The sequence below is a fragment of the Megascapheus bottae genome, chromosome 10, assembly GCF_031878675.1.
Source record: "Megascapheus bottae isolate mThoBot1 chromosome 10, mThoBot2.hap1, whole genome shotgun sequence".
Lineage (NCBI taxonomy): Eukaryota > Metazoa > Chordata > Mammalia > Rodentia > Geomyidae > Megascapheus > Megascapheus bottae.
This window is the reverse complement of record NC_143518.1, coordinates 56,507,515-56,568,462: the sequence shown is the minus strand read 5'-3', so window position 1 is coordinate 56,568,462 and position 60,948 is coordinate 56,507,515. Positions and strand designations below refer to the sequence as shown.

At 42.7% G+C, this 60,948-nt stretch overlaps 3 protein-coding genes across 4 annotated transcripts in view; all 3 read left to right on the top strand.

Moving 5' to 3' along the window:
• Positions 1-7,093: 7,093 nt before the first annotated feature.
• Positions 7,094-16,515, top strand: Lax1 (lymphocyte transmembrane adaptor 1). Its single transcript, XM_090341378.1, has 6 exons — positions 7,094-7,323; positions 7,627-7,812; positions 9,865-9,974; positions 10,526-10,636; positions 11,092-11,171; positions 14,407-16,515. The coding sequence occupies exons 2-6, from the start codon at positions 7,730-7,732 to the stop codon at positions 15,262-15,264; spliced, it is 1,242 nt and encodes a 413-aa protein (XP_090197504.1). The 5' UTR covers positions 7,094-7,323; positions 7,627-7,729; the 3' UTR covers positions 15,265-16,515.
• An 8,025-nt stretch (positions 16,516-24,540) lies between these two features.
• Positions 24,541-25,095, top strand: LOC150058518 (uncharacterized). The gene has a single exon (XM_090341377.1). The coding sequence runs from the start codon at positions 24,997-24,999 to the stop codon at positions 25,093-25,095; it is 99 nt and encodes a 32-aa protein (XP_090197503.1). The 5' UTR covers positions 24,541-24,996.
• A 13,069-nt stretch (positions 25,096-38,164) lies between these two features.
• The window catches only part of Zc3h11a (zinc finger CCCH-type containing 11A), a 24,193-nt gene continuing 1,409 nt past the window's right edge, over positions 38,165-60,948 (top strand). Inside the window, exons 1-14 of one of the 2 annotated variants that reach the window (XM_090341376.1) lie at positions 38,165-38,245; positions 40,367-40,486; positions 42,481-42,604; positions 43,804-44,007; positions 44,113-44,229; positions 44,702-44,782; positions 46,261-46,368; positions 47,693-47,755; positions 51,617-51,715; positions 52,902-52,970; positions 55,398-55,901; positions 56,206-56,285; positions 58,731-59,043; positions 60,091-60,257. In XM_090341376.1, the coding sequence (XP_090197502.1) occupies positions 38,192-38,245; positions 40,367-40,486; positions 42,481-42,604; positions 43,804-44,007; positions 44,113-44,229; positions 44,702-44,782; positions 46,261-46,368; positions 47,693-47,755; positions 51,617-51,715; positions 52,902-52,970; positions 55,398-55,901; positions 56,206-56,285; positions 58,731-59,043; positions 60,091-60,257 (2,103 nt within the window). In that variant the 5' untranslated portion in view covers positions 38,165-38,191. Of the gene's footprint in view, positions 38,246-40,366; positions 40,487-42,480; positions 42,605-43,803; positions 44,008-44,112; positions 44,230-44,701; positions 44,783-46,257; positions 46,369-47,692; positions 47,756-51,616; positions 51,716-52,901; positions 52,971-55,397; positions 55,902-56,205; positions 56,286-58,730; positions 59,044-60,090; positions 60,258-60,948 lie in introns of both variants that reach the window. The other variant, XM_090341375.1, reaches the window with a different exon arrangement.

Genomic DNA, 60,948 nt, shown 5'->3' with positions numbered 1-60,948 from the left:
TTTTTTAAAGAAGGGTTGCCAACTTACAGATCAGCTGTAGCTTTTGAAAATGAAAATGCCTTGAAGACTGAACACTTGCCTCTTGAAGACCCCTGCTAGTGGAAATGCTATGAGTGTCATTTCAAAAGTAAGCCAGGCATCCTGGCTCACACCTGTAAGTCTCGTTTCTTAGGAGGCAGAGATCTAAAGTCCAGTTCAAAGCCTGCTCAGGTAGATCAATCTGAGAGATTTACCTTCAACTTACCTGAGAAAAAGTTGAAAGCGGGGGTGGGACTCAAGTGGTGGTGCACCAGCCTTGAGTGAATAAGAAAGGTTCCAGGCCTGAGTTCAAACGCATTCTAGGGAACACACACACACACACACACACACACACACACACACACACACACACTATTTTTTTTTTAAATCGGTGCTGATGAAAGTGTGGATCAGTTGCTCAAGTGATAGAGTGCTAGCCTTGAGCAAAGAAGCTTGGGGGCAGCGTTCAAGCCCCAAGTTCAAGTTCTAGGACACACACACACACACCAGTGTTGAAATGCTCAAGTTGAGTAATGTAACAAATTGTGTGTTTAACTCTACAAGCAAGCTACGCATGGGGAGGCATATATGTAATCCCTGCTACTTGGGAGGCAAAGTTTATCCCAAGAAAAAACACAGACCCTATCCAAAAAACAAAAGCGAAAGAGCCAGGTTAGTGGCTCACTTTTGGAATTCCAGAGAGGCTGAGACCAGAGAGTGGTGGTGGCGGGAAGTCAGCCCAGACAGAAAATTCCATGGAACTCCACCTCAATGAACGAAGAGCCAGGATGGAAGCATGGCATTAGAGCCTAAGAGTTGGGCGGGGAGTTTGGCCTAGTGGTAGAGTGCTTGCCTAGCAGGCACAAAGACCTGGGTTCGATTCCTTGGTACCACATACATAGAAAAAAAAGCCAGAAGTGGTGCTGAGGCTCAAGTGGTAGAGCTCTAGCCTTGAGAAAAATCCAAGGACAGTGCTCAGGCCCTGAGCTCAAGCCCAGGACTGGCAAAACAAAAAAAAAGAAGCTAAGAGTTTAATTAATTAAAGTACACACACACACACACACACACACACACACACACAAATCTAATTTGGACCCCCATCTTAAGTATCACCCATTTTAATTACCAACATGTACAGAAATAAAATAAAATAAAACTTAGTGATTGGAGTTCAGCCATCCAAAACACCTAACTCTAGTGAAATGAAAACCTTCTGCTAGGGGATCTGCTATTGAATGAGCGGTACTTTTTTTGCCAGTCCTGGGGCTTGAACTCAGGGCCTGGACACTGTCCTTGAACTTTCTCAAGGCTAGAGCTCTACCACTTGAGCCACAGCACCACTTTCAGCTTTTTGTGTGTATGTGGTACCAAGGAATGAGACCCGGGGCTTTGTGCATGCTAGGCAAGCACTCTACCACGAGGCCACACTCCCAGCCCAAGCAGTACTTTTTAAATAAAGGTGTTCTAGCCCATGGCATGGCATGAAATGAGAGAGGAAGAACGGACTGTGTCACTTCCACTAAGGGGAAAAGAGCCTGTGAAGCAGAAGGACTGGGCTTTAATCCTGACCCTGCTTTCCCTTTGCTGTGTCAGCTCAGTCTTTCCGGGTGTGACCCTGTTTCCATTCTTGCTTTCATGTCTAACTGCCATTAATAACCAGAGGAAACTGGTTTAATGGAGTTTCTCCTTCATGCCTTTTCCTCCCCTGGAACATAACACAGTTGCCCATGCATTAAACACCACTGCATGCACAGACAGGCTGTTTGTATCTGCCACAAAGACAAATTGCTCCACACTTTAGAGTGCAAGACATGTTTCTTTTCTAAATCAGACCCAGCCTTGAACTAGCTTTAACCCAGTTTGTGAGAGCATCTTGCCTCCTACCCTTGGATGCTATCCCATCATTCAGGGAACAAGCACAGATTTTGCTGCATCAGGCACTGTTGTATGCACAACACTTCTCCTCATGGAGAAGAGAGGAATATTTAGCAAGCTGAAGGGTGAGAAAGGCCAGGGGGAAAAGGAAGGTGGAGTAAAGGGGATAGAGAGGGCAAGATATAAGACATTCAAGAAGAGGTCTGGAGAGATAATGAGAATGAGTGAGGTGAGGGCGGGGCCTCCAGGCACAGGGCACAGAAAGCACAGAGGCCCTAAGGCAGGAGGCCCTGCAAGGACTCACAAAGTAGGGGAGTGAAAAGGATAAACTCAGAAGCTGGAAGCCATGCAGAGCTTGGCATTCATGAGATAGGAAGTCATTGGAGGATTTTTAACTGAGGCTGCCATGATCTAGCTTATGGTTGAACAGGGCCATTCTACCTGTGTGTGACCGGGAATCTAAGGGGAAACAGAGGGCCAATGCAGCTTCCGTGCACATGCCCCAGGTGGAACTCTCCTTCTGGTAAAGGGGTACAGGTATATTCAAGCCCCATTGCTGTACTCTTGTCCTGGGACACACAAGACACCAAAAAAGAATGTGCTGACTCAAAAAGATAAATAAAAAAAAAAATCACCTTGGAGGATGATTGGAGCACTGTGATGAGTGAGACACTCCCCCCACTCCAGTGTTCTCTACCTGAAAGGCACACTTCGGCCTCTCCCCTGTCCTAGCCTCCCACTGCCTTTCTGCCAGGACCCTGGGATCAGCTCGGGAGAAAAGCAGCCCAGCCCACTTCCAGTGAGGACCAAGGCAAGTCCTGGGACTGTGAGCAGACATTTACTCTTCTGGGTACATCTTCTTCCCAAGCATCAGGGCTCTGAGATTTTTGTGGATGGCGGATCTCAGGGAACCTGGGGGAGGCTGCCATGTGGAGACCCGGGATGACTGAGGAAGCCAACCCCTGGTCTGCTCCAGGAGCACCTTAAGGAAAGAATTTCTTTGTGTATCAGCAACATCCACCCACTTCTTCCTCCCATTAGAGCTGAGTCTAAAGTGAGAGCAGACACTTCACCTAGCCTGATTCCAGATACCCAGCCCGCATTCTACCCGAGAATCGGACACTGTTGGTGCACACCTGATATCCTAGCTGCTCAAGAGGCTGAAATCTGAGCATCGTGGTTCAAAGCCAGCCTGGGCAAGAAAGTTTGTAAGACTCTTATCACCAGTTAAACCCCAAAAAGCCCAAAGTAAAGCAGTGGCTCAAGTGGTAGGGTGCTAAGCTTGGGTAGGTATAAAAGCTCAGGGATAGACCTGAATGTTCAAGTCTCAAGACTGGCACACACACACACCACAACACACAAACAAGGGTGGAGTGGAGACAGGAGTCAGAGAAGGGAGAGGAATGTTCTGTCCTGACCCTGCTCTCTCACGTCTTTCAATTTCTGCTGCCTCTAGTCTGGTTCAGACTTGTCTGGACTGGAGAGGCCTCACTGCTCCAGAAAAACAAAATGTCTCCATTAAGACTTCCATGTCTTCCTACTTTCATGTCAACCGCCAGACTTTCAAAAGAAATCTGGTTAGGGTTGTCCTTCACACAGGTTTGAGTTCTGTTTATTTATTTGTCCCCCAGAAGTGCAAGAGCTTCTGTGAAACCTGGGCTGTAAGACCAGCAGTCCCAGGAGCTGGATTTCCTGCCTTTTATCCCGATGGAGGATGAGTGGGCAGGAAAGCATAGCCCCTGCCTTCGTCCCCACTGTTCAACCCTACACAAGCTTCCATCACAAATTCTCAGCCAGTACCCCTAAGAGAACTTCTCAGAGGGCCCCTCAGCTCTGCCCAGGCTAGGCTCTGCCCAGGTGCCAGAGACACCACATGTGAAACTCAGTCTCACAAATGTGAATAGAACTATGCCCAACCCTACGGGGACACAAAAAAGTCTAGATCTCCAGAGAGGGAGGCTCACAGACAGATGACCAGTGGACCACATTTTCCTTGTAATAACAATGCTGCGGGGCTGGGAGTTTGGCCTAGTGGTAGAGTGCTTGCCTAGCATTCACGAAGACCCAGGTTCGATTCATCGGTACCACATACATAGAAAAGGCAGAACTGGTGCTGTGGCTCAAGTGGTAGAGCACTAACCTTGAGGAAAACCCAAGGACAGTGCTCAGGCCCTGCGTTCAGTCCCCAGAACTGACAAAACAACAACTACTACAACAACAAATGCTGCTTTAAAAAAAAAAAGAAAGAAAAGAAAAGACAGTTGAATATTTGTAACAATCTAAGCAGTGAGACTCCAAAGGAGAAGTAGAGCTCAAGTGGTAGAGCATGAGCACAAAACTGAGGGATAGCAGGGGTGGGGTGGGGGGAAGGAAATGGGGACCAAGACATGAGAAAGGGTTTCAATGTATATGAAGTAATGCACCCTCTATCTGGTGAATATAATGTAACCCTTCTGTTAATTACAATAAAAAATATATATGGAAAAAAAGTTAAAAAAAAAAAACCCTGAGAGATAGCACCCAGGCCCTGAGCTCAAGCTCCAGGACTTGCACACACATATACATACAGTGCATATATATTTAATGATGACATATAATTCTTACAAAATTTTAAGACTTCAAAGAAAAATTTAACAAATCTCAAGATCTAGAATGCAGAAATGGGCAGCATTAAATTATAAAAATGTAATTTTATTGGAATTTGATTAGAGAAAAGCTGCTGATAAAATAGTGGAATTTGTGCAAAAGACCAAAATACAAAACAACCATCACCTGCATCTGCGTGGAATGCAGAGAAACTGCAAGTAGCCAGTCAGCAGAACTGGCTCCCATGCCTGTGGGCTGAAGCAGCCCCACCTGTTTCATGAACCAATCCAGTGCCTGGCATCCACAGTGGGAGATCTTCCAGAAATAGATGAGGTGTGTTTTTGTTTAGGTGGTTGAGCCACACTTCCACTTGCGGCTTTTTGCTGGTAAGTTGAAGAATCTCTTGGAAGTGTGGTTCTCCCTACTTTTCCCTCCCGGTGCCTTCCAGGTTCCTAGCTCACATACCATTCCTGTGCGTCCAGTGGCTCTGATGGTGCTGGGGTACAGCTCAGTGGTAGAACACTTGCCTGGTAAGCGCAAGGCCAAGGTTCCATCCCCAGCACCACAGGAAAACTTGGAATTCAGTGATGCAGAACACCAGCACTGACTTCCAGTCATTGGTACAAGGGAGCTCATTAGTTCTTACTCAGACCTCATCCAAAGGAGATGTGGACAAAAGAGATTCCCCTTCCAGGCCTAGAACCAGCTACCACTGAACGCTCTGTATTTCCTGCTGGGTCGGACTCTTGGGAGAGCCACAGGCCCAATGTGGTCTTGGAAGGCTGGGTTCGGTGACTGAGGATCCCAAATGTGCAGTTGGAAGAGATGGGAGAAAGGCCCAAATGACCTGGGTCCTGTGCCATTTCTCCATTTACCTGCCTGGGAAAAGTGCAGTCAAAGAGGCTATGTCACACACACACACACACACACACACACACACACACACACACACCCCAGTATTGGGACTTGAACTCAAGGCCACACTCTCACTTGGCTTTTTCACTCACAGCTGACTGTCTAGCACTTGAACTATATGTCCATTGCCAGCTTTTTGCCCATTAATTGGAGGTGAGAGTTCTATAAACTTTTCTGCCGGGGCTGGCTTTGAACCTTGATCCTCAGACCACAGCTTCCTGAGTAGCTAGGGTAACAAGCACCCAGCTGTGCATCCTCTTGAAAGGATGAGTGAGCCATTCTCACTGGACTCTCTCAGCGGCAGAGTATTTCAGAAAATGAGCAAGGGCTAAAGAGGAGTTAGAGAGGCAGAGGATCTCCATCAAGCTCAAGGAAATGATCCATTTTAGAGCCTGTCCCAGAGCCAGGCACTGGTGGCGCACATTGTAATCCTAGCTACTCAGGAACTGGGTATCAGACCTAAGGACCATGATTCAAAGTCAGCCAGGGAAGGAAAGGCTGAGAGATTCGCATCTCCAATTGACCATTTAAAAACTTAAGGGGCCGGGAGTTTGGCCTAGTGGTAGAGTGCTTGCCTAGCATGCACAAAGACCCAGGTTCAATTCCTTGGTACCCCACATACATAGCAAAAGACCGGAAGTGGTGCTGAGGCTCAAGTGGTAGAGTGCTAGCCTTGAGAAAACCCAAGGACAGTGCTCAAGCCCTGAGCCCAAGCCAGGACTGGCAAAAAAAAAAACAAAAACAAAAACAAAAAAACTTAAGTGAGAGAGTGTCAGTCCTCATCAAAAGAGCTAAAGGCCCTGAGTTTAAGCAACAGTGCTGGCATTAAAAAAAAAAAAAAAAAAGGCAAAGGAAAGGCTTGTCCCAAGGCCAGGCAAAGCATTATATACCTATAATCCCAACAACTCAAGAGATGGAGAATTATGGACGATCATGATCCAGGGCCAAGAAAAAAGCATCAGACTCTAAAAAGAAAACTAGAGGGCCGGGAGAATGGCTCAAATGGCAAAGTGCCTGCCTAACAAGTGCAAGGGCCTGGTTCCAAGCCCAGTACCACTACAAAAAATAAATATAAAGTACAAAATAAATGAAGCCAGGTTTGGTGGCTTACACCTGTAATCCTAGCTACTCAGATCTGAGGATCACAGTTAAAAGCCAGCCCGGGCACTAAAGTCTATAAGACTCTTATCTCCAATTAACCACCAGAAAACTGGAAATGGCACTGTGGCTCAAGGCTCAAGGGATAGGGCAGTAGCCTTGAGCTCAGGGACAACTCCCAGGCCCAGAGTTAAAGAAAAATGAATAAATGAATCAATTAAAAATGTATCCTTTCTGTATCCCCCACCTACTGAGATCTGCAGTTTTCTCAAAAAAAAAAATCTTCTAGTGATCTTTAGAAAACAATTAATAAAAAATTATTACATCTCTAATTGTCCTGGGAAGCTGGGGTGAGGAACCAACTCCACCCACCCACACACCCCATTTTGATCACATGCACTGACCACACTGACCACAGCACCTGTGCATCCCCAAAAGGCAAGGTGGCACACAGGCTCTTTCTATCTAACAAGCCAAGCTGCATTTCCTGTGCCCCCAGGTTTCTTTAGCATCTTGATGCAGTTGCTTCCTGTCCCTGACTCTATGTTTCCATTCTGCCAGAGTGGTTTTCTGTTTTCGCTGTGCTCCGGAGGTTGAAGGCAGAAGTTTCTCACGGAGCCTCCTGGCAGCTTCTCTCTCTGGGGCCCTCTTCTTTCCATCAGAGGCAGAGACCAGAGATCCCCCCACCAAGTTGCCTCACGTTGGAGCTCCAGTGCCCGGATGAGAGCTCACGGCCCCCAGTGGGCATTGCGGCATCCTAAGGTAGAGCCAAACGCAAGGGACCTCTATCTCCACCCAACTCAGCTCGATGTTTCAAGAAGAGGACACAAGGTAGGGAGTTTCAAAGAAAGAAAGTTCTATAAAGAAAGCTTAGAAATGCTAGAAAGACAAACCAAAGGGATCTGTTTTCTTGTTTGTTTGTCTTGGTTTGTTTTTTTTTGTTGTTGTTTGTTTTTTTTTTAGGGCCTTTGGTGACCATTTAGGAGGAATGAATTTTGTGAGTGGAAAACGGTGGCTTGGCAGAAAGACATGAAGATCAGGAAGATTTCTGTCATTCCTGAGTTATATTCCCTTAAATGACAACAAAAAAGTGTTTCATGCCAAACCCAAATCAATTTGTCTTTTCTCTTCAAGCAATACAGGAAGAGCCAAGAAAAGTGGCCTCTCGCTGGTTATGATCTTGAAAAGGCGTAGTTCCTGAAGTCAAAGGGAGCCGCATCTCAGAGGATTCCTTGTGATGGCCGCCTCCCCCACCTCTGCAGCTACAAGGAAGACCTCAGAGCCCAGCACCCCTCCAGTGACCCTCGGCAGCCTGGAAGGGTGAGTGATTTGAAATGATGAACTCCACTTGCCCTGATGTAGACAGATCATCCGGCTTCAGCCCCAAGAGCTTCTAACCCCGCAGTGCTGCTGCCCCTTACATCCAGGCTCTGGTCCGCTAGGACCATCAAAGGGTAGGCATTTGCCTGTTACTACAGGCAAAGAAAGGAGGAAAGAAAGGAGATGTGGAGGAAGGTTGGATTTCTCTCCTTTCAGATGTTCTGATCTTCTCTGTCTCTAGTCTTTGCTAAAACTGGTGCCCCCCCCCCCAGCATAGAAACAAAAAGCCCGCAATGTATGTGAAGTAATGCACCTTCTATCTGGCGGATGTAATGTAACCCTTCTATTAATTACAATAAAAAATATATGAAAAAAAAAGAAACAAAAAGCCCAGTTTCCCAAGGATATGTGTTTTTGATCCTAAAGCCTTGCCACTTAGGGAAAGTATGATAATAAATGTAATAAAAGTATGTCTTTAGGACATAAAAATCTCACAGAAATCACAATGCAAATAATTAGGACTACAAATTCACTGCTACTGTTTTTAATTTCATACAAACAAAAGCAAAAAGTCCCTTGGGAGTTCAAACTTTACAAACACTGGTAGGTGTTTTATTTCAGTCTTGAAATAAAATATAGGGTCTGGGAGTGTATGCTAGCATGCACAAAGACCTGGGTTCAATTCCTCAGTACCACCCACATACATAGAAAAAGCCAGAAGTGGTGCTGTGGCTCAAGTGGTAGACCTCTAGTCTTGACAAGCCCAAGGAGAGTGCTCAGGCCCTGAGTTCAAGCCCCAATAGTGGTAAAAAAAAATAGCAAATAAAATAAAACATAAATGATGCTGGAAGTGGGTGTCTCATGGCTAGGATTACATCTCAGGAGGCTGAGATATCAGGGTTGTGCTTCAAAGTCAGCCTGAGCAGGAAAGTCCATGAGACTCATCTCCAATTAATCACCAGAAAACTGGAAGTGGAGCTGTGATTCATGTGGTAACTGATACTCTGAGCTAAGGGAGAACACAAGGCCCTGAGCTCGAGCCCTACTACTGCACAACTAACCAGTCAATGGATTGATTGATCAAGCAAGCAAGCAAGCAGTGGTTCATGAAAGATGCCTATGTGCTGATTGCTTGGAAGTGTATGAAAAATAGCAGTCATGAATGACCCCTATGATGGTTTTTACAATGCCAGTAGATGATGAGAAATTCCAGAGAAGCCACCATAGTTCAGTTTCAGTTAGATAGCCTAGTCGACATATAGAATAGAAAGTTGTATAAATAAGCCTGAGGGAAAGCAAAAGCCTTCCCTCACAGATGACCTGGTTTCAGATCTGTGGAGGTAGCAGGTCATCAAGTGATCCCCGCCCTTATTTCTTCTTCTAAGGGGTACCACTCGATGCATTTCAACACCAAGCAGAGCAGTAATTCCAGCCCTCACCAGGGAATTGCAAGGTAGCTCAGCGCTTGCCTTGGTTGAATTCCACACAACAGTTGAGTGTTGCTTGGAGACCAGCTGGGGTTACTCAAGTTCATGCAAGCTGGACTTTGTCACAGAGCTACACCCTAATTGCAAGTTGACTAATCCTCTCCTCCCAGCAAACCTGGAAGCTGGAAGGAGGGAGGCAGGGCCAGATGGCTTGGACTTGGAGTATGGTGTGGTAGAACAGAAAGAGAAAGAGCTCCTAACTCAGAGTGACCTAGACTCACATCCCATCTCCACCCCTTCCTTCCTGTGCCATCGTGGACATGTAACTTCTCCTTTCTGAATCTCACTCTTGAAATAAGTTCTACATGCAAATCCCTAACACCAGGCAAACAATCAAAAGGAGGAGCTCCCTTCACCCACGTGCAAAGATCACTCTCCATGAAATAACTGTTATTCGGATACATCAACCCTCTTTTCTATCATTTGAGCCACTCCACATTGGCTTCCTTCCTGGAACTCCCATTCCAAATCCTTGGGCTGGAACTCCTGAAGGAAATGTCTTCTCCAGTCCCTCTCCACACTGTCCTACAGTCATCTGAGATGTGACACTCGCTCTTCCTCCCAGAGCTAAAGATCCGAGCAGCAGCATCTTCTCTGGCTTTGTGGGCCTCCTGGCTGTCCTGCTGGTCACCACAACATTCTGCATCCTGTGGAACAGGAACAAGTGGAAGAAACGTGAGTCACTTTTTTTGTCCCCAGTTGAGATGGGGTAATGCACTGGGGACTCCTATGTTCTCACGCCCTTATCTGACCCAGGAATCCTGAACTTCAGTGGCAGTGCAGGTCCTGGTACCACGAGGAAGTCAGGGCTCTGGTGCCCTGGGAACCAGACTCCTCTGGCTGCTTCTGTTCCCTGAGCCTCCTATTGCACTACCTCAAATGGAAATTCTTCTAGCTCACGCCTGAAAAGCGTGTGTGTGTGTGTGTGTGTGTGTGTGTGTGTGTGTGTGTGAGAGAGAGAGAGAGAGAGAGAGAGAAAGAGAGAGAGAGAGAGAGAGAGAGAGAGAGAGAGAGAGAGAGAGAGAGAGAGAGAGAGAGAGAGGGAGGGAGGGAGAGAGAGAGAGAGAGAGGGAGAGAGAGCGCTGCACCTTGGAGATGAGGATGAGTTTCATGGAGTTTCCTGCCCGGGCTGGCTTTGAACTGCAATCTAGGATCTATCTGGCTCTACTAGTCTCTACATTCAGTGTTCTGGTCCTGTCCTGACCCCATCTCTGACTGCCTTTCAGGACAATCTCCTTACCTCCAAGTAAGTGACATACCCTCGCTGACTCTGCCTCGACCCAGACAACGAGCCAAAAATATTTATGACCTCTTACCTCGGCAGCAAGATGATCTAGGTAGGTTTCTCCTTTTGAACTACCGATTCCTAACGTTTAGAATTTCTGCTCCCAGAATGCACCTCTCACCCTCAGAAGCAAGTCTCTGCTCAGCTTCTTGATGGCCTTTCCTTGCTGATAGTGACAAGGCGAAAGGATTAGATAGACTATAGACTATACTCCAGTGTGGGGCTGGAGAGCTCCTAAAGGTAACAGAGGTTCATCTAGACTTGAGGTTTGGTTTCATTTGATGCTTAGGCATCAGAGGAAAGCCAGGTATATCTAGACTGGGGACTATGGCATCACCATTACTGGCAAAGGATAGGGGCAAGTCTTAAGCAGAAGGTGCCAAGGAAGCTTCCAGATCGCAGAGCACAAATACCAGCAAACACTGTACAAACCCAGGTGTCCCACTATGCAGGAATTGTTCAGGATTGAATCACTTGAAGACTGACCAGCTTTCTCTGTCATTTCAGGGAGACATCAGTTAAGAAGTAGCCGTGTGTTCAGTACTGAAAGCCTCCTCTCCAGAAATGCCGACAGCGCTGAGCATATGGTAAAATAGCAGGGGAAAGAGAAGCCCTGGACAGAATGATAGGGCCCCTGGCCGGAGAGCTGGAGGGGATGAATTCCAGACCTCAGATCTAATTTCACATAAATCATGTGTTCAGGCCCACACCCTGCAGCTCCTAGTAATAAACTGGACCTCTCTACAGCCCAGAAAGAAATTTTTAAGAATTTAATTTAGATTAAGAAAATTTAAGAAAAACTGGAGCCACATGCTTAAGAGTTTAAAGAAAGCACATGTATTCAAGTACATAAATGGGTTGTTTTAACAGAGGCATGAGAAAGTGCTTCTTCAAATACGCTGCTCCCTTTGCAGTAATTGCTTCAGGAGCAAACACAAATATTCCAGCAACTCTGCTATGGGTCAAAACACTGAAAAATTCAACTTTAGCAATTACTGCTAGAGCTGTGTCACATCCAGATTCTCCTCAGTACTGGAGAACTCCATGAGCCATTTAACGCCCAAGCTATGGCATACATGCCCTGATGGATTCAGGGTAATATACAAGGAGCAAATCTATTTTGATCATCATGTTGGGAGCTGAGAAGTCCAAAATCAAAGGTAGCTACATCTGGTGGGGGTCTTTTGGCTATATCATAACCTGGTGAGAGAAGGGGGGAGGGAGAGAGAGGAAGACAGAAGGAGAGAGGGAAGAGGGAGAGGGGGAGGAGGGAGAAGGGAGAAAAGGGAAGAGAGAGGAGGAAGGGAGAGGGAGGGAGGGAAGGGGGAGAGAGGGAGGGAAGATCCCACACCTACTTCAGTGATAATTTGGGGAGATTCATTCAAGCCAAAGCAGGTGACTTACCACTGAGATTACAAGAGAAGAGCTACAATAAACAGTAATTGTGTCTTAGGATAGGGCTGTAAAGTCCCAAGTTAAGTCTAGCAGCAGCCTGGTGAAGAGGCCATAGGGGTGGGACAGTTCTGTGAAGATGAGGGTGATGGTTGTCATTGATACATTGCTTCATTTGTTGGTTGGTTGGTTGGTTGGTTGGTTAAAAAAAAAAACAACCCTCATTCTTGCCTGTGGGTGTTACCAGAGATGGAGAGATTTGGGTTCAATTATCTCAGATTACCATGCCTGCTTCCTTCTCCTTTTTCCATTCGTTGGCTCTTTTCCTGCCTGGCAGACTTCCAGGGCTGGCAGACGAGAGTAGCTGAAAGGGAAATAGAAGAAATTCCAATAAGAAAGCTGGGGAGTGTGGCCTAGTGGTATAGTGATTGCCTATCATGCACAAAGACTCAGGTTCGATGCACAGAAAAAGTCAGAAGAGGTATTGTGGCTCAAGTGGTAGAATACTAGCCTTGAGCAAAGAAAGCTGAAGGACAGTGCATAAGCCCTGAGTTCAATACCAGGACTGGCAACAAAATGAAAGAGAGAGAGAGAGAGAGAGAGAGAGAGAGAGAGAGAGAGAGAGAGAGAGAGAGAGAGAGAGAGAAAGGGAGGGAGGGAGGGAGGGTGACAGAGACAGAGACAGAGAGACAGAGACAGAGAGAGAGACAGAGAGAGACAGAGAGAGCACGTGCACACGCACACGCACAGGCAAGCAAGCTGGTTCTATAAGCTGGGTGATAGTGGCTCACATCTGGCTATTCAGACGTGAGATTTGAATATCCAGGCTTAAGAGCAACCCAAGCAGACAAATGGGTGATTTTTTGGTGGTGGTGGTGGTGGTCATGGGACTTGAACTCTGGGCCTGGACCTTGTTCCTGAGCTCTTCAGCTAAAGGCTACCACTCTACCCCTTGAGCCACAGAACCACTTCCAATTTTCTGGTGGTTAATTGGAGATAAGAGTCTTACAGACTTTAGTGCCCAGACTGGTTTTGAAATGCAATCCTTAGATCTCAGCCTCCTGAGTAGTTAGGAGGCATGAGCCACTGTGCTGGGCTATGTGTGATTTTTTTTTTAAATCTTAAATTGACCAGCAAAACTCTGGAAGTGGAGACGTAGTTCAAATGGGAGGATTCTAGCCTCGAACTAAGGGACAGATGCCCAGTCCCTGAATTCAAATTCCTCCCTGTCCCCAAAAAAGAAAGCTAGTTTAGGGGCTCAAGTGATCCCTAAAGAGATTTTGAATTTAGGATTAGGCCTATCTAAACCCATAAACATGGCTTCTTTGAACTCTGCAATGTTTGAAGAACATTTTCAATGCCTAACTTTTTTTTTCCAGTCCTGGGCTTGAGCTCAGGGCCTGAGCACTATCGTTGGACTTTCTCAAGGCTAGAGCTCTACCACTTGAGCCTCGGCACCATTTCTGGCTTTTTTTCTATGTATGTGGTACCGAGGAATTGAACCCAGGTCCTCGTGCATGCTAGGCAAGCACTCTACCACTAGGCTAAACTCCTGGCCCTCAATGCCTAACTTTTAAAGCTGATATTTCACACTGGCAGTCCAAATGTCCAGATTTTTTTGAAAATTCAAAAATTTGGGGAACAGTAGTCTAGCATCTCTAAATGGCAGGAATTACCTGAGTCTGTGTGTGTCAGCTGTCCCTTTCATGATAACAGTGAGCACTATTTTAGTGTTTGCTACGTGCCAATACTATTCTAAACACTTGGTACATATGGAGTGATCCATCTGCTCCTTCTGAGAAACCTTCTTTTAAGACAGGAAACAGAAGTATAGAAAGATCAGGTAATGTGCTCAGACTCATTCAGTACAGAGTGGGAGGCTATGATTTGCAGCCTTGTTTTGAATCTAAGCCTCTACTTTTTTTTTTTTTTTTTGTGGGTCATGGGGCTTGAACTTGGCCTGGGTGCTGTCCCTGAGCTCTTCAGCTCAAGGCTACCACCCTACCCTTGATCCAAGCCCCACTTCCTGTTTTCTAAAGATAAGAGTCTCAGGTTCTTTGGTGCCGGGCTGGCTTTGAACCTTGATCCTCAGATCTAAGCCTCCTGAGTAGATAGGATTGCAGGTGTGAGCCACCACGCCCAGCTTCTATCTTTATTTCTCTGATTGAGTAGCTTTCAAATTAGACCCTCTGATCTCAGCCTCTGAGTACAGATATTACAGGCATGAGCCCACAGTGCCTAGCCTGTGGCTGCTTTTCTTACTTTCCATCCACTTTCACTCATACCCTTCCTGGCCTCCGGAGCCACGTGGTCTGAGACTTTGCTCTAGGGAAGGGAATGAATGAACCGACTCCAGTAGCAATGCCAGGCGAAGGACAGGCTTTGTCTCTACTGCCTTGCCAACCACTCACTTTGTCTTGTTCCTGACAGCTCTCCCAAGAGGATGATGCCCACCAGCTGGACAGAGCCCATACCCACACTGTGGGGTACACAGTGGGTATCTATGACAATGCCACGGTGCCCCAGATGTGTGGACACCTTGCTCCCTCCACATGTTACATCAACATCATAGCCTCCAGGGACAGTTCAAGCATTTCTTCAGAGGAGTCAAATGACTACATTAATGTCACCACTGCAGAAAAGGCTGCTGAGGCCCTCACTTCAGCCAACAGCCTGCCTGAAAATCTATTTACTCTTCCCAGTACCCAGGAGCTGGAGGCTACTGAGGAAAGACGTCCAGGCCATGGGGACACCAGCGACTGCCCTCGTTTGGGGACTCCAATAACTGAAGACAGTGCTTCACTCAACAGTGGAGAAGCGTCCTCTCAGATGTCAGATGACTATGTCAATGTGACAGGCTTAGATCTTGGAGACACCCAGGAGATACAGCCCTGGGTGGCTTTGCAGTGCTGTGGAGAATATGAAAATGTCCCACCAGCAAATCCCAGTGGAAGCCAGCAGCAGGCCGTGGAAAAGGTGTCCTATGCACATGCACACACAAACCACAGAGAGGACCACACAACAGGTCCAGGGACCCACAGCCAACCTGTCACAAGGATATCCCTGTCCTCAGGGTATTATATGGCTTTTCAGCCTCCCACAAAGACTAGCAACAGTCAGATAACAAGTGGGGAAAACTCCCATGACTATGAGAATGTACCAGCTATAGGCTCAGAAAGTGGGAACCAGGAGCATAAAGGAAGGCCCAGGTACCCAGCTGGAAAGCCACATGAGGTGGCATACTCTGCTGGGTCCTTGGCCACTGCAAACTCGAGTGAAAGTTCTTAGCACTCTAATGGACCACTGGCTTCATGGCTTAGGTCAAGAAAAGGCTCAGATGGCTGGAAATTTGGCTTAGTGGTAGAGTGCTTGCCTAGCATGCGTGAAGCCTGTGTTTGATTCCTCAGTACCACGTAAACAGAAAAAGCCAGAAGTGGCACTGTGGTTCAAGGCATAGAGTGCTAACTTTGAGCAAAAGAAGCTCAGGGACAGTGCCCAGGCCCTGAATTAAAACCCCACGACTGGAAAAAAGGGAAAAAGGAATGGAAGGGAGGGAAGGAAGAGAAGGAAAGGAAAGGAAAGGAAAGGTCTTAGAAAAGTAGGAAGCAGATGGGCCACCCCAAAGCAAAGTTTTGGGACACCTAGAATGGCGTTCTTTTTGATCAGAGTCCTTCTTATCTCTCAGATCATCTGGAGAAAGTTTACTACAACCGCTTTGCAGGACTGTTTAGAAGGAGAAAACCCGATAGTAATTAGGACGTAGTGGAAGTATGACATATCCAAAGTAATTCTATTCACAGATACCAGCAAGCTAAATGCAGGTGTGTCCGTGCCAGACAAATTGAAAGGAAATGTTGAGGTGGGGTTGTGATTTCTATCCTGCTACTTGCTAATTTACAACAATGTTACTTTCAAGGGATTGTGTATTTCTAAATGGTTCTGTTTTGGTGTTTCACTAAAACCGAAGTACAGATATATCTATGTCGCAAAGAAATTTTTAAGTGGATATAATACAATGTAAAAATGTGAATGGATTACTATGTACAAAATGTGGATAGATTACAATGTAAAAAATGTGGACAGTTTACAATGTAAGAAAAAAAGTGGATAGATTGCAATGTAAAGACAGAAGACTAAAAAAAAAGATGCTCAGGTTAACTACAAGGAGAGAGCATTCCAGAAGGAATTTCAAATACAAAGGTTTAGAGGCAAATAGGGTCTCCATGTATTTGAGGACCTGAAAGGAGCCATTGTGGCTGTTGTGTGACGAATGATGAAGAATAATGGGGAAAAGAAGAGTTGGCAACCAGGTCAAGCAGTAGTTTTTTTAGGGAGGGGGTGTCAGTCCTGAGGCTTGAACACAGGGACTAATAAACCATTTATGTTTTTTTTGGGTGGGGGTTGTTGTTTCTGTCAATAGTGGGACTTGAACTCAGGGCCTGGGCTCTATCTCTTAGCTTTTTAGCTCAAGGCTAGTACTCTATCACTTGAATCACAGCTCCACTTCTGGCTTTTTTCCCCTTCCAATTTTAATATCTTAGATCAATAGCTTATCAGAACTTATTTGGCAGATCTCTGCCCATTAGGTCCATAAAATCAGAGTATATTTTAAAATGATAATTTACACTTGATAAAATATGGTTTTGTTACCAAAAGTTTAAGGCAACTAAGTTGCATCTTGCAAAAGAATAATTCAGGCAAGAACACAGTGAAGGTGAGGATAGGAAAGTTTATTAGAATTGAAATCTGGAAGAGGACGAGAGCAGGAGGCCCGGGTATGCCAAAGGAAGACAACTCTCCAGCCCATCTCAGCCATTTTGCGCCATCTTCGGGGTCACAGAGATTGATCTTGGGTTACACAGGGAGATGTAGGGTTTTTGAAGATGCCTTTTTGATTGGTAGGCCTCCTTTCCAGATCCTTATAGGGTCATGGTGCCAAATCTTCAATACTTCTTACTTCCTTATTGATTTGTAGCTTCAATCCTACAGGCAGATTTTGGCTTTTCAGGTGGCTTATCCTGCCGTCTGCAAGCTATATTAGGCCTCAGCTCCCTGACTGCCTACTTTCTACTAATTCCAGTCATTTTAACTATCAACTATATAAAGGACTAACTCAGGCCAGGCCTGCATCTTGGAAAGCCATAGGCTATAAAATTCCTAAGCTGTTTGGAAAGCAATCTTAAAAATCCTCAGGTATGCCAGGCGTGGTGGCTCATGCCTGTAATCCTAGCTACTCAGGAGGCTGAGATCTGAGGATCGAGGTTCAGAGTCAGCCTGGGCACTAAAGTCTGTGAGACTCTTATCTCCAATTAACCACCAGAAAACTGGAAGTGGTTCTGTGACTCAAGGGGTAGAGTGGTAGCCTTTAGCTGAAGAGCTCAGGGACAGCACGCAGGCCCAGAGTTCAAGCGCCACGACCCCGACATACACAAATCTTCAGGTGTGGCAGTCAAAAACTGGTTACCTGGAACCTGCTTGTTAGGTCCAGTTGTCATGGTGATCAGAGTATTGTCGTGTAAGGCAGGATGCTGCCAGAATTCTGAAGTTGTGGCTTCTCACTTCCAAAGAAGGTAAAAGCCTACTCGTGAGGAGACCCCTCGGATTGATAGATGCCCAGTCACTGACTAGGGTAAGGAAAGCAAGAGGAAACAAAAGGTGCCTGGATTTTCTTCTCTCTTAGTTATTGTCAGGCATATATTTTCTCAGCAGAAATCTAATCTAGGTAAGTTAGGTCTAATGTTGCCTCCTAGGCAAATTCTGTTCTGTTAATCTAGGAATTTTAGGCTCTTAATATAGCAATGTAATATATATAAAGGGTATGTACTGAGAGTGGGAACAATGAAATTATCTCCTAAGAATGAGGTTAATACAGATTTTAACTTTCTAAACTATGTAGGTCTCTATTATTTATTTTTTTTTAAAGAAAGGTAAAAAAAAAATGGGCTGGGATGCGGCTTAAAAGGTAGAGTGCCTGCCTAACAAGCAGGAGGCTGGAGGTTCAAATTCCACTACTGCAGTAGTAATGAAAATAAGAATTAATAATCCTTTTCTCCTTAAAAAAAAAAGTGAGAACATCCACATTGGAAAACACAGGATATTAACAATGAACTTCATAGGCAACTGCTCGTTCTTTTTCCCCTTTGTGCCCCGCCTCAGGAATTTTTCCACAAGCATGACTTTCCTAACGCACAAGTTTGTTTTAAGAAATAAAATGCCTAAAAGCTCAACCTCACGTCTTGGAATAAAAACAAGTGCAGCAGTATTTCAATACCGCCAGGGGGGAAGTAGTTTGCTTCTAAGTTACACTTATTGCGCACGGCTCCTTAAAGAGACTCCGGTAAGCGGATAAGGTCGGAGAGACTTTGGCAGCTTCTCAGGCCCCTCCTTGGACTTAAAAACCCAACAACACAACGTCATCAGAAGCCACGCCTCCCCGCTCGCTCACGTGACCCCACGCTCGGCAGCCATTTTACCATCGTCTCACAGGGGGCGGAAAAACTACATTTCCCAGAATCCCCCGCACACTGCGTCGCGCTGGCACTTTTCGTGGCGGGGGCCTTAGACCTCAACCTGTAGCCGAGCGCCATCTTTGACGCTGGCAGTCCAGGATTTCTGCTGGCTGCGGCTGGTGTGAGGACGGCGGGCAGCCGCGGCTGAGAAAGAAGAGAGACGTGGCAGCGGGCGGGAATCCGAGATAGTGTCCTCGGTTCGGTAAAGTTTCTGTTCTCTGGTAACTAGAACCGTTTCTTGATTCCCGGCTGGCTGGGGAGGAGGGAAGGGGCCAGGCGAGTGGCCGCGGCCTCCTGCTGTGCCCCTGGGTCTCGGCCTAGCCCGGGAAGTCAGGGCGGGCGGGCGCGCGGGGGGGAGGGGGGTTCCTGGGCCCCGCCGGAGCGACTCCCCTCCCCCTCTCGACGCGGCCCCCTGCTCCCGTCCTCCCGCCCCCCCCGCGGCGCCCGCTCCCCTCCCCCCCGCCACTCCTCCCCCCCCGCCACTCCTTCCCCCCCCGCCACTCGTCCCCCCCCCCGCCACTCCTCCCCTCCCCCACATCCGGCTCTCGCCCGGACGGAGCCCCGAAAGCCGCGTCTTCCGGGTCCCCGGAGAGGGGGAGCTGGCGCTGTGGCCCGGGCCCACAGATCCGCCGGTGTCGGAGGTTCCTCCACCCAGGGCTTCTCTCCTCCCTCCCGTGTGCAAGTCACGGTCCTCCAGCGCCCTCCGCCCGTGCCTCCCCCTCCCCCAGCCTCGGGGACGAGAGCCACGGGGGACGCTGGCTCTCCGGTAATGAAGAACACCCCCTAAAACCCAGATTGGTGCGGAGGCCTATGGGGAAGGACGCACGGTCGACCTCCTCCAGACCTGTGCCTGGGCCTTAGGGAACAGAGGCCGGGGAGCTGGTGGGGGCGGCGACGTTTAGGTTCCACGCCTGTAGGTATTGGGGCGGGGGGAGGGAGCCCAGAAAAAGAAATGGAGGTGGGTTGAAGCCCCTGTTTCAGGTTTTGCCGTTCATCTAATGGTCCATTTGTGAGTTCCCTTATTTGCAGGTTTTGTTTACAGATTTAGAAGTTTGCTTCAGTTTTTTAAAAAAAAAAGTATTAACTTTTGATAGAATGAATTTTTTTAATGCAGCTTGTGACCTTTTAAAGTTTTTTTTTTTATCTCCAAAGAATTTTTGTTCAGCCATTTATGTTTTTAAGAATTGTATTACTTGTAGTCAGAACTCAAAGGGGTCAACTAGCAGTTACTGTTAATGACCAGTATGTGGAGTCTGATTTAGCTTTCCAGAATTGACTTTTTCAGATGTATTGGCAAACCACTGTCCTAAATGATGAATGTTGAATGATGCACTATGTTTTTGTTTAAATGAAATTTCCTAAAAATAATTAATTCCAGAATTAAGGGAAAAATCAATATTGCTATCAGGAGGAGTCATAAAGATAATGTATTTTAAGAACTGAAGGCATTTCAAGCAGATAAGAGTTGCTGATAAAGCAGAACGTGAACCTGAGAATTGGAAGACCTGGCTTTTCTAGCTGCCACTAACCAACTCTATGACTGTGGGAAAGTGGGCCTCGGTTCTTCTTTCTATAACATGAGAGCACTGGACTGCTTAAATTCACAACTCAGAAAGTTAGAAGGGATCTTAAAGCCTTCTATGAAAGACTATAGGGATGTTCTCTATTGCTGCTATTTTTCCTCCAAAAATAACCTGCCTTGGAAGTCATTGGTCCCAAGGGAATTTGACTCTCCCTAGAAGTTGGAGAAAAGTGAATGCAAGTAGGGAAGAGCAACTGTATTTCTGCATGAATAGTAAAGCCACTAACAGATTCTGGTTTGAATTTTGGAGCCATAAAGAGAATGAGTGTATGCACTCTAAGTGTACCAGTTTCCTCACTCTCTTCTGGTAGAAGATGCAACTCTTTTAGTGGTGCTGGGGTTCTGGGATGTATTTCCATTAATTCTAATACAGATGAAGAAGATGTGGTAGAGGAAAAGATGGTGGCAGGAGTGGATAAAGAGGCAAAATTGCCTGCGAAAAAGAAAAGAAAGAAGGGTTCTAGAATTAAAGGGAAAAGGCGCAGGAAAAAATTGATCCTTGCCAAAAAATTTAATAAGGATTTGGGATCTGGAAAGCCGGGTGTCAATACTCCTACTTTGACAGCTTCCGTTGCTCCTGAGCCAGACGAAGAAAGTCTTTTTGAGAGTAATATTGAAAAGCAGATCTACCTACCTAGTACCAGAGCCAAGACCTCCATTGTGTGGCATTTCTTTCATGTGGACCCCCAGTACACTTGGCGGGCTATTTGTAACCTCTGTGAAAAAAGTGTCAGCAGGGGTAAGCCTGGCAGCCATCTTGGTACATCTACTCTTCAACGACACCTGCAGGCAAGGCATTCACCTCACTGGACTAGGGCTAACAAGTTTGGAGTCACTAGTGGGGAGGAGGACTTCACATTGGATATGTCTTTATCTCCCTCTTCTCCTGGAAGCAATGGAAGCTTTGAATATATTCCTACTGATTCATTGGATGATCCTAGAATGGCTAAGAAACGTGATAAAGCCACATCTGATGCCCTACGGGCAGAAAGAGGGAGATTTCTCATTAAAAGTAACATTGTCAAGCATGCCTTAATTCCTGGAACCAGAGCCAAGACATCTGCAGTTTGGAATTTTTTTTATACTGATCCTCAGCATATCTCAAGAGCTGTGTGCAATATATGTAAAAGAAGCGTGAGCCGGGGTAGGCCAGGTTCCCACTTAGGGACTTCAACACTTCAACGACACCTGCAGGCCACGCATCCCATCCACTGGGCTGTTGCCAACAAAGACAGTGGTGCTATTGGAAATGGATTAGATGACACTGAGAGTGAGAGCAATGAGCTCTTGAATGACACTTTGCATGGAGAAAAATCTACAGGCAGCCAAGATTTGACAGCTGAGGACCTCAGCGACTCTGATTCAGATGAACCTCCTGTTTTAGAAGTTGAAAATAGATCTGAGAATCCAGTTCCTGTTATAGAGCAAGATAAGCTGATGCATACAGAAGAGACGGAGACAACATGTGAAAATTCAACCTCAAGTCAAATAAGTCAGGCAATTATTCAAATGATTGTGGAGGATATGCATCCTTACAACTATTTTTCAACTCCAGCTTTTCAGAGGTTCCTACAGATTGTTGCTCCTGACTACAAGTTGCCATCAGAGACTTATTTTTTTACTAAGGCTGTGCCTCAGTTATATGACTGTGTCAGAGAAAAAATTTTCCTAACCTTGGAGAATGTTCAAAGTCAAAAGATCCATCTCACAGTTGACATATGGACCCATGACCCATCTACTGACTATTTTATCGTCACTGTACACTGGGTCTCTTTAGACGCTTTATCTTCTCCCAGTAATGGTGGGATCCCTGATTTTAGAAAGTGGGCAGTGCTCTGTGTTACAGGTTTGGCCAAAGACTGTCTGATAACCAACATTTTACAAGAATTAAATGATCAGATTGGTCTGTGGCTTTCTCCTAATTTTCTTATCCCTAGTTTCATTGTTTCTGACAATTCTTCTAATGTGGTACATGCAATCAAAAATGGTGGTTTTACTCATGTGCCATGCTTCCTGCATTGTTTAAATATAGTCATTCAGGATTTTTTCTGTGAGCACAAAAGCATTGAGAATATGTTATTGGCTGCTAGGAAAACTTGCCATCATTTTAGTCATTCTGTCAAGGCCCGTCAGATACTGCAAGAGTTTCAAAATGATCACCAGCTTCCGTGGAAGAATTTGAAGCAGGATGAAACTGGCCACTGGATTTCCACATTTTATATGTTAAAATGGCTCTTGGAGCATTGCTACTCAGTTCATCACAGTCTTGGCAGAGCTAGTGGAGTTGTTCTCACTTCCCTTCAGTGGACTCTAATGACATATGTTTGTGATATTCTTAAGCCATTTGAAGAGGCTGCCCAGAAAGTGAGTGTAAAGACCACAGGATTGAATCAGGTGTTACCCCTAATCCACCATCTGCTCCTCTCTCTGCAGAAACTCAGAGAGGATTTTCAAGTCAGAGGTATTTCTCAGGCCCTCAGTCTAGTGGACAGTTTATCTTTGAAACTGGAAACAGATACCCTACTAAGTGCCATGCTCAAATCCAAGCCCTGTATCTTGGCTACTTTGTTAGATCCTTGTTTTAAAAACAGTTTGGAAGATTTTTTTCCTCAAGGTGCTGATTTTGAAACATACAAACAGATTCTTGCAGAAGAGGTTTGCAGTTATATGGAATCTTCACCTGAGTCTTGCCAAATCGCAACTTCAGAAGCATCTCTTCCATTAGTTACAGTAGGAGCCGCCTCATTTACCTCATCCTTAAAAGAAGGCACCTCCAGTTCAGGTTCCATGGATAGCTCAGCTGCAGACAGTGTTACCATTGGAAGCAAAGGCTTCATGTTCCCTTCTGCTAAAGCAGTAGTGGATGAGTACTTCAAAGAGAAGTATTCAGAGCTCTCAGGAGGTGATGACCCTTTGATTTACTGGCAGAGGAAGGTGAGCATATGGCCGGCTTTGGCCCAAGTTGCCATTCAGTATCTAAGTTGCCCTATGTGTAGTTGGCAGTCTGAATGTATGTTTACTACAAATAGCCACTTCCATCCAAAGCAGATCATGAGTATGGACTTTGACAATATAGAACAGCTGATATTTCTGAAAATGAACTTGAAAAATGTTAACTATGATTACTCTACATTGGTTCTGAGCTGCTATCCGGACAATAAAGTTGCTCAAAGCAGTGGAAAAGAAATAGTACATTAATTTCCTTTTCCTTTTTCTATTTAAAATGGGCAACTTTTGCTATATTTACTATATCCTTATTATTATTATTATAGTCCAATGTCTAGGTATACTAATTATTTAAAAAGGTAGCTGGACATGGTGACACGTGGCTATAGTTCCAGATAGTTGGGAAGCATAGGCAGGAGGATTACTTGAGCCCTTGAATTTGAGAGCAGCCTGGGCAACATAGCGATAGCCCAATAAAAGTAAAACAAAAAACACAAAACCTGAGAAAACCTGAAAGTGCAAAAAGCCTGAAAATTCCTTAGAGACAGTATAGTGTTGAGCAAATGAAGGTTAACTTAAACTTTTTCAATGTAAGTAGCATTCACGAATATTTGTATCAATCGAGAGAACAATATTTTTTATTACAAAATATAGTGCAGCATTGAAAGGCTTTATTTCTGGTTTGGTATAGGTTGGATTAGTTTGAAGTAAAACTTCACCCCAACCTGGGAAGGTTGATTACTACAATCAGTGAATGGAAACCATACTAAGCTGCTATTCCTCCCATTCCTTTTTACTAGCTCTTTGAAAACCATGATGTTTACTTACAAATTTGCAAGAAGAAAACCCACGAAATTATTTTATATTTGGAAATTTCGAATTACCTCCTCATACTGGTCAGCTTTATAATGTCAAATAGCTGGGTGTAATAGAGCTAGCCTTTATGTTTAGGATTAGGTCTGTATAAAAGATAAATAAGAAAACAATTAGGAAAAAGAATTTTAGTCTTTGAATTGCCTTTTCCAACCTTTATTATAGAATAATAAAGATTGCGTAGATGCTGTTTGTATAGTTTTATGGCTAATAATGCAATAAAACGTTTGTACAACTGAAAAAGATTCAGTGAGATTTGAAATGTAAGCCCTATGAGCATACTTTGACAAACCCAGAATGAATTCCCAAAGGTTTCTCTAAGTTAGTTTAGGTGGTCTTTTAAAAAGCACACTTGGTTCATAATATTATATTTTTAGCTAACAGTTGTTTGAATGCTGTATTCTTAACTAAAAATAAGCAGTCATTTTTATGGTGAATAGAATGAGCTGATTTAAGTGACCCTCCTGATTCCCTGCCGCTCTTAAAGTTACATTTCTGTGATTGAGTGGGAGGCCCAGAAAATGATGGCTTTTACTAGAGGTCTATTGAAAGTTTCAGACGGTATAACTAATGTAAGATCCCAATTTTTCCTGTTTTTCATTTTAGATTTGGGGATATTCCCTGCCCAAAAATTTCCTGGAAAATTGACTAGTATTAAGTGTGAGTAAAAGGTGTCCACTTTTTTTTAAGTTTTGATTTTAGTTTTGTCTTGGATAGTATTTGGCAAGATTTAGCTTAGAAATTATGTAGTATTTATTACATAAGAATCAAAATTGCTTTGTTATTGGGCTGGTTTCAAAAATTTGGAAAAATAATTTCTGTGTATCAAAATACCTTAATTTAAATTTTTTTTTTGATTCTTAAATGGTAGTTGAACCATTATGAAGTGAAATTTCAACCACAAAGTTTACCCTTTTATCAAGTAAATGGATAATTGCCAAGTCTTTAGCTATAGCCATCTGTAGTAAAGAATTTGGACCTAGACCTCATAAACAAGCCTTTGCAGGACCAGTATCGAATATCATGCAAGGATGCTGGTGCTAATAGAAAAGAAGAAAGGTGTCCCACAGATAGGAAAAACTTTCCTTTAGATCCACAGTGTTGCTCAGAATGGCTATAATGCTGCTCTGCCCTCTCCAGTTGACTGCACCACTCTGTAGTTACTCTGTAACTATATGTTTATATCTGTTTTGGTTAAACACTCCCTGATGATGATGATAATAGTGATAGTACATCCATCCATGTCATGCACATTGTTGTATGTGTGGGATTTCCCTGTATTTTGTGGGCTGGACAAAATTTAATGTCATAAGAACTTTATGGTACTTTGGTATAAGCCTAAATTCACTATTTTTATAATCCAAATCTAAAGGCTCTTCAGAATATATTATAAAGGGGAAACAACCCAGATGTTTTATTTCTACACATTTGTGTGTATATGTGTGTGTGTGTATAAGCCAATTAGTGTATATGTATATTATATACATAAAAGCTTTATATTTTTACATATAGTATGCTTTTATTATACAGATAATAAAGATGGGGGAAGGTTTCTGTTTTTTTCTTAATAGGTGAAGAAATCTTGAAGACCAGAAATTGGATCTTATTGAATTTTGGTGGTTTTGTTTTTTTGTCTTTTTTTTTTTTCTTTCTTTCTTTTTTCTTTTTATATTTTTTTCTTTCAAATTGTTCGGCTATGGAAGATGGATTTTGTTTTTAGAAAAAAAAAATTCTTTGACTCCCAAGTTCATCTTTAAATGAACTTTTTTCTTTTTGTTTCTTTTTTCTTTTTTTTTTTTTTTTTCCTTGAGGAGATAACTAATGCTAGCTGTCTCCAGTCTGACAAAGGTTATTCGAATGGACTTAATCTTCCAATAGTTGGGAGATGTTTTAAAACACATCCTGTGTTTCAATTGTGGCTGAGAGGTGTCCTTGGCAATGTGAGGAGGAAAATTCTTTCTGCCTCATTATTATTAATTCATGGATTGAGTGTTGGTTCGACCTACAGGCGTAATAGATTGGAACTCAGTGAAGACACAGATGTTCCTGTTGAGAGCAACCAGCTAATGTAAGTGGGGAAGTGGGCTTTTTCTCAATAAAGGAGTAAACATTTTTTATAGTGTAAGATATAATTTCCTTGAACTTGTAAGAAATTTGAAAGCTATTGTTCAGACATTTTTTTTCCTCTGTTGGTTGTTCACAAGCTTTTAGAGGAAGTTTGGAGTGGCTTCCTTTTTTTTTTTTTTAATAGTAGTGCATACATACTGTAAAAAAGTAAGGTTTTTAAAAAGTAAGAACATATACACATATATCCAAGTTGAACTTCAGTTTCCTTGGAGAAAAATACACAGCTCTGCTTCATCTTTTTAGTGTCCATGTAATGTTTCATTATATTAATGTGCCATAATTTTATGTTTTGATAAACATTTGGGCTTTTGCTATGACAATCAAAACCAGAGCATATCCAATAACAGTTTTGGATACGTCCGTATGAACTTACTGCCTTAGAACCAGCTATGGATGCATATTTATAGAATTACTATATGTTATTCTAAAGAGGTTGTAATAACTTACTGACCAGCTAATGGGACCACCTCTGTTAGCAGAAGCTCATAATAATTTTAGTAGCATTGCTAATCTTTGCAGATAGAGCTTTTGCTCTATAAATATTACTCCTCCCCCCCCCCTTTTTTTTTTGCCAGTCCTGGGCGTTGAGCTCACGGCCTGAATACTGTCCTTGAGCTTTCTCAAGACTAACTCTACCATTTGAGCCACAACACCACTCTGGCTTTTTTCTATGTGTGAAGTATCAAGGAATTGAACCCAGGTCTTCATACATGCTAGGCAAGCATTCTACCACTAGGCCAAACTCCCAGCCCACCCTCCCTTTTTTTTCAAATCACTTTTATTGTTAGGGTTTTTAACTAGTATCATAAGAAAGGACTTTTTTACTCTGAGCTTATGAAAATTACTGATTCAGCCTGCCCTCCAGTATTTGTGTAACTTTCTATTGAAAATGCTAAGCATTGTGATTAATCTGACATCACCATCATCATGCAGTCACAGGAGATGTTGTCAAATAAGATTTGTCCTTGTGCAAGCACAATTTTATTCCCCCAGAACCTTTACAGATGAAAAAATTTTCTTTTCAGATGCGCTGGCCATTTTTGTGGATTAATTTCAAATGTCAACTTTCATAAATATTTGTCAACTCCCTTGAGTTGTTGATCTTTGTGTTTATTAATTTGCAAACATTTAAACATTAATGTTTATAGCCAGACATGTGTGTGTGTGTGTGTGTGTGTATGTATGTATATATTCACACACATACACTTTTTTTTGGTCAGCCATGGTACTTGAACTTTGGGCGCTGCCCCTGAGCTCTTCAGCTCAAGGCTAGCACTCTACCACTTTGAGCTACAGCAGCACTTCCAGCTCGGCAACCCTTTTTTTTTCCCCTATCCTGGGACTTGAACTCAGGGCCTGAGCACTGACCTTGGGCTTTTCTCAAGGATAGAGCTCTATCACTTGCACAGCACTACTTCTGGCTTTTTTTTTTTTTTTTTTTTTAGTGTATGTGGTATTGAGGAATTGAACCCAGGTCTTGGTGCATGCTAGTAAACACTCTACCACTAGGCCATACCCCCAGTCCCCCTCCTTTTCTTTTTTTCCTTTTTTTTGTTGATCATGGGGCTTGAGCTATGGGCCTGGGCACTGTCCCTGAGTTCTCAGCTCAAGGCTACCTACCACCCTATCCCTGGAGCCACAGCCCCATTTCCTGTTTCCTAGAGGTTAATTGGAGATGAGTCTCACAGTCTTTATGAAGTACCCGGGCTGGCTTTGAACCACAATGCTCAAAGCTCAGCCTCCTGAGTAGCTATGAATACAGGTATGAGCCACCATGACTGGTTCCCCCTTCTATTTTTTGAAAACAAACATTATCAAAGATTTTTCTAGAAATTTTATACTCTATCAAATTCTGCTAAGAAATTGTGATTTTGACTTGAATTGCATTCATTGTGTACATTATTGGCAGAAAAAGAAGTTTCATTAACTCTGTACTCCACCTGTACATGTTCTGTGACTTTGTTATTTCATAGTTTTTCAGTTTTGTTTTTAATGTGGCTCTTGCATTTTCTTTTTTCTTTTTTTTATTGTAATTAGTAAAAGGGTTACATGATATTTGCCAGATAGGAGGTGCATTAATTCACATACATTGATACCCTTTCACATGTCTTGGTTGGCTCTTGCATTTTCTTCATCATATTCTAGAGTTTTATTGCTGTAGAATTTGCTGGGGGGGTTTTGTTTGTTTGTCTTGTATTTCTGCCTTAATGTACTTGTTTTTTTTTGCCAGTCCTGGGCTTGAGCTCAGAACCTGAGCATTGTTCTTGGACTTTTTCAAGGCTACATTCAGCTCTACTACTTGAGCCTCAGCACCATTTCCATCTTTTTTCTATGTATGTGGTACCCAGGAATCGAACCTGGGGGGAGCCAGGTCTTCATGCATGCTAGCAAGCACTCTGCCACTAGGCCAAACTCCTGGCCCCTTAATGTACTTCTTAGTTGTTTGTTAGATTTACATTTGGCAAATACATTATTTGTAGATCAAAGGATTTTCTTCCCTTTACTATGTATCCTTTTTCCTCTCTTACTTAGAACCTCAGGATTAGAGTACAATGGTAATGAAAATGTTCTTTTGTTTTGAGTGAACTTACATTGTATTTCTTCTTCTGTGCTAGTAGTTTAAGTTGTTTGAAATTTACCAAAGGGTTTTGTGTTTGTACTTTATCTGAAATGGATGTTGCATTTTATCTTGTTTATTTTTAGTCACCCTATTTTGTTACTTTGTCTTTGAAATAGCCAAGGCTTTGGGCGTTTTTTTTTTTTTTTTCTGTTTTGTTTTGAGTTAGGATACCTGTATGTAATTTTTGCTGGCCTTGAACTAAAGATCTTCCTGCCAATACCTCCTGAGTGCTAAGATGATAGTCATGCTCCATTATACCTGGCAACAATAGATTCTTAAATGGTGGCATATATGTGCAATAAAGATTACTTTTTGAGGTTAAAACACATGATTTTCTATACTGCAAGATACAAAAATTAATAAGCTCTCAAACTGTATTGTTGTTGTTTAGTACTTGAGCTGAAAAATATGTGCTCCCGGGCAGGGAGTTTGGCCTAGTGGTAGAGTGCCTGCCTAGCATGCACAAAGGCCGGGGTTCAATTCCTCTGTACCACATACACAGAAAAAAGCCGCAAGTGGTGCTGAGGCTCAAGTGGTAGAGTGCTAGCCTTGAGAAAGTCCAAGGACAGTGCTCAAGCTCTGAGCCCAAGCCCAGGACTGGCAAAAAAAAAAAAAAAAAAAGAAAAAGAAAATATGTGCTCCCTAAATTCAAAGAGTTCAGTCTAAGTTTTAGACCTTGATGAAATGAGTGCATGTAACTATCCAAGTAAGACAGGTTGTAGATTCTCAGGAAGGAGTTGGTAGAACTTAAAACATCTCCTGCAGAGCCTTAGTAGAATCAGTTCTGCATTCTGGTGGCTCTCTATCTGTATGCACTGTCCCGGGCTTCCATTTCCTTTCCTTCCTCTATTCCCTTCTCCTGTCCTTGTCCCTCATGTTCCAGTAATGGTTTCTGTGTTACCAACAGATACAAAATCCAAGAGATACAAAATCCATAAGAGTGTTTGCCTAGCATGCACAAAGCCCTGGGTTCACTTCCTTGGTACCACATACATGAAAAAGCTGGAAGTGGTGCTGTGGCTCAAGTGGTAGAGCATAAGCCTTGAGAAAGCCAAAGGCCAGTGCCCAGGCCCCGAGTTCAAATCCCGGGACTAGCAAAAAGAGACAGAGACAGGCACATAGAGACAAAATCATCTAGCTCCTGGGACTTAGAGGAACCTAGAAACGCAAATGTATTTTAAGCCTTTTTTTTTAAGTCTCATGATTTTCATCTTTAACTCATGGAATATTTTGATTGGTTTTTAAATATGTGAAAAGGTCTACTGTTTTTACTGATTTTAATTTATTTGTCTTATGGACTAAGAATGTGTTATATGTCATTCAAACTTTATTCAGAATTGTTAGAGGAAACTAAGAGAATTTGCAATTTCTCATTCAGGTGTGATTTTACTACACACGATGCATCAGGATTTATTCTTGTGTGAATTCTTAATTTACTCTTTTTCTGTGTGCTAATACTAGGACCTTAATGTTCAAAGTGAACATTTTTTACTATTTGAGCCATGCCTCTAGCTTTGTTGTTGTTTGTTGTGTGTGTGCTGTCCCTAAGCTTTGCACTCAAGGGTAGAGTTCTATCACTTGAAGAAGCCACAGCTCTACTTCCAGGTTTCTGGTGGTTAATTGGAGATAACCACCTTTCCTGCCCAGGCTGGCTTTTGAACCAGATCTCAGTCTTTTAAATTGCTAGGAATTATAGGTGTGAACTACCAGTGCTTACAGGATTTCTCATCTTTGCCATAATTGTCAGAAGCACTTATTTACAGATTATTGAAAAAGTATTATAGTATGTGTTTTGCTTCATTCTTTTTTCTACTTTTACTGAATTTTCTTTTTTTTTTTTTTTTTTTTTTTTGCCAGTCCTGGGCTTGAGCTCAGGGCTTGAGCACTGTCCTTGGACTTTCTCAAGGCTAGAGCTCTACCACTTGAGCCTCAGCACCACTTCTGGCTTTTTGCTATGTATGTGGGGTACCGAGGAATCGAACCCGGGTCTTCATGCATGCTAGGCAAGCACTTTAACCACTAGGCCAAACTCCCGGCCCCCTACTTTTACTGAATTTTCTAAATTCTTTTTCACAAATTAGAATACTTGCTTAAGTGTCTTCTTTCCTTCTAAAAATTCATGGAGTACATAGATGGTACATAATACTTTTGTTGTTGTTGTTGTCGTTTTTTCTTTTAGTGCCATTACTGGGGCTTGAACTGAGGCCTGGGCATTTACAATCCTTGCTCTTTCACTTAAGGCTACCACTTGAGCTACACTTTGACTTCTGGATTTGGGGTGGATAATTAGACTTTCCTGCTTGGGCTGGCTTTGAACTGTGCTCCTCATATCTCAGCCTCCTGAGTAGCTAGGATTGTAGGTGTAAGCTATCAGCACCCAGCTTTTGGTACACTTTTTGAGACATCTTCCAGGTCCTAAACTGAAAGGTTAAAACTAGGTCATAATCCTTCTTTAATTCTGGATGCCTGGCACTGGGTGCCTTTTGTCTTTTGGTAAAGTTTCAGGTGAGAAGTCTAATAATGTGAAGTGTTGGTTTTTCTTTCATCAGTCTGCTTTTGCCATTGGTATTAAACTTCTTTTCCCCCCAAAATCCAGTTTCTCTGAAGGCAGTGATTTGGAGGATTGCTATTGTTTGGCATTTGAAGACTCAAGTTTATCTAGTTTAGAGAAATGTTCTTGTATTTTCTTTCTTTACCAATCCCATTGCTATTTTTTAGAATTTCCTTTGTCCAGAAATGGGGAAATTTGAATTTCTTGGTATTACTTCTATCATATGCCCTTTCTTTCATACAAGTTCATCTTTTTGCACTTCAGATTCTGAAAGTTGTCCTATCAATGATCTCTTAGAATCCAGTTGTATCTTCTATTGTTACTTTGCTGTATAATTCTGTCTCTCTCTTTCCCCATTGCTTTTTCTCTCCCCTCTCCCCAGGATGTTTTTTTTTGGGGGGGGGGGGTCATGGGACTTGAACTCTGGGCCCGGGCATAGTCCCTGAGCTCTTCAAAGTCTCACGGATTTTTTAGTGCCCTGGCTGACTTTGAACTGCAATCTTCAGATCTCAATCTCCTGAATAGTTAGGATTACAGGCATGAGCCACAAGGCCTTGCTCTCCAGTACTTTTTATTGGTGATATGTCACGCACTCTTCTTCCCTGGCTAGTTTTGAACCTCAGTCATCAGCTCTCAGCTTCTCTCCTGAGTAGTTAGGATTTACAGGTGTGAGTCATCAGCGCCCAGCCTTACATTGTTGGGTTTGACTGATCACTTCATGCCTTATAGACAGATACTCTACCACTTGTACTGTACTCCAAGCTCTTTTTGCTTTATTTTCAAACAGCATCTTCCATTTTTGCCTTGGGATCAGCCCATAATCTCAGGTAGTTATAATTCCCTCATTGCTGGGCCTGCAGGTCACCAGCATATCTGATTTTTGGTTGGAAGGAGATCTCATGGACTTTTTTTTTGCCTAGGCTGGCTGCAAACTGCAGTATTCCTGATCTCCACTTCCCAAGTAGCTGGGTGATAGGTAAGGTACCACCACATCCAGCTTATTTTCTTATTTTGTATTATTTTTCTTCTTTTCATTCTTCATAGTGAAGAATGGTGATTTCATATGTATCAATTCTGTATCCTCAAAAGAATGACTCCTTTTCTCACTTGTCTTGGCTTCCTACTTTGAAGACGATATTTTTTGTGGCATTTGGAGGTGGGGGGGCGGGAGTGGATTTGGTGCCCATCCTGGGACTTGAACTCAGGGCTTGCGTGCACTTTTCCTGAGCTTATTTTTGCTAAAAGCTAGTTTTCTACCATTTGAGCCACAGTGCCACATGTAGTTTTTCTGATTAGTAATTATTAGACTTTTCTGCCCAGGCTGGCTTCAAACCATGATATTTAGATCTCCTCCTGAATAGCTAGAATTATAGGTGTGAGCCACCAGTGCCTGGCCCCAAAGAAGGTATTTTCTTTTAAAAAGTAAGGTTTTACTCGGATACATTTTCCCCCCTTACTTAGGTTATTTATTTGATGGGTCGTAGGGCTTGAACTCTGGGCTTGGGGGCTTTCTCAGAGTTCTTAAGCTAATGGCTATTATTTTGAGCCACAGTGCCACTTCTGTTTTTGTTTTGTTTTTGGTGTTAATTGGAGATAAAGAGTCTCATGGTCTTTCCTGCTCAGGCTTGCTTTGAACCAAGATCCTCAGATCTCAGCCTCCTGAATAGCCAGGATTACAGATGTGAGCCATGAGCTCTGGCCACTTTTTATCATCTTTAAAATATTTTTCTATTAAAATTTATGCTTTTTCCTTTTTGCTTATATGTCATAATTATTTGAATATCTTTTAGAGATATTCAAAGGTTTTTATTTTATTTATTCATTTTTATTTTTCCAGTTCTGGGGCTTCATCTCAGGGCCTGAGCACTGTCCTTGGATTTTCTCAAGGCTGGAGTTCTACCACTTGAACCACAGCACCACTTCGGGCTTTTTCTGTGTATGTGATACTGAAGAATTGAACCTGGGTTTTCATGCATGCTAGGCAAGCACTGTACCTCTAGGCCAAATCCCCAACCCCTTTATTTAATTTATTTTTGCTGGTTCTGGGGCTTGAACTCATTTCCTGGTGCTTTCCTTGAGCCTCTTTGTGCTCAAGGCTAGTAGTCTACTACAGTGCCACTTCTGCCTTTTTCCCAGTAAGTTTATTGGAGATAACAGTCTGTGGACTTACCTGCCTGAGCTGACTTTGAACCATGATCCTCAAATGTCAGCTTCCTGAGTAGCTAGTATACAATGTGAGCCACCCTGCACATGGCTAGCTTTTTTTTTTTTTTTTAATTAGTTTTTTTTTGTGTGTATATGCTGGTCCTAGTCCTGGAGCTTGAACTCAGGATCTGGATGCAGTCCTTGGAATTTTGTGTTTAAGGCTAGTTTCCTACCACTTGAACCACAGCTCCCCTTTGGCTTTATTTAGTGGTTAATTGGAGATAGTCTCGTGGAATTTTCTACATGAGCTGGCTTTTTTTTTTTTTTTTTTAATTTTTTTTTTGGTGGGTCATGGGGCTTGAACTCTGGGTTTGGGTGCTGTCCCTGAGCTATTCAGCTCAAGGTTACTGTCCTACCTCTTGAGCTAGTTCCCATTTTTTAGTGATTAGTTGGAGATAAGAGTCTCACATTCTTTTAGTGCTGGGGCTGGCTTTGAACCTCGATTCTCAGATCTGAGTAGCTAGGATTACAGGCATTAGCTACCTCTCCCGGCTTATGAGCTGTCTTTGAACCACAATCCTAAGATCCAGGCCTCCCAGGCATGAGTCACTAGCACCCAACATTGTTTACTGTTTTCTCTTAGCTTCTGGTATTTGCTGGCATTCCTTGTTGTTAATGTGTCACTCCAGATACATAGCTGTCTTTTCCCTTGTGTCCTGTGTGTGTCTGTCACTTTCAGTTCAAGCTGACAGTACCTCTGGGATCCACAGGCACACCTAATACAGGCAGCAGCTGTTGTCTAGCCATTTTGGTGTTCTCTATAGAACATTATTTTCATTTTCTAAGTATTTCATTCCACTTCCTTAGATCTAATAGTTTTTTTTTCTTGGTTTATCTCTTCTTGTATTTTGCTTTAAGTAGCAAGGAGAAACCAAACTGTTCCTTGTACATTTTTCTTAAAGATTCCTTAGGTAGGGCCGGGAGTTTGGCCTAGTGGTAGAGTGCTTGCCTAGCATGCCCGAAGACCCGGGTTCAATTCCTCGGTACCACATACAGAGAAAAAAGCCGAAGTGGTGCCGAGGCTCACTTGGTAGAGCTCTAGCCTTGAGAAAGTCTAAGGTCAGTGCTCAGATCCTGAGCTCAAGCCCAGGACTGGCCAAAAAAATTCCTTAGGTAGCCATGCATAGAGGACTATTCCTGTCTCCTTCCTGCTGCCTTCTGGAGCTGTGGTCAAGAGGCAGGCGAAGCTGGAATCCCACTGTGTGCACAGCATTCAGGGAGGCAGAGTCTTGGCTGCTCTTAGTCATCTATTAGGTCTGTTATATTAATTTCATAAACCAACATGGCTGTGGCGTAATCTCATTATAACAAAGTGGCCCTGCTTGGCCCCCTTTTGGCCTGCTTCTCTTACACTCATCTTTTGCCAAGAGAGAAATCTCCCAATGATATAGCAAGTCTAGAAGCACAGCACTCTGGATGGCGACCCACGCTTGTTGACAAGCTTTCCCTTTCTCAAGGTAGTCACTCAAAAGAACATGGGAGCTGAAGGGACCGTGAGGCAGCCCCAGAATTATTTCAATGGGGACCTGAAGTCCAAAGAGACGGAAAGTCCTTGTCAAAGATAATGACCCCTTGTCAGTCAGCGTGGGGTGAAGCCTGGCATCCATCTTCTGACTCTAGGTACCCCGCTGCCTTCCTAGGAGTTCAGGCAGGCAATGGTTTCTTCGTTGGTGTTTTTCAGGTTGTACACATGTCTAGGCCTTTCTTCTTTAATTATTACTGTCATGAGAACGGATGATATATTTGTATTATCTTAGAAATTAACTCTCAAGTTCTGTGTCAAGTTCTTAAATAACAGGACTTCTCAAAAAATGAAACCAGAGTCCACTCCTTCAATGACTTTTGCTTTAAGATAAGAATTATCCAGGGGCCGGGAGTTTGGCCTAGTGGTTGAGTGCTTGCCTAGCAGGCACGAAGACCCGGGTTCAATTCCTCGGTACCACATATGTAGAAAAAAGCCAGAAGTGGTGCTGAGGCTCAAGTGGTAGAGCTCTATCCTTGAGAAAGTCCAAGGACAGTGCTCAGGCCCTGAGCTCAAGCCCAGGACTGGCAAAAAAAAAAAAAAAAAAAAAAAAATTATCCAAGCAAATACAGTGGCAGGTGCCTGTAATCCCAGCTACTCAGGAGTATTACTTGACATTAGGAGATCAGTCTGGGCAACCCAAAAAGACCCTATCTGAATGAAGACTCATTCAAGGCTGATTTTTTTTTTTCTTTTTTTTTTTGGCCAGTCCTGAGTCGAATTCTGGGTCTGGGCACTGTCTCTGAGCTCCTTTTTCTCAAGGCTACCACTTTACCACTTGAGCCATAATGCCACTTCTGGCTTTTAGCTTTTTCTGAGATTTAATTGGAGTTCAGATTCGCCCAGACTGCTTTGCCCAGACTGATCCTCAGATCGCAACCTCCTGAGTGGCTAGGATTTCAGGCGTGAGCCACCAGTACCCTGCAAGAGGCTGATTCTTGATAGTTCTTTCTGGAGAGAATCCCATTCATATCTGAGGCAGAGCCTCAAGAGAGTCTGAACTTTTTACAAGCTTCTCAGGTGTTCTAATGAAGTGGTTGATTTGCTCTTGTTCCCAATCTTGCTGGCCTTCTACAAGTTTTTATTTTTGACTCTATAAACACATACTGAGTAGTCCCTCTTAGTTGTAGCACTAAAACAAACAAACAAAAAATCAGTTTTAGCTGAGTGCCAGTGTAATTTGAGCTACTCAAGAGGCTGAGATCCAAGGATCATGATTTGAAGTCAATCCTAGCAGGATAGTCCATGAGATTTTTCTTTTTTTGGTGGGTCATGGGGCTTGAACTCTGGGCCTGGGCATTGTCCCTGAGCTCTTCAGTTCAAGGCTATTGGCCTATCCCTGGGCCACAGCCCCATTTCCAATTTTCTAGTGGTTAATTGGAAATAAGAGTCTCATAGTCTTTAGTGCCGAGCTGGCTTTGAACCCAGATCCTCACCTGAGATCTCAGCCTCCTGAGTAGCTAGGAGGATTACAGGCGTGAGCCACTACCCGGGCCATGAAATTCTTTTTTTTTTTTTTTTTTTTTTTTTTGTGGGTCATGGGGCTTGAACTTGGCCTGGGTCTTGTCCTTGAGCTCTTCAGCTCAAGGCTACCGACCTACCCCTGAGCCAAGTCCCATTTCCCTTTTTCTTTAGGGGTTAATTGGAGATGAGTCTCTGGTCCTTTTTTGCTCCCAGCTGGCTTTGAACCTTGATCCTCAGATCTCATCCTCCTAGAATTACAGGTGTGAGTCACTGCACCCAGCTTTACATCTTGATTTTTTTAGGTGCCTGTTCTTACAGCAGCTTTCATTTAGGGATACCAGACTCTGCTCTTGGTACATACTGTCACATGACAAGTGGTATTTTTTTTTAATTCTGTTTTTGAACATTGAGGTTTCTGGGTGTTCTTATTAAAAATAAGATAGTTATGAATTTATGCATTATTGTCTTGAATATTTATTGAGTATTTTACCTTAGAATAAATTACAAAATGGGCTAATTGGATCAAAAGGTGTATAAATTTTAAAGATTTTGGTGCAAGGCTAGTTGCAGATTCCTACTCTACTATCCTACTGCACTATCCTACTACTTAGGATAGTGACTTCAAGGCATACTATTCTTAGATTTGGAATTACTAGTAGAAGATTGGATTTTGTTGAATTAATTTCAAGTGGTAGATGCATATGAAACTGAGTCACTCATCCTTGTGCTAATATACTTTTTATTAAGGCCTGCCTGCCTGCCTTCCTGCCTGCCTGCCTGCCTGCCTGCCTTCCTTCCTTCCTTCCTTCCTTCCTTCCTTCCTTCCTTCCTTCCTTTTTCCTTCCTTTTTTTGTCAGTCATGGGCTTGAATTCTGGCTGATGTCCCTGAGTTCTTCAGCTCAAGGGTACTGCCCTCCCCTGCCCTACCCCTTGAGCTACAGTGCCACTTCCAGTTTTCTGGTATTTAATCGAAAATAAGAGTCTCACAGACTTTAGTGCCTGGGCTGGCTTTGTATAGCGATCCTCAGATCTTAGCCTCTGGAGTAGCTAGAACTACAGGTATGAGCCACTCACTGCACCTGGCTTAGATATTTTTTGTTGTTGTTTTTGGCTTTCTTGGATGTTTTAGTACAGTCATCAGGCTATTCGAATGTTGGTTGTTCTCATGAATTAGTTTTATAGGAATAGCCTTGAAGATTTCTTTGTTTTTGTTTATAATTCATACTTTGATATATAATCTTGCTCATAGTGTTTTCTTTACCAATTTTAATCTAGCTGAAAAAGATTTTCCCACCAATTATAACTTTGAATTGATATAACAGATGTATTTGAATTTTTTTAGCTAGTTGAAAATAACATTAAGCAAGTATTGTGTGTAAAATAATCGATTCCACTAAAATAAAATATCATTTAGTTAGCAATGCTCTTTAGAGTGTATGCCAAGGCAGCATTAAAAACCACAGAGAATACAGAAGAAAAAAGAACATAGCTATCCTTGACAATTTTAAATTATAAATGGTATGGTACTGTTCATAATCAGCTTGTTCATTAAGTCTTTGAATAGATATATGCATGTTAATATGTATTTTCCAACTGTGATCTTAGAATGATTTGGAGGAGGAATTTGGAACTGTATGCCTAAAATCTTTTAATTCACTGTCTCTTCATTTTAGGGTTATGTTTAAAGACGATTTCTGTGATTGAATTGTCATTTGGAAGATTAAACATATTTCAAAGAGGACTTTGAGCTGGTCCTTACCTCTCAGAAGCATTGGCTTATTTCAAGAAGCCACTTCTGGTCAAGATTGTACCCATCATGCCTAACCAAGGAGAAGACTGCTATTTTTTTTTCTATTCGACATGTACCAAAGTAAGACTTGGTAGCACTAAATCAGTTCCTTCTACAGTTTCTACCTTTCTAAAATTATGTCAGGGAGCTGGGACTATGGCTTAATTAGTAGAGTGCTTGCATAGCATATAAGGGCAATACCATATAAACAGAAAAGGCCAGAAGCAGTGCTTTAGTAGGTTGCTAGCCTTGAGCACAAAGAGGCTCAGGGATAGAGCCCAAGCCCTAAGTTCAGGTCCCATGACTGGCCAAAACAAAAGGAAAAAATAAAAAGCCGGGCACTGGTGGCTCACACCTGTAATCCTAGCTACTCAGGAGGCCGAAATGTGAAGATCGCAATTCACAGCCAGCCTGGGCACAAAAGTCCATGAGACTCTTACCTCCAATTAACCACCAGAAAACAGGAAGTGGCACTGTGGCTTAAGTGGTAGAGCAGTAAAAGTGTATTTCTGATCTTAAACTGTTGGGTATATCTGCCTACCTACTTGTTTCACTTTTTTCGTTGCTTTCTGTGTTCACCTCATATATGCAAAGCAAGCACTGTTCCACTAAGCTAAGTCCCTAGGCCCTATCAAAGTAATTTTTGAGGCGGGGAGTTTGGTTTAGTGATAGAACACTAACCTTGAGAAAGATCAAGGACAGTGTGCCCAGGCCCTATGTTCAAGTCCCAGGACTGCCCAGGACTGCAAATAATAATAATAATAATAATAATAATAATAATAAAATAACTTCCATGGGGCAGGTATTCTGGTTTGAAATTGGGGCCTTGCACCTGCTGTTATATATAGGTACTTCACTGCTTAAGCCACACCACCTGCCCTACTTTTACTTTCATTCTGTTTTTAATAAGCTCAGATATTATGTCTGATCAAGGCTGAACCACAATTCTCTGCTTTCTTCATAGATGGGAATGACAGGTTTTATCATTATGCCCAACTTCATTTTCTGGTTTCTGCCCTCAGACTATGATTATAGGAATGAATAAGCAATACTTTTTAAATTATATTAATGTAATAATGTTTTAGCTGGACACCAGTGGCTCACACTTATAATCATAGCTACACAGGAGGCTGATACATGAGGATCAAATTTCGAAGCCAGCCTGAACAGGAAAGTTTTGGAGGCTCTTCTCATATTAACCAGCAAAAAGTCAGAGGTGGAGCTATAGCTTAAGTGGTACAGTGCCACCCTGATCAGAAGGGATCAAGGGATAGCACCTAGTTCCTGAATTTAAGCCCAGTTACTGGTACTATAAATAAATAAAACTGATTTTTATTGTTCATGGGGCTTGAACTCTGGGCCTACGTGCTGCTATTCCTGAGCTCTTCAGCTCAAGGCTACCACTCTAGTGCTTTGAGCCACACCACCACCTCCATTTTTGTTTCTGCTTTTTTTTTCCCCTCCAGTCCTGGGCTTAAGCTCAGGGCCTGAGCATTGTCCTTGGACTTTCTCAAGGCTAGAGCTCTACCACTTGAGCCTCAGCACCACTTCCGGCTTTTTTTCCCTATATATGTGGTACCAAGGAATCAAACCTGAGTGCATGCTAGGCCACTGTGCCACTAAGCCAAACTCTCAGCCCTGTTTTGTTTTTTAATGTATGTATTTATTTTTTTGTTGGTGGGGCTTGAACACTAGGCCTGAGCACTGTCCCTGAGCTCTGTAACTCAAGGGTAGTGCTCTACCACTTAAGCTTACCATGCCACTTCCAGTTTTCTGGGGGTTAATTGGAGGTAAGAGTACCATGGACTTTAGTGACCAGGCTGGCTTTGAACCAAGATTCTCAGATCTCAGCCTCCTGAGTAGCTAGGATTATAGGCGTGATCCCCTGCACTAGGCTAAGAAGACCTGTGTTTGATTCCTCAGTACCACATACATAGAGAAAGCCAGGCTCAAGACTTCCAAACTACCCCTTGGACCACAGCACCATTCTGGTTTTCTGGTGGTTAATTGGAGATAAGATTCTCACAAACTTCAGTGCCTGAGCTGGCTTTGAACTGCGATCCTCAGAGGTCAGCCTCCTGAGAAGCTAGGATTACAGCATCTGGCTACTAATTTGTTAATATGGATTCTAGGAAACTCTTATTGTGGACATTTTACCTCAGATATAGTCCAGTGTCACAGTTCTTTTCTCTTTGTCAACAGGGTGACAGCTGCCCATTCCGTCACTGTGAAGCTGCATTGGGAAATGAAACTGTTTGCACGTTATGGCAGGAAGGGCGCTGTTTTCGACAGGTGTGCAGGTTTCGCCACATGGAGATTGATGTAAGCTTTCTTTTGTGTGTGGGGGGGGCAGTGCTATTATTTGTTTTTGAGACATGGTTCTTGTAGTCCAAGCTGGTCTCAAACTTAACTTCTTCCTCTGTGTTTCTTAAATGCCGAGATTCAAAGGCATAAACCGTGACATCCAGCTTGAGTATTTCCTACAGTACAGATACTTTTTTGGGCCATGACTTCGTGGTTGAGTGCTTTCCTAACATGCACTAAGACCATGGTTCAATTCCTCAGAACCACATACATAGAAAAGGCTGGAAGTGGTGCTGTGGCTCAAGTGGTAGAGCTCTGCCCTTTAGAGAGCCCAAGGATACTGCCCAGGCCCAGAGTTCAAGGCCCAAGACTGGTGAAAAAAAAAAGAAGAGAAGGACCAGGAGTTTGGCTTAATGGTTGAGTGTTTGCCTAGCGTGCACGAAGACCCAGGCTCGATTCCTTGGTACCATGTCCATAGGAAAAAAAATGCTGGACATGGTGCTGTGGCCCAAGTGGTAGAGCTCTAGCCTTGAGAAAGCGCAAGGACAGTGCTCAGGCCCTGAGCTCAAGCCCAGGGCTGAGGGAAAAACAAAAAAAATTGGAGGTGTCGCTGTGGCTCAAAGTACTAGAGTGGTAGCCTTGAGCCGGTGGTGGTTCACACCTGTAATCCTAGCTACTCCGGAGGCTGAAATCTAAGGATTAAGGTTCAAAGCCAGCATGAGCAGGAAAGACCATGAGACTCATATCTCCAATTAACCTCTAGAAAACAAAGTGGTGCTTGGCTCAAGGGTATGTTGGTAGTCTTGAGCTGAAGAGCTCAGGACACCGCCCAGGCCAAGTTCAAGCCCCATGACCCATCAAAAACAAAAACAGCAAAAAAAGTTTGAGAGCATTGATGCAGGCTAAGCTTCCGCATCCCTGATATACAGATGTTCTTTCTTTTTTAAAACTGTTAGACCATTTTTTTCGTTTTGTTTTTTGTTTCTTTGTTTTTTTGGGGGGTGGGCTATGGGGCTGCCGCCCTACCCCTAGGCTTGGGCGTTGTACCTGAGCTCTTCAGCTTAAGGCTGGCACCCTACCCTTGAGCCCAGCCCCACTTCCTTTTCTAGGGGTTAACTGGATATAAGAGTCTCAAGAGGTTCTTTTGAACCTTGATCCTCAGATTTCAGCCTCCTGAGTAACTAGGATTACAGATGTGAGCACTGAGTCCAGCCGTCGTAGACCATTTTTATTTTGCAGTGCGTAGGGAAATATATACAGTGATTGCTCACCTATCTCAGGAGTTAGGTTCCAGAGACCTCTGCAATAGATGATAATCTGCAAAGTGGCAGTGGTGTGTTGTCATCCCTCACTTATTGTTGCTTTGTGGATTTTCACCTATTGTGGAGGGTCTTTGAAACATAACTCCTGTAGTGAGGGATCACTACATTTTGGTTTTTGTAAAGCCACAATAAATGAACATTATGTAGTGAGGATGACTGTATGCCATTCATTGTAAGTGTTTCAGCTATACCCTAGTTTGGAAAATCAAGAACAGGAACTAAACAACCAGAACTACAGCTTCAGATAATGGCTACAATTCATTCAGTCTATTCTGTTCATACATAGTATTTCATATATCATAAATAATGAAACGACTTATTATTAACCCATTTTATAGTTACAGAAAATGAAGCTGAGAGGTATTAAATTACCTGAAGCCAATAAATAGTATAACAAAAAATTGTACCTTTGAAGCCACCTTTGAAATATTGTATCATATTCTCTAAATTACTGTAGACCTTTAGGGTTTCCTGGTGAGGGCAAAGAGGAAAGAATAGGAGACAGACTCCTCCCATGCTTTCTTCACCTCTCCACCAAGCCTAACTATCTCACCTCTGGATACCTCTTCCTCTTGCTAAAATCATTTTACATGTCTCAGATTTTTAAATCCTTTATAAATTTGGTCCAGAAAACTTAACCAGTTACAGTCTTGGAAAAAAAAAAAATTGAACATGTTTTCTCTCTTACAGAAAAAACGCAGTGAAATTCCTTGTTACTGGGAAAATCAGCCTATGGGATGTCAAAAATTAAACTGTGCTTTCCATCACAACAGAGGACGCTATGTTGAAGGCCTGTTCCTACCTCCAAGCAAAAGTGAGATCTGCTTTTAAGTGAACACTGTACTGAGTGCTTTTTTTTGACATTGCTTTCACTCACTGTGTGAGCAGTAGTATTTCCATTCCATAGATGATGAAACAACCCTTATTAAGGTGAAGTAATTTATGTACATTGATAGAATCAAATGTTTCTTGGCTTGCAGGATTAGATTACTGTAGCTGATTCATTTCCCTTGTTCCTGGAGTTTAGGCCTTATATTTTCTAGGGGGCCATGCTACCTCTTGAGTCATGCCCCTAGCATTTTTTAAACTAACCTTGAAATACAACATCTCTGCCCATTTCTTTATTTATGTTCTATGGCCATTTTTGTGCTACCTCACAGATTAATAGTTGAAAAACCACATATGGCCCATAATTATCTAACTCTCCTCAGAAAAATTAACCGAATTTACTGTAGGCCATCATCCAAAATAATACTTACACTTTAATAGAAACATATTTATTCTCAACATTTCTTTTAAGATAACTTCTTAGTGGAATTATGGGTCATTAGAAAACCACATCTGAAGCTGCGTCCTGATGGTGGCTTATACTTGTAATCCTAGCTACTCAGGAGGGTGGTAATGTCTGAGGTTGCTGTTTGGAGACAGTCTTGACTGGAAAGCTTGTAACTCTGTCTCTAATTAACTACCAAAAAAAGCTGAAAGTGAAGTTATGGTTCAAGTGATAGAGCGCTAGCCTTGAGCAAAAAGCCCAAGGGCAATACTCAGTCCCTGATTTGAAGCCTTCGGGCAGACACAAAGTAAGTCACTCTTTCCTGGTTTGGTTCAATTAAATATTTTATCTTTGAAGCTCCTGGCTTTAATAGACATATTAGAATTCAAAATTTAAGTTAAATGTCTAGAATTTACCCTCCCCCCCTAAAAAGAAAAAATTATAATGAAAATACACCAAACTTAACTAGTAAGAGATTGATTGTTTGTTTGTTTGTTTTGTGGGCCACAGGGGCTTGAACTCTGGACCTGGGTGCTGTCCCTGAGCTCTTCAGCTCAAGTCTGCCACCCTTCTCCTGAGCCACAGCCCCCTTTCCCTTTTCTAGTGATTAACTGGAGATAACAGTCTCTCTAGTGCCCGGGCTGGCTTTGAACCCCTATCCTCAGATCTCAGCCTCCTGAGTAGCTAGGATTAAGAAATGGATTTTTATTGAAAAAAAACTGTACTTTCTATGCGTTTAGCTGTGTTGCCTACTGTGCCAGAGTCACCAGAAGAGGAAGTGAAGGCTAGCCAGCTCACAGTTCAGCAGAACAAACTGTCTGTGCAATCTAATCCTTCCCCTCAGCTGAGGAGTGTTATGAAAGTAGAAAGTTCTGAAAATGTGCCAAGCCCTACACATCCGCCAGTGGTAATCAATGCTGCAGATGATGATGAAGATGATGATGGTAAGTTTCAGCTTGTTTCTTGCACAATCTCTTAGTAAACAAAAGAAAGTTCAGAGTAAAGCTCTAATGACACTCTGTTAATTTCCCTTAAATGTTGGCATACAGATCAGTTTTCTGAGGAGGGCGATGAAACCAAAACACCCCCCATGCAGCCAGCTCCTGAAGTCCATAATGGACTACGAATGGCTTGTGCCCGGAAGCCTGGAGCAAATTTAAAGCAAGGTAAGAAAAGAGGCTGTGTATAGTTTCTAGCTCTTACTGGTAGCACTATTCAGTTTGCCCAGAATGTTTTAACTACCTTTGAAATGTAGTTTCTGTAGTCATTGATTTTCTTTTTGCTTTATTCGTGTTTCACACATATTACTTACATGTATGTTTTCTCAAAAACTCACTCAAAATATAAATGCCTGCTTTGAGCAGATAAAAGGAAAAAGTACAAAGGTTCTGGTTCCTCAGGTAGTTTTTTTTCCCCTCACCAGTCTTGGGCTTGAGCTCAGGGCCTGGGCACTATCCTTGAGTTTTCCTCAAGGCTACAACCCTACCACTTGAGCCACAACACCATTTCCTGCTTTTTCTTTGTGTATGTGGTACTGAGGACTTGAACCCCCAGTCTTTGTGCATGCTAGGCAAAGCATTCTACCAGTAGGCCAAACTCCCAGCACCTCTTCAGGTAGTTTTTATTTTATTTTTTTAGGTGAATGTTTGAATTTTGGAATAAAAACTCTTGAGGAAATTAAATCAAAGAAAATGAAGGAAAAATCCAAGAAGCAAGGTGGTAAGTCATAATTTTATCCGCCCACCCTCTGCTCCTGGGGCTTAAACTCTGGGTGCTGTCCGTGAGCCCTACCCCTAGAGCTACAGCACTACTTCTAGTTTTCTGGTGGTTAATTGAAGATAAGAGTCTCAGGGACTTTAGTGCCCAGACTGTCTTTGAAGTGCAGGCCGGCTTTGAACCATGATCCTCAGATCTCAGCTTCCTGAGTAGCTAGGATTACAGGCGTAAGCACCATGCCCAGCTGTAGAGATTTCTATGGCTTGTTTTGAAATAACACTTATTGTAGCTCTGTTTCAGTCTCCTGACTCTTCAGTTTATCTTGAGCAATACAGCTACAGAACACTAAGAATCTTTGTATATGAGCATGCATATAGATAATTTACACTGGCCTGGAACTTGTGGTCTTCCTTCCTCTACCTTCTAGGTGCTGACAATATAGGTATACACCACTCTTCTTAGCTAAGAACCATATTTTGAAAGTAAAATTGTATTAGGAGGATACTTCTAGGCTATTATTCTGGAGCTTCCCTAAACCTAGTTAATGTGTATTTTTTTAATCCTAAAAATTATGGGAGAAAGTAATGTGTGGGGAATCAATTGGTTTTAAGAATTCTGCTGGGGGCCAGAAGTTTGGCCTAATGGTAGAGTACTTGCCTAGCATGCACAAAGACCTGGGTTCGATTCCTCAGTACCACATACATAGAAAAAGCGGAAGTGGTGCTGTGGCTCAAATGGTAAGATTCTAGCCTTGAGAAAACCCAGGGACAGTGTGCAGACCCTGGCTCAAGCCCAAGACTGGCAAAACAATAAAATAAAATAAAAAGAGTCACAGCAAAAAGAAAGAAAAAGAAAATATCCTCTAATGAAATCAGTAGTGCTTTTAGGGGGCTGGGAGTTTGACCTAGCGGTAGAGTGCTTGCCTAGCATTCACAAAGATCCAGGTTTGATTCCTCGGTACCACATACATAGAAAAAAGCCAGAAGTAGTGCTGTGGCTCAGGTGGTAGAGCTCTAGCCTTGAGAAAACCCAAGGACAGCGCTTAGACCCTGAGACCCAAGCCCAGGACTGGCCAAAAAACAAAACATTCTGCTGGGAGTACCAGGTTTGAACTCAGGGCCCCATGCTTGGTAGACTAAAGTTCATTCTATAGGAGCCTTCAGAGTTTTATTTTGCACAAGAGTAAATGTACAAAGGGACAGTTGAATTGTCTAATATACTTCTAAGGTTATCTTTAGAAGAATGTTAGCCTTATTGGTAAATAAAAGTGAGTTGAGTGCCAGAGTTACTCAGAGCAATTTTGCAGCTTATGTTCACATCATGTCTTAAGTCTTCCCTAGCCATTACCCTTTAGATAAGGGGATACAGAAAGACTGATCTCCAGTAGCAGAGTACAGTTTGTATAGACTACTTACAGAAGCAAAACTCCTGGTGATAGCTTTTTTTCTGTATGTTTATTATTTGACTTTTTTATCCAGAAGGTTCTTCAGGAGTTTCCAGTCTTTTACTTCAGCCTCAGCCTATTCCAGGTCCTGAAAAAGAGAATGTTCGGACCGTGGTGAGGACAGTAACTATGTCAAGCAAACAAGGTGAGAGATAAGCAGGGCTTAATTCTTACTTCCATGTAATTGGCTGTGTTGGTTTTTTTGTCTCTAATATTTGATGGTTTTGCATTGGTCAGATACTAGGATAAAAAAGGAAAATGGGTACATGTAACTTCTATTTAAAAGTTTGAGCTGGGTGCTGGTGGTTCATGCCTGTAATCCTAGCTACTCAGGAGCCTGAGATCTGAGGATCTACTGTTCAAAGCCTGCCCAGGCAGGAAAATCCAATAGGCTCATTTGCAATTAACCACCACAAAACCAGAAGTGGTCTTCTTGAGCAAGAAGACCTTAATTATAGTGCCCACGACCAACAAAAAATAAGTGGTTGAAATTTTATTGGGTTTCTTTTTTAAAATTATTATTATATTGAGTTTCTACGTGTATTCTTTATAATCATCCATTCAACAAATTTATTGACTGCTCATTTTAGGTAAATAACTCTAAGAACCCCTTTGAGTATTTTAGAAAATGTCAGTTTTTCACTAGTTTTTAATCTAATAAGGACTATAATACAACAAAGAAAGCTCACTTGCAAAGTGCTAAAAGTACAACTTAGATTTTATAATCAGTTGGTTAACATAAGCTGTCTTCTTATACTTGGGTACTTTTAATAATACTGTACTAGTTGGGGTTTTTTTTTTGTTGTTTTGTTTTGTTTGCCAGTCCTGGGCTTGAGCTCAGGGCCTGAACGCTGTCCTTGGGCTTTCCTCAAAGCTAGTGTTCTACCCTGAGCCACTGCACCACTTCTGGCTTTTACTATGTATGTGGTACCAAGGAATTGAACCCAGGTCTTCGTGCTTGCTAGGCAGGCACTCTACCACTAGGCCAAACTCCCGGTCCCCTAGTTGTTTTTCTTTGGGCTCTGTATTTGACTTCTTTATTTTTCTCTCTCTACTTTTATTTAATTGTAGTCTTGAGACCTGATTTTTAAGTGGCTTTCTAGGTGGCCTCATATTAGTGTTGTCGCATAGTTTCTACTCAATACTACAGACATCTAACAATAGAAGCCAGGCACAGTGACTTGCGGTGGCTCACGCCTATAATCCTACCTACTCCGGAGGCTGAGATCTGACGATCACAGTTCAAAGCCAGGTCACAGTTCAAAGCCAGCCCGGTGCAATACAAAGCTATGAGACTCTTAGAAAATGGGAAGTGAGGCTGTGGCTCAGGGGTAGGATGGAAGCCTTGAGCTGATGAAGAGCTCAAGGACAGGGCCCAGGTCAGAGTTCACGCCCCATTGACCCTCCTTTTCCCGCCCCCCCCCCCCAAAAAAAATCTAACAATATATTCTCTGCTTTTTCCATTTCAGGAGAAGAACCCTTGGTTAGATTGAGTCTTACAGAGAGACTGGGGAAACGAAAATTTTCAGTAGGTAAGAAGCTTTGTGTGAGCCCTTTGCTTCTGCTTGTTTGTACAGTAACATGGTTTCTTCTCCACACTGTACATATCCCATTAATTCTGATTCACTGCTCTTTTGGTATTCTTGACTGAAAGCACTTTGTAAAGCTTCCTCGTGGTTTTCCTGTGAGCCTTAAACCTTCCGTTAAAATTATTGGTTACAGTTCAATTAGACTCTGACCATGGCTAGCCCCACCCTCCCCGCTGTGTTTGAGAACAGGGAAAGTATCTAGTTAATAAAATTTTACTCAGTACTTTTAAATTTATTTCCTGCTTTAATATTTAGGGAAGTAATCTACTGTGTTACTGAATTATATATCTACCATAAATATCTGCCTCAGAAAATTACTTAAGAAGCTAGACACCAGTGGCCTCACACCTGTAATCATAACTACTCAGGAGACTTAAGATCTGAAGATCGTGGTTCAAAGTCAGTCTGGGCAAGAAAGTGAGATTAAACCACCAAAAAAGCCTAAAGTGGAGCTATGGCTTAAGAGGTAGCTCTAAAGCTAGAGCTCTACCACTGGTGCTGCCCTTGAGTAAAAGAAGCTTGGAAACAGCACCTAGACGCTGAGTACAAGCCCTCAAATTAGCTCTGTGTGTGTGTGTGGAGAGAGAGAGAAAAATGGTTTTCTGAGTTTATAGATTTCTTTTTGTTGTCATTTGTGCCAATACAGGGTTTAAACTTAGGGCCTCCTACTTGCTCACCTATAATTTTCTCCCTGACTTTGATCTCCCTCTGAGTATCTAGGATTTATGTTGTGAGGTCCTTGTGCCTGTTATGACTTTAGAGATTCTTTTTTGTATGTGTGTTCACCTTGGGGCTTAAATTCAGCACCTGTGTGCTATCTCGAAGCTTTTTTTTTTTTTGCTAAAGGCTAACACTCTACCACTTCCAACTTTTGGGTTATTAATAGGAGATAAGAGAGTCCTTTTTTTTTTTTTTTTTGCCAGTCCTGGACTTGAGCTCAGGGTCTGAGCACTGTCCTTGGACTTTCTCAAGGCTAGAGCTCTACCACTTGAGCCTCAGCACCATTTCCAGCTTTTTTTTTTTTTTTTTTTTTTTCTGTGTATATAGTACCGAGGACTCAAACTTGGGTCTTCATGCACGCTAGGCAAGCACTCTACCACTAGGCCAAACTCTCAGAGGCCAAACTCTCAGCCGAGATAAATCTTTTTTGACTTTCTGACTGGGCCAGCTTAGAACAGTGATCCTCAGATTGAGCTCAGCTTCCTGCATAGCTAGGATTATCGACATGAGCCAGCAGCTACCAGCTAGAAACTCTTTAGTGCTATTTAAAATGTGTTTGAAATATGACTATCTCTGTTTTGTATATTCTTTGATATTCTCATTGCCCAGTATTCTAAACTGTCCAAGAATAGTGATACAGGCTTGTAACTTCATCACTTAAGAAACAGGGTGCTGTGGCTCATGCCTGTAATCCTAACTCCTCAGGAGGCTGAGATCTGAGGATCAAGGTTCAAAGCCAAGGCACAAAAGGACCTGAGACTCTCATCTCCAATTAATCTCTAGAAAAGGGAAATGGGGGGCTGGGAGTTTGGCCTAGTGGTAGAGTGCTTGCCTAGCATGCACAAAGACCCGGGTTCGATTTCTGGGTACCACATACATAGAAAAAAAAAGCCAGAAGTGGTACTAAGGCTCAAGTGGTAGAGCTCTAGCCTTGAGAAAGTCCAAGGACAGTGCTCAGGCCCTGAGCTCAAGCCCAGGACTGGCCAAAAAAAAAGAAAAGGGAAGTGGGGCTTGCCTCAAGGGTAGGGTGGTAACCTTGAGCTGAAGAGCTCTGGGATAATACTCAGGCCCAGGAGTAGGGCGGTAGCCTTGAGCTGAAGAGCTCAGGGACAGTGCCAAGGCAGAGATCAAGCCCCATGACTGGCAAAAAATACCCCACAAAAACCTGTATATACTTTGTCTAATCATAAGTAATGCCTGTCACCTAATAAATGCCAGTGAATATTTTCTGCAGTGAGCTTATTACATTTAGAGAGACTTAATTTAACCACAATTTATGTAAATGAATTAGTCATTTCCAACAGAAGAGCCTAGAAATCCTTTATCCGCACTTCAAGAAATAATCACGAGGACCAGGAATATGGCCTAGTGGTAGATTGCTTGCCTAGCATGCATGAAGCCCTGGGTTCAATTCCTTGGTATCTCATACATAGAAAAGGTCAGAAGTGGTGATGTGGCTCAAGTGGTCTTCAAGCCCCAGGACTGGTAGAAAAAAGAAAAGATTAAAAGTGTTGCTGTGGCTCAAGTGGCAGAGCGCTAGCATTTTTTTGGGGGGGGGGGCGGTTTGAACTCTGGGCCTGGGGCCTGGGTGCTGGGTGCTGTCCCTGAGCTCTTCAGCTTTCCCATTTCCTATGGATTAACTGGAGATAAGAGTCTCAGGTTGTTGGCCAAGAGCATGGCCTAGTCATGGAATGCCTGCCTAGCATACATGAAGCCCTGGGTTCGATTCCTTAGTACCACATACACAGAAAAGTCCAGAAATGATGCTGTGGCTCAAGTGGTAGGGTGCCATCTTTGTGAAATCCCAAGGACAGTGCTCAGACCCTGAGTTCAAGCCTCAGGAAGGCAAAAAAAAGTCTTTAGTGTCTGGACTTGCTTTGAACTGCAGTCCTCAGATCTCAGTCTCCTGAACAGCTAGGATTACAGACATAAGTCATTGTGCCCTTAAATACTTTTTTTTTTTTTTTTTTTTTTTTTTTTTTGCCAGTTGTGGGGCTTGAACTCGGGGTCTGAGCACTGTCTTTGAACTTTTCTCAAGGCTAGAACTCTGCCACTTGAGCCACAACACCACTTCCAGCTTTTTTCTGTGTATTTGGTGCCAAGGAATCAAACCCCGGGTCTTCGTGCAGGCTAGGCAAGCACTGTACCACTAGGCCAAACTCCCGGCCCCCTTAAACACATTTTATTCAAGGATAGTGCTGGCCAAAAATAGAAAAAGAAAATTGGAACCTTTTATTTCCACTGTTTAAAAACTTAAATTTCATAAAAGTTTAAATTTTATTTTCTTATTTCAGATAGATTCAACATGAAGTCAGCATTTTGCCCTTTAAAGTCTTTAAGTGATTATTTTTTACATTCTTTTTTTTTTAACCAGTCTAGTGTTGAGATAAACAAGTGTTTTTTTTGTTTGGTTGGTTTTTTACCATTCCTGGGGCTTGAACTCAGGGCCTGAGCAATGTCCTGGGGCTTTCTGAAGGCTAGCACTCTACCACTTGAGCCACAGTACCATTTCCAGCTCTTTCTGTGTATGTGGCACCAAGGAATCAAACCCAGGGCTTCATGCATGCTAGGCTAGCACTCTATCAGTAGACCACACTCCAGCCCCTATTTTTCACATTCTTAATTGTAAATTTAGGTCTCCATTTGGAGTTTCAGTGAACTTGATAAATGCGTATTTGTGCATTTAAATTTTGCCCTCTTTTTTTTTTTTTTTTTTTTTTTTGACCAGTTGTGAGACTTGAGCTCAGGGCCTGAGCACTGTCCTTGGACTTTTCTCAAGGCTAGAGCGATACCCTTGAGCCACAGCACCACTTCCAGCTTTTTTCTATGTATGTGGTGCCAAGGAATCAGACCCAGGTCTTCATTCATGCTAGGCAAGGACTCTACCACCAGGCCAAATTCCCAGTCCCCTCCTTACTTCTTTGTAGGGTACTTGTATTCCACTAGAAGTGAGTTCTAAAGAAACTAATAGATATACTATGTGAAAGCAGAAACCTTACAGAACTATTTTGTAGCGTTTGATCTTGCTTGTATCTATTGACCTTGCTAAAAGATTAGTGTTAAACTTGTTTTCCCCATCTATAGGTGGTGACAATGATCCCCCATTAAAAAGGAGCCTGGCACAGAGGCTTGGGAAGAAAGTAGAGGTGCCAGACACTAACCCTGACAAAACACAAAAGAAAGGTAAGTTTGTTCTAACATTTAGTCATATACTCTGTATGTGAGTAAATGAAAGAGAGAGAACTTTTTTATAAAGTTAATGACTAAAATTCATCATTCCTTTGTTCATGTAAATTAGGTTATTCTTTTAGTTTGTATTATTATTTTTATTTATTTTTGTGGGTTGTGGGGCTTGAACTCGCCTTTTCAGCTCAAGACTAAGGCTATGACCCTACCCTTGAGCCAAGCCCCACTTCCTTGGATCCTTTTTTGTGGGTCCTTTGTGCCAGGGCTGGCTTTGAACCTTGGTCCTCAGATCTCTGCCTCCTTTAGTAGCTAGGATTACAGGCGTGAGCCACCACATCCATCTGGCTAGTTTGTATTATTATTTAACAAGCATTTGAATGTCTACTTTTCTAGAATCTGACCAGACATTGTTGAATAAAATTAACACCATCATTCCTCTCAAGAGCTTAACAACAGACTACGGGCCGGTCTTAAGTTCTTTGATAGAGGGAAGTACACAGTATACAGTGCTATGGAAACACATAGGAAGGACACTAAACCTTTTCATCAGTGAAGGATACAGTTTTGCTTTTCTGATTTAAATAGGTTTTTTGTTTTTTTCTGAGCTTTTCAAAGTACTCTAGAGAATCTGTGATTGACCTAAATCTGTTGTGTAGTGAAGAAAAGTTTAAGAACATAAAGCAAAACCACTTACAACCCAGGTATCATATAACTGGGTAAACTAGCTAGTGTTTGTAATCCCAATTTGAGTACTCAGAGAGGAAACTAGAATTCAAGATGGGGTAAAGTTTTAAGAGACTATGTCAAAACACATTGAGTGAAAAGTTGCTCAAGAGATAAGTAGTGTGTTTGCTGAGCAAGAGAGGGGTCTTGGATTCTTACATTGTACCACAAAAGAAAAAAGGCGAGCTGGGTTCCAGTGGCTCACACCTGTAATCCTAGCTTCTCAGGATAAGGATCTCGATGTGAAGGCATGAGATACTTACCTCCAAGTAACCACCACAAAATTAGAAGTATCACTGTGGCTCCACCTTGAATGCAAAAGCTTAGGGAGAGTGTCCCGGCCCTGAGTTCAAGCCACACAGCTGACCCTTCTCCCCCATAAAAGGAAGAAATGTAGTCTATGAGCTACAAAATGTCTCTTTCTAACCTTTGTATTTTGAATTTTTTTGTGTGTTCATAGTTCAAGTTTCCAAGTCTCTGAAGGAACGTTTAGGCATGTCATCTAGTCCAAACAGTGAGGAGACAACAGGTATGTAAGTTACATAAACTAACTTCTGATATTATTTTCCCTGATGTCTGTTCTTTACTTTTTTCCCAGTACTATACTCTTTAATGAATTCTCTTGGTTTAAGCTATTGATTACCCACTGGTATGGAGTCATTTCTTGTAGTTAGGGCAAAACTTTTACTCATTATAGTATTTATTATAGGACATCCAACAAAAAGGAATTAGATAAAAATTATGGTTGCTGGGCCGGGAGTTTAGCCTAGTGGTGTAGAGTGTTTGCCTAGCATGCAAGACCTGGATTTGATTCCTTGGTACCACACACATAGAAAATGCCAGAAGTGGTGCTGTGGCTCTAGTGTAGAGCTTTAGCCTTGAGAAAGCACTAAGGCCAGGAGTTCAAGCCCTGGGACTGGCAAAAAAAAAAAATGATTGCTGTGTGCTAAAGTATAAAGTAACTGCACAGATAAATTAGTGTGCTCTAATATATTCTAATGGTTTAGAAGTATACATCAATAGTCAATTGTATAAGGCCCCAAGTGCAGTCTTCCACATAAAAAGAAGTCATTGGGTGGTTGGAGGCCTGGCTTAAGTCGTAGGGTGTCTGCCAGTGAATGTAAAGTATCAGATAGTTACCTCAAGTTCCAGTTTCATTGGCCTGGTGCCTGTGGCTCACACCAGTAATCCTAACTATTCAGAAGTTTGCTATCTGAGGATCATGGTTCAAAGCCAGACTGGACAGGAAAGTCTGTAAGACTTCTATTTCTATCTGCCATAAAGCCAGTGTAGCACTGTGGCTCAAGTAGTAGTAGTAGTAGAGTGCTAGCCGTAAGCAAAAACACTCAGGGACAGTGTGCAGGCCATGAGATCAAGATTTGCTATTAGTTCACATCACTGCATAAAAATGCATGAATTCTCACTTTAGGCTTCTTAGTTTAAAAGAAATTTTAATGTTATAAAAAAGGAGAACTGTTGCTCAAAGTGGTAGTGTGCCTAGGTCCCAAGTTCGAGCTCTACCACTGACCAGAAACACAGTTTTTCTCTTCCTTTAGCTGGGTGCCAGTGGCTCATGCTTGTGATGGTACCTACTCAGGAAGCTGAGAGCTGAGGATCACAGTTCAAAGCTAACCTGGGCAGGAAAGTTCATGAGACACTGGGGCTTGTACTCAGTGCCTGGGCACTGTCCTTGGACACTTTTTATTCAAGGCTAATGCTCTGCCACTTGAGCCACTGCACCACTTCTGGCTTTTTCTGTGTATGTGGTATCAAGGAATCGAACCCCTTACTTCATGATGCTAGGTGAGCTCTCTACCACTAGTCTACACTCCTGGCTGCACTTCAAGTTCATGAGACTCTTATCTTTAATCACCAGAAAAAAACAAGTGGCACTCTGGCTATACAGGTAGAGAGTGCTATAGTGACTTAAGCAAAAAAGCTCAGGAACAGTACCAAGCTCTGAGTTCAAGACCTATGACCAAAAAAAAAAAAGAGGAAAAGGAGTGAGGCACTGGTGGCTCATTGCTATATTCCTAGCTATTGTGGAGGCTGCAATCTGATGATCGTGGTTCAAAGGCAGCCTGGCAGGAAAGTCTATGAGACTCTTATCTCTAAAACACCTTGTTTTCTTTAAAGTTGTTTTCTGAATCAATAATAATGTCTTTAAATTGTGTGGTATGAAATGCAGAAAGGTTATAATAAAACAGTACACATACCATTTTTATCTTTTTATTTGCATTTTTAAATGAAAGTGATAAGGAAAATCTTATTAGGAAAGGAATGCACTTTCAATAGAAAATAGATGAAGGCAGATCCCTTCTAGGGTGAAAATGATTTTTACTTGAGCCCAGAGCCTGAACACACTGTCCTTGAGTTTTCTCAAGGCTAGAATCCTACCACTTGAGCCACAGCACCACTCTGACTTTTTCTATGTATACAGTACTGAGGAATCAAACGTGGGTCTCCATGCATGCTAGGCAAGCACTGTACCACTAGACTAAACTCCTGGCACAAGTTTTTATTTGAAATGTAAGGATCTTCAAATCCTTCCCAGGACAAGCCCAAGGGTAGTCACTGTCCCAAGATTGGGGGAGAGACTTACTGAATTCAATTTGATCCCTAGGCCAGTTTCCTGGTGTAAGTAGTTAAAGATTTATTGTTCCAGAAACTGTTCATTGGTCAGTTGACTAGAAACTGTCATACTGTCATTGATTTTTTTTTTTTTTTTTTTTTTTTTGTCAGTCGTGGGGCTTGAACTCTTAGTCCTGGGCCTTCTCTCTGAGCTCTTTAGCTCATGGCTACCGCCCTCCTCCTTGAGCCACAGCACCATTTGTGTTTTCTAGTGGTTATTTGGAGATAAGGAGTCTTTAGTACCACCTGGCTTTGGGGCTGGACTCTTAGAAAAATACAGGGACCATAGCCCCTTAGTATAATGACCTGCTTCTTCCCAAAACAGAGAGAATTAATAAAATTGGTGAGATCCATGTCAAAACATTAGAAGAAATTCTTCTTGAAAGAGCCAATCAAAAACGTGGAGAATTACAAACTAAACTCAAGACAGAAGGGCCTTCAAAAGCTGATGATTCTACTTCAGGAACAAGAAGCTCCTCTACTGTCCGAATTAAAACTTTCTCTGAGGTCTTAGCTGAAAAAAAGCATCGACAGCAGGAAACAGAGAGACAAAAATGCAAAAAGGATATAACTTGCATCAAGCTAAAGACTGACATTGATGTGAAAAAGCCAGTGGTTTTGCCACAGGTGGTTGTCAGCACAGGACAACCAGAGGAGCCTACAGGAAGAGCGAGGTCCATGCAGGAGGTGCACATTAAGACACTGGAGGAGATTAAACTGGAAAAGGCACTGAGGGCACAACAGAGCTCCGAAAGCAGTGCCAGCTCCCCGCCTCCACCAGAGGCCACCCCCGTGGCCAGGCGGCTTCTCCGAATCACCAAAAGAACAGGTCTGTACTACCACTGCCCTAGGTAACTTCTCAAAGGACCTTATGCTGCACAATTTCCATAGGAGTTCTTTGAGAATTTCTTTACTCATCACTTGGGAACCACTGATTCCATAGTGTGATCTGTTACCAGCAACACTATACACTGTGCCCTTGACACTTTAATGTGCACTTGACAGCCCATAGGACCAGTGGTTTTTATCTACAATTTTGTCACTTTTTAATCACTACTCAGAGCACAAGAAATTCTGTCACTCATCCTCATGAAGTTGTAGTCTAAGTGAATTTACTTTCATTGCGAATATAGGTGCAAAAGAAGATAAGAGACTTCAAGAAGGAAGTGAAGTTGTGTCTCAGAGCAGTGTTACTGCAGCAGAGGCTAATGAGGTGAGTGAAGATCATCATTTAGTGTTCATGACAAATGAACACTAAAGGAATGCTAAAATATGCTGCTTTTTAACTTTAACATAAGCGTCTATTAAACCTTTTGCCGATAGTCTTTCTGTGCCTGTATTTTTGAGGTTTTTGTTGCTGGGATTTTGTTTTGTTGTTTTATTAGGTGTGTGTGTGTGTGTGAGAGAGAGGGGGGGGGGGGAGGGAGGGAGGGAGGGAGGGAAAAGAGAGGACTGACCATGAACTAGAAGTGTGCCTGGCTCATTCTCCCTAATGCTGAGGTTAATACCACATGATCAGCATTACACTTAAGAAATTCATCAGTATTCTCAGTGTTCTTTTTTTTTTTTTTTTTTTTTTTTAATTAAAAGGGATGTTTGTGTACTTATTTTGGGGCATGGGGCATGGGCGCTGTCCCTGAGCTCTTGCTACTATGGTGCCTGAGTATTCCCTGAGCTCTTCAGCTCAAGGCTACTGCCCTACCCCTTGAGCCTCTGCCCCACTTTCCATTTTCTCCTGGTTAATTTGAGATAAGAGTGTCTCTTCTTTTGTGCCCTTTTATTCATGGTCTGGCTTTGAACTTTGATCCTCAGATCTCAGCCTCCTGAGTAGCTAGGATTACATGCGTTAGCCACCAGGCCTGGCTCGCTCGCGCGCGCGCTCGCTCTCTCTCTCTCTCTCTCTCTCTCTCTCTCTCTCTCTCTCTCTCTCTCTCTCTCTCTCTCTGTGTGTGTGTGTGTGTGTGTGTGTGTGTGTGTGCGCGCGCGCGCGCGCGCGGGTTGTGGGGCTTGAACTCTGGGCCTGGGTGCTGTGCTGTCCCTAAGCTCTTCAGCTAAATCTCTAGTGCTCTACCACTTTGAGCCACAGAGCCACTTCTGGTTTTCTGGTGATTAATTGGAGAGTCTCACAGACTTTCACGCCCCGACTGGCTTTGAACTGTGATCCTTAATCCCAGCTTCCTGAGAAGCTAAGGTTAGTAGTGTGAGCCACTAGTGCCCTACCAAAGCTTTTTTTAAAAAAATTTTTATGTGTGTATTTATTTATTTTTGCCAGTCCTGGGGCTTGAATTCAGGGCCTAGGCATTGTCCTTGAGTACTTTTTGTTTAAGGCTAGCCACTTGAGCTGTAGCACCTCTTTCAGCTTTTTCTCTGTGTGATATCAGGGAACTGAAGCTAGGGATTCAGGCATGCTAGGCAAGCACTCTACCACTAGGCCACACTCCCAGCCCAATATATATATATATACATATATACATATAAATTTCAACTCTGGGCCTAGGTGCTGTTCCTTGAGCTCTTCAGCTCAAGGCTACTGCCTTATCCCTGGAGTCACAGCTCCACTTCCCAGTTTCTAGTGGTTAATTGGAGATAAGAGTCTCATGGTCGGCCAGGAGTTTGGCCCAGTGGTTAAAGTGCTTGCCTAGCATGCATGAAGACCCGGGTTCAATTCCTCGGTACCACATATGTAGAAAAAAGCCGGAAGTGGTGCTGAGGCTCAAGTGGTAGAGCTCTAGCTTTGAGAAAAATCCAAGGACAGTGCTCAGGCCCTGAGCTCAGGCCCAGGACTGGCAAAAAAAAGAGTCTCATGGTCTTTAATGCTTGGGCTGGCTTTGAACCATGATCCTCATATCTCAGCCTCCTGCGTAGCTACAGTTACAGACGTGAGCCGCCATGCAAAAATAAACTAACCACACATATTGACACAGCCATAATCCCAGCACTTGGGTGGCTAAAGCAAGGAAGCAAAAGGATTGTGTTTAATACCAACCTGGGATACATAGCAAAATCTTCCTTCATTCAAAAAAAAACCAAGAAGGAGGGCTGGGAATGTGGCTTAGTGGTAGAGTACTTGCTAGCATGCATGAAGCCCTGGATTCAATTCCTCAGTATCACATAAACAGAAAAAAAGCCAGAAATGGCTCTGTGGTTCTAAATAGTAGAGTGCTAGCCTTGAGCAAAAAAGCTCAGGGACAGTGCCTAGACCCTGAGTTCAAGCCTCATGACCAACAAAAACTAACAAAACTAAGAAGGAAAACTTAAAAAGAATATAAAACCTCTAATCTACAATTTAGATATATATAGCTATTTTTAGTTTTTTCATGGATTTCTTTTGGTCTTGTTTATATATGCATTTATGTTACCCCTTTTTCATGTTTAAAAGAATTGATAATTTTGCTTTATCATCTTACTGCCTAATCTTTCTGGACACTTAGATTTTTCTTTTACACAGTGCAGATTAGCATGAATATCTTTGAACAAGTCTTTACTTAGGGTCATGGTTGTGTATCCTGTAGTGTGTGGATTGTTTTCATTGTGTCATATACCTTCTATTCTAATTTTCCATATATGGCAGCATGCTTTTTACTTAATTTCTGGTAAAGTGATCATCACAGATTAAGAGATTTTAGACTTCAATTCTGTCATTTAAATGTATCTACAGGTTCCAAATGAGTCCACAGGAGTTGATATCACTAAAGTGCCAGTCAAGAGATGTGAGAGCCTGAGAGAGAAGCTTGTACAGAAGCAGCTGGAGAGGGGAGCCTCACACAAGGAGAAATCGGTCCTCACACCCCTCCGGGGAGATACCCACATGGAGAAGCCAGTGCTCACTGCTGCATTAGGCATCGCCCGGCACCTGACCAAACGGCTTCCCACAAAGCCATCCCAGAAAGGGGAGGTAGAAACTTCTGGGATTGGGGACTCCATATTGAATGTGAAATGTGCAGCACAGACATTGGAGAAAAGGGGTAAAGGTGAGTGTTCAGCCATTAGGTGGAGTTTCACTTATTTGGTGGATTGCTCACATTTCTTTTTTTTTTTTCTTTTTTTAAATTAATGGAACTGGGATTTGAACTCAGGAAAGTCAAAAAAGACAAAAGTGAGCTTTGGCTCAGATGATAAAGTGCTCGTAGCCTTGGGCAGAGAAAGCTGAGGGACAGTGAGCAGGCCCTGGGTTGAAATACCACAGTTGATAAAGTAAAATAAAAAAAGCTTTGTCTCGGACCGGGAGTTTGGCCTAGTGGTTAAAGTGCTTGCCTAGCATGCATGAAGACCCGGGTTCGATTCCTCAGTACCACATACATAGAAAAAAAAAAAAGCCGGAAGTGGTGTTGAGGCTCAAGTGGTAGAGCTCTAGCCTTGAGAAAGTCCAAGGACAGTGCTCAGGCCCTGAGCTCAAGCCCAGGACTGGCAAAAAAAAAAAAAAAAAGCTTTGTCTCAAACTGGTGCCATATATATACATATATATATATATATCTTGCTCTATATTCCAAACGCATTTTTGGTCCTCCTGCCTTTGCTTCTTAAGGGCTGGGATTATAAAAATATGAAGTGTTCCCTCTGGTTTTGAAGGAAAGTATAGAATGGTAACAAATTCAAGAGCCAGTACAAGGGGCTTAGTGTGTACTTATAAATGGTAAACACATGTAGTAGATCATTTTCTGTCTGAGTTTGTGTGTGTGGTAAGTGTGCATGTGCATGTGTACACATGTATACATGTGTGTATACCTGAGGCTTGAACTTGGGACCTGGGCACTGTCCCTGAGTTTTGTTGTTCAAGGCCTAGCACTCTACTACTTGAGCCATAACTCCACTTATAGCTTTTTCCCCCCCTCCACTTCCAGCCTGCCCAGGCTGGCTTCGAACTGCGGTCTTCGGATCTCAGCCTCCTGAGTAACTAGGACTACAGGCTTGAGCCACCAGCACCCGGTTTTGAGATTTTGTTTAGTTTTCCTATGTTTCTGTATAAAGAAAAGTTTTTGGCTATTAATCAGAATATTAATATATTCTGCCTTCTATAGCTAAACCCAAAGTAAATGTGAAGCCATCTGTAGTCAAAGTTACCTCACCTCCCAAGTTGACGCCGAAACGCAAGGCAGCAGAGGTGCACCCTGCCGTCATTGCAGCAGTGAAGCCGCTCAGCTCCAGCAATGTCCCGCAGGAGAGTCCAGTCAAGAAAGCAGCCATGGTAAGAGCAGCTCCACCTCGGGCAAGGAAAGAGCTCTGTTGGAATATATATATATATATATATATATATATATATATATATATATATATATATAATTTGTGTGTGTCCCTTTGCTGCCATTTCCTAAGTATTTTAGCTGCTTCGATTGTTAGTATATTCTATATCTAAACCTTTGTGAAACATTATGTTTGCTCGTGTGCCCAGCCTAGGCAGAGAACAAAAATCTCTTACATCTCTAATTAAATAGCAAAAAACTGAAAGTGTAGCTGTGGCTCAGGTGGTAGACTACTAACCTTGAGCAGAAAAAGCTAAGGGACAGCACTCAGCACCAGGCCTTGGTTCAAGACTTTGGTAGCAAGATACTTTACTTACTTACATATTCAAACTTTGGATTACTGGTTTTTTGATTCCCTAGTTTAAACAATGATAGTGTCTAGGCTAGAAAAATGAAGCTCAGTGTTGAGTACTTGCCTAGCATATGCAGTATCGTGGGCACACACAAAAAGGAAAGCCATGGTTTTTAAGAAGACAGCAACAAAAGAAAATGAATATGTTTCAATAAAAAGCCTGATGGGAGTGGCGCTGTCGCTCAGAATGGTAGAGTGCTAGCCTAGAGCTCAAAGACAGAGTTTGAGTCAGAGTTCATAGTCCCAGAGTTCAAACCCCATGACTGACAAAAATAATAACAGTT

Bases quoted from the DNA above. Each gene is read 5' to 3' on its own strand.
- Lax1 (XM_090341378.1), top strand. From the start codon at position 7,730: ATGGCCGCCTCCCCCACCTCTGCAGCTACAAGGAAGACCTCAGAGCCC. The intron at 7,813-9,864 runs GTGAGTGATTTG...TCTTCCTCCCAG, and splicing joins ACCCTCGGCAGCCTGGAAGG to AGCTAAAGATCCGAGCAGCA. The intron at 11,172-14,406 runs GTAAAATAGCAG...TGTTCCTGACAG, and splicing joins CCGACAGCGCTGAGCATATG to CTCTCCCAAGAGGATGATGC.
- LOC150058518 (XM_090341377.1), top strand. From the start codon at position 24,997: ATGGCTATAATGCTGCTCTGCCCTCTCCAGTTGACTGCACCACTCTGT.